This window comes from Tamandua tetradactyla, chromosome 11, assembly GCF_023851605.1.
Source record: "Tamandua tetradactyla isolate mTamTet1 chromosome 11, mTamTet1.pri, whole genome shotgun sequence".
NCBI lineage: Eukaryota > Metazoa > Chordata > Mammalia > Pilosa > Myrmecophagidae > Tamandua > Tamandua tetradactyla.
In genome coordinates this window covers 12530491-12602579 of record NC_135337.1, presented here as the reverse complement: position 1 = coordinate 12602579, position 72089 = coordinate 12530491, and the positions used below count along the sequence as shown (strand labels likewise).

Below are 72089 nucleotides of genomic sequence, written 5' to 3'. Positions count from 1 at the left end.
TCATCAAAACCAAGGACAATCTGAGAAGCTATATAACTCTACCACCACCTTTGATCTTTCTCCCTTTAGGAATATCCTTTAGGAATATTTGAGCTATGCCCATTCTAACCTTTTCATGTTGCAAGGGCTGTTGATAATATGGGATAGGGGGATGGACCTAGTTTATGTTCTGAAGAGGCTGGCCCCTCTGCATTCCAGGACTTATCTGGTCCAGGGACCCATCTGGAGGTTGCAGGTTTCCGGAAAGTTACCCTAGTGCATGGAACCTTTGTAGAATCTTATATGACACCCTAGGTGTTCTTCAGGATTGGCAGAAATGGTGTTGGTTGGGGTTTGACAAGCTACAATAGGTAGCAATATCCAACTGAAGCTTGCTTAAGAGTGACCCCCAGAGTAATTCTTCATTTAATTTTAAGTGTATTTGATTTTTATCCCACCCAAGAAAAATCTAGGTAGGAATCTTGTCATACAATTTTCCTTTTGTATTTCCACTGTGCTGGGCACATAGAACATGCTTTTAAAAGATTAAGTGAAGGGCGGGCCACGGTGACTCAGCAGGCAAGAATGCTTGCCTGCCATGCCCGAGGACCCGGGTTCGATTTCCGGTCCTGCCCATGTAAAAAAAAAAAAAAAGAAAGAAAAAGAAAAAGATTAAGTGAATAGTTAAAGGAGTGCAAGATTAAAAAAATTTCATAGAAATACTGTTTATACTCATGGTACATATTTACACAAACATGTTCAGAAAACCCATTTTTCCACTAGATGATTTTACAGTTGTGTTGCCCTGCATCTATTTCTTCTGGCTGACAGGGAGCCCACGTAGATGGTTGGTAAGATCTCAGAAGTTGACTGCATTTGTGTAACAGACTTCATGTGCTGAACACACCAAGAAAATAGCTGAATCTAGCATTTTTTATTTTTTGTCCACTTGAAATACAACTAATTGCAGAAGCACTCTGTTCTAGTTTGCTAGCTGCCAGAATTCAATGAACCAGAAATGGAACGGCTTTTAAAAAGGGAATTTAATAAGTTGCTAGTTTACAGTTCTAAGGCCGAGAAAGTGTCCCAGCTAAAGCAAGTCTATAGAAATGTCCAATCAAAGGTATCCAGGGAAAGATACCTTGGTTCAAGAAGGCTGATGAAGTTCAGGGTTTCTCTCTCATGTGAGAAGGCACATGGTGAACACAGGCAGGGCTTCTCTCTCAGCTGGAAGGTCATATGGTGAACATGGCATCATCTGCTAGCTTTCTCTTCTGGCTTCCGGTTTCATGAAGCTCCCCAGGAGGCATTTTCCTTCTTCATCTCGAAAGGTCGCTGGCTAGTGGACTCTCTGCTTTGTGGTGCTGCAGCATTCTTTGCTCTCTCCGAATCTCCTTCATTCTCCAAAATGCTTCCTTTTATAGAACTCCAGAAACTCATCAAGACCCACCCAAATGGGTGGAGACATGTCCTCACCTAATTCAGTTTAACAACCACTCTTGATTAAATCACATCATCCAGGGAGATGATCTGATTACAGTTTCAAACATATAGTATTGAATAGGGATTAGTTTACCTTTACGAAATGGGATTTTGACTAAAACATGGCTTTTCTAGGGGACATATATCCTTTCAAACCAGCACACACTCATATTCCATCACTTTTACAAAACACCATTTTTTATAGATGGGTGGAATTTGACATGTGAGAGATAAGAAAACCATATGGAATATACTCTCAAGAGCACTTTAAATTGGAATTTCCACCAGATACAGAGAAAAGCAAGAGGATTTTGCCTAATACACAATGAGCTGCTAATCAAGTTTTTATTGCCTAAGTTTTGAAGCCTTGTCCAGTTAGCTGAAATCCATTAATCCCCATCCTCTTTGCAAGACACCTAACTTTTGCATTTCAACTGCCTATAATCAAATGAATTATCCTCTTGTGGATGCTATAAACTACAGAGGTTAAAGCACCACTTTTTTTAAATTGAGAAATTTAATATAAATATATGAATTCAATATAAATATGTGAAATGTATATATTCATATATCGTATAATCACCCAAAGTGTACAATCAGTGGTTCACAGTATCATCATATAGCTGTGCTTTCATCATCACTATCAATTTTTGAACATTTTCATTACTCCAAAGATAAAAATAAAAATAAAATTAAAAACAAAAGTAAAAAACACCCAAAACATCCCATCCCTCCAATAGTTTTTGTCTTTTTTTTTCTTACACATCTGTTCATACACTGGATAAAGGGAGTGTCAGTCACAAGGTTTTCATAATCACATGTTCACACCTTAAAAGCTCCATAGTTATTCAATCATCTTTAATAATCAAGGCTATTGGATTGCAGTTCAACAGTTTCAGGTATTTCCCTCTTAGCTACTCCAACACAACAAAAACTGAAAAGGGATATCTATATACTGCATAAAAATAACCTCCAGAATGACCTCTCAACTCTATTTGAACTGTTCAGCCACTGAAGCTTCATTTTGTTTCATTTCTTTTTCCCCCTTTTGGTCAAGAAGGCTTTCTCAATCCCATGATACCAGGGCCAGGTTCATACCCAGGGGTCATGTCCATGATATCAGGGAGATTTGCACTACTGGGAGTCATGCCCCATGTAGGTAGGAATGCAGTGAGTTCACCTGCGGAGTTGAAAACACCACTCTTAAAGCAGGCAAATACTATAATAATTATTATGTATTTCTCTATTATATTATTGGCCTATAGAATTGTCTAAGCTATGTTATAAAAAATTTTACCTGTCAAACAACCTGTTCACAGAAAAGAAGGGGAGAATGCTGGTTAGGCAACCAGCCATATCACACATAATATATAAGAGTGACTGAAAATCAAATGCTTTTCACAGATTAGGAGATAAAAACCTACAGGGCACACATATTGCTCTTAAATACTTGTCAAATATATCGGATCTCTAAATCTCAATTTTCTTAGCTGAAAAAGGGGAGTATAGGAGTACCTATCTTCTGGGCTTGTTGTGAGGGTGAAGTAAGCTAATGTTAGGAAAGTGTTAGTAGAGTTTGTGATATATATTGGGTGCTCGATAAATGCTGGCTTTTATGTTATGATAATACATACTAAATGGATTAGGTTACACAATTTCTTTGTTCCAATTTCTACTTATGGTAAGGAGAGGCTGCTGCTGGAGGGCCGGGACATTTCCAACAACTTGGTCCAGACGGGCAAAGGAAAGTGCCCTACAGTGGCACACGGTGCATCTGTGTTCTGCCCCATGCCTCGTGGGTTCATATTTCAGACATGGAACGTTCAGAATACAGAATTACAGCATTTTTTACAAGGGTAAGTTCTGCCTAGAGAATCTAGGACTTCAGACAGGCCCTACTGCTCCTTTCCCTTGGACTCTACTGTCTTCTCCTTTAAAACAAAACAAACAAACATTAAGAACTGGAATTAAGCTGAGCATTAGTTTCCTAATATAATTAAAATAATCACATTTTCCCTATCTTGCATGATTACTATAAGGATCAAATTAGATAATGTAAGTGAAAATCATGAAAAGACACATTTCAACTGAATCCTACCAAGTGCCAAGGGTTTTACATGCATTATTTCACATGTCACATAACTTACCCAGCAGGTTTGTAAGACTGCTGATTGACCCAATGTCTGCTCTTCCCCTTTTCCTTAGAGATAAGACCTCTGATATCGAGCTGGGTTAAAATAAATAAAGTCACAGTTCCCAGAGTTTCTTTCAGCTAAGTGTGACCAGATGTCTACCTTCTGGGCAATATGACACATGTAGAATTTTAGTGTGTTATTTCTAGGTGGTGTCTTAAGAGAAAGAGAGCATGCTCTTGTTCCTACCTGCCTAAATTCCCGGTGGCTGACTAAAATGCAAATTTAATGGCTGGAACTTCAAAAACCATATCAGATCATGAGGCAGCATAAAAAGGATCGCAGAGCCACAAAAGAGAAGGAACTTTTCTATTCCTTGAAAATTTTTGAACCATTAGAGTAAGTTGGAGATATCATGCCCCTTTACTCTTAAATATTTCAGTATGTGTCTCTGAAATCAAAGACAGGCACCTACATAACCACAGTACAATGATCAAAATCAGGACATTTAACATTGACACATTACTATTAACTAATTCACAACACATGTTCAAATTTCATTGGTTGTCCCAATATTTTCTGTTCTTCATAGCTTCCTTTCCTCAATCTAGGATATAACACAGATGCATGGCATTGCAGTCAGTTGAAATGCTTCTTTAGTTTAAAAAACACCTATTTATGATCTAAAATTTTCAGCAAACTAGGAATAAAGAGAATTTTCTTAACTTAAGGATACAATAAACAAACAAAGCCTTTAATAAACGTCATTTTATTTTGAAAACCTTTAACTAGGGTATGGACAAATAAGTAAAAAATACGGATAAAAGATAAACAAATAGTAGGGGGAACAAAGGTTAAATTAAATTGGGTAGATGGAAATACTAGTTGTCAATGAGAGGGAGGGGTGAGGGGTATGGTATATATGAGTTTTTTTCTTTTTTCTTTCTTTTTCTAGAGTGATGCAAATGTTCAAAAAAATGATCATGGTGATGAATATACAACTATGTGAGGATATTGTGAGCCTCTGATTGTATTCCATGTATGGCATGTTTGTATATTAAGAATTTTCGTATGTTTTTATGTTGTTTTATTAATTAAAATATTTTGAAAAAATCATCCTAAGTGGAGAAACATTAGAAACATTCCTTTTAAAATCAGCAATAATATAAGACCTCTCACTATCATCCTTTCTATTCAACATTGTATCAAAGATTCTAGTTAGCACAAGACCAGAAAAAATTAAAATCATAAGGACTGGAAAGGAAGAAATGCTCTTATTATTAGTAGGTAATATGATATTCTACATAGAGAACTGAAAGGGATATATACAGTAAATTAATGGAACGTTTAGCATGCAGCTACATTCAAATCAAGACAACAAACAAATAGAAAGCATAATTCATAAAAAGCACCATTTATGATTGCACAAAAATGATAATAAAGGGTATGCAAGAGTTCCATAAAAGTATAAAAATTTTGCTGAAGGAAATTAAATACGATCTCATCAAATGGGAAGACATCCCTATTCATTAAAAAGAAGACAATTTCATGAAGATGTCACTTTTCTTAAATTTAGAGATTTAATGGAACCCCAATCATAAGCAGTTGTTCATGAAACATGACACATTCATTCTAAAATTTATAAGAAAAAACAAAACTTTAATATAGGTGAATACTGATGACAAGGGTGGGGGAAGTGAGGAGAATTTCTTAGATAAGATACAAAAAATGCTAAGTGTAAAAGATTGCTAAGTTCAATCTTAATTAAGAACTCCTGTTTGTTAAAAAACAAATTAAGTAAAAAAGATGAGCCTCAAGCTAGAAGATGTTTGCAATACATAGACCTAACAAAAGATTAGAATGAAGAACATATGAAAAAAATACTCGCATCAATAAGAAATAACTCAAAAAACAATTTATGGAATGGAAGAGAGTATCTGGAAATCAAGCTATCCAAATATCGAGAATATCTGAAGAAACCTACAACTCAACTGACCACAAAGACAAACAACCCAATTTAAAAATGGGCAAAGACTTGAATAGACATTTATCGAAAGATATACAAGTATCCAATAAGTGCATGAAAATATATTCAACATCATTAGCCATCAGGGAAACGCAAATCAAAACCACAACGAGTAGAATACTCTCCTGCTGAGTTCAATTCTCAGCCCATGCACCCCAAAAAACAAAACAAACAAGCAAAAAACCCACAATATGTCACTTTACACCCAGTAGAATGGCTATTATTAGATAAATAAGTTGGTGAGGATCTGGAAAAATAGGAACACTGTTGTTGGCAGGAATGTAAAATGCTGCAGCTGCTGTAGAAATAGTAGTGGTTCCTCAAAAGCTTAAATCTAGAATTACCATAAGAACCCTGTGATAGTTAGGTTTGTGTGTCAACTATGTAAGGTGATGGTGCCCAGTTCGGTTAAGCAAGCACTGGCCTGATTATTACTGCGAGGACATTTGGGGGACTTAAATCATCAATAAGTTGATTGCATCTATGGCTGATTACATCTATGATCAATTGAGGGAGATTACCTTCAACAATGAGAGATGTTTTCATCCAATCAGTTAAAGGCTTTAAAATAAGAAGTGATATTTCAGCAGTCAGAAAAGAGAATTTCCATTTACACTTCAGCCATCTAGTTTTTCCTAGAGAATTCATGGAAAACTCATTGGAGTTCCCAGCTTACAGCCTTCCCTATGGAATTTGGACTTGTGTATCCCCCACAGTTTCGTGAGACAATTTTTATTAAAAATTCATAATATTTACAGATATCTCCTGTTGGTTCTGTTTCCCTAGAGAACCCTGACCAATACCCCAAAGGAATGAAAGCATGAACTTGAACAGATATCTGTACACTAATGTGCACAGCAGCATTGTCCATAATAGCCAAAAGGTGGAAGAAACCCAAGTGTCCATCAGTACATGAATGGATAAACACAAATGTAGTATATCCAGACAATGGAATATTATTCAGCCATAGAAATGAAGAAAGTTCTGATGCATGCAACAACATGAATGAACCTTGAAGACATCATATTAAGTCAAGCCAGACACAAAAGGACAGATATTGTATAATTTCACTTATATGAAATAACAATTATGCAAAATTCATGAAGACAGAAAGTAGATGATGAGTTACAGGGGTGAGGGACTAGGATGGGAGTTAATGTGCATAGAGTTTCTGTTCGGGGGGATGAAAAAGTTTTGGTAATGGGTGGTGGTAACAGCACAACTTCGTGAATGTAATTAGTATCACTGAATTGTATACCTGAATGTGGCTAAATTGGGGAAATTTTATATCATATATATGTGTAATAGTTAGGTTCCGGTGTCAACTTAGCCAGGTGATGGCCCAGTTGTTCTGTTGTTATGGGTATAAATCAGATATGTGAAATTCTTCTATGGCTGATTATATTTGCAGTGGGCTAAGGGGAGTGGCTTCCACAATGAGTGAGGTTTAATCTAATTACTGGAGACTTAAGACAGAGAGGTCCAAAAAGGGCTCAGCTGCTCAGACCCAGAGGTTTGGAGATGCAGAAAGGAATTACCCTGGGAAAAGCCCTTTGAACCCAGAAGCTGGGAAGGAAGGCCAGCAGAGAGGAGGGAAGGCCAGCGATGCTGCCGTCTGCCTTACCATGTGGCAAAGAAACCCAGATGAAAGTTAGCTGTCTTTCCTCTGAGGAACTGTAAATTCGTAATGGAATGAATCCCCTTTATAGAAGCGAGTCCATCTTTGGTGTATTGCATTCTGGGAGCCTTAGCAAACTAAACAGTATGTTACCACAATAAACGTCTTTAAAAAGAGTAATGAATAACTCCATAGAAGGGCAAAAGAATGACTAGTTATTTCATAGATGAAGAAACACATATGACCAGTAAACTTACGAAGAAATATGCAAGCTCAGTAGTCACTGGGGAAATAAAAAAGCAAAACCACAGAGCGATACCATTGTATAGCCACTTGTTTGAGGCACATGCAGGAAAATACACATACACAAAGTCATAAAATGCCAACTACATGGATCAACAAGATCTTTTATACATTGCTGGTGAGACTGCAAATTGGGAAAATCACTTTGGAAAATCATTTGGCTTTATCTTGTAAACAACATTCAATATACCCTTTAATTCAGTAATTCCACTCCTAGGAATTGCCCCCTCCTCCACCTTCCCATTCTATCTCAGAGAAATTCTTGCACGTGTGTTCCAGGACACATGAATAAGAATCTTCATACCAGCATCGCTCATAATAGCGAAAACTGGAAATGATCTATATGTCCATCAACAGGAGAATGGATATATAAATGATGTTAAATTCAGTAGAATGGAATATCGTATAGCAATGGAAACAAACCAACTACACACAAAAACAGTACCATAATGAAAAATGCAAAGTTTATAAGGTTAGATACAATATGCTATCATCTGTATAAAGCACAAAAACAAGCAAAACTAAAAAATTATACTGGCAAGGTGCATGTGTATGCACACACACATTTGTTTTTAAAGCAAAGTATTGATAATCGTCAGATTCAGAATAGTAGCTACCTATTGGGGTAGGTAGTCGACAGGATAGAGGAGGCGAACTTAGATATAAATTATTGCTAGTTTCTATTTCTTGGATTGGATGTTGTATTCATGGGTATTCACTGTTATTGATAAATACTTGAAAAATGTAAAGGCCCTTGGGTAGGTAATTGTATAGTGCTTAGCATGTGCCAGGCACAGTTCTAAACTCTTTATGTTTTAACGCATCTGATCCTCCCAACAAGGAGAGTCTATGATTATTCCCATTTTATAAATGAGAGAATCAAGGAACAAAGAGGTTAAAAGAACTCTTCCAAGGTCCACAGCAGAGCTGTAATTTTAATCCGGGCTCTTAACCATTTACCCACAAAATGACTAAATAAATGAAAGAGATTATTGCATTAGGGATTAGTCATATAGAAGTTACAGCAGAGAGAGCTTTCTGTGACAATGGTAAAGGACAAAGCACATGAACAGCTCTGTTCAATATGCTTAAAACCAATGAATTGTATAACTTAAATGAGTGAACTTTATGCAATGAGCGAGCTTTATGGAACTTTTAAATAAATCTGTTTTTAAAAATACATACCACAAACAATGAAAACAATCCTAAATGATTGCCTACTATTTTAGGGATTTAATATATGCCTATGTGTAAAAATATATACTTTTCCCTTAGGCCAAACAAAATAAACCTGTCAGGAGAGTACTCACTTTATGAACAGAGATAGATTTTTAAAATTTCATCTATTTTTGTGGGTGGAAAATTTTTTTTTCAGTTCCCAGCATCAACCTATTTTGTATCTACCAAGAAATAAATGGCTTTGAACTTCCAAGACAAAATTTGTGTTGCAATCACAACTGTGTGTGTGTGTGTGTGTGTGTGTGTGTGTGTGTGTGTGTGTGTGTGTGTATTGAGGAGGCGGATACAAAAAGAATAAAATCCAGGAAGAGGGTGAAAGGAGGGGCATTTGTTTGAAAACATACATTTTTAAAAATTGCAGTTTTCTTCCATGTGTATAACTTTTCTTTTGCTTTTTCCTTTTAAAGCTAAAACTGATTTTAAAGGAGACAGAAAAAGGACTCATATAGAAAGCTAGTTGTGTCTGCTCTCTTGCTGGGCTGTGTCTTCTAGGACCTTAGAGTTGCACGGCTCCAAGGGGTCACCCTCATTCCAGAACAGGCTATGAAACTTTTCCTTATTATTTCCTAACTTGGGATAAGGGCACTGAAAAGGAGAGATCAACATGCTGCTATGTTGCTCCGGGAAGTTGTTGGTAATTTAACTGTTTTCTTGACCACTGAGAGATCCTCTTCACCCCAGGTCAGGTAACCTCACAAATCCGGCCATTTGATCACAAGGAGACCAAATGAAAGCTTGGACCGAATCTCAACTTCCTCACCAATACCAGAAAAAGTTTTCAAAGTTCTGGCTCTTAAACGCTGGGTCACTTTAATCCTACCTCAAACCCCTCTAAAAGACATGTGTAAAATCAGCTGATAAAAACTCACTAAACAGCTTCATGCTTTAAGACAAAGGAAAAGAAAATAAAACAAATCACTTCTTTTAACTACATTATGGATCCAACATATTTTGGCATTATTTAGCTCTACTGTGAACACACACACATTACAGGCATTATGTTTTGGCTCTTTCACTGGTAAAGCTCTTTACAGACTAACCATAAAACTTACCAGTCCTCTTGTCTCCAAGAAGGCTACCATCCCACCAGTCCTCTCGTCTCCAAAAAGTCTACCATTCCCTCAGGCAAGCATTACTAGTGCAGCCAACTGTGAGCAGTTGCTTCCATCATGCCCCCTGGTATGTCAAGCAGCAAGTCAAGCCTGGAAGCCTCAGGCACTACCACACATTTGTACTGGTGCTTGTCCAGCAGGCAGTACAAACTGGAATTCTTTCCCTGAATTCTTGTGTTTCCTCAACCCCTATAATTAGTTTTGGGAAACTGTACTGATTTAACTATTATCTTTTTCTTTAATCAGTGAGTCAACTAAGCAAGTCAGTTTAGTTCAAAAGTATTAATTCTGGAGACTGGTTTATCTGGATCAGCTAATGATTTGAGTAATCAGGTAACGGGGTTCCTTCAGTTTCCCTTTGTGTTGTAGGAATATAACCTTAAAATAGATTCAAACTCTCTATTTAAAGCTTTTTCTTTGAGCATTTCGAGTGTTGACAAATACTGCAAGTTTTTTTTAAAAAACCCCCTAGTGTCTAGATTCTTATCTCTAAATACCATCTTCCATTTAAAGGAACCAGAACTCCTTGGAGAACTGGGGTTGTGCGGTGGTACAGATAATGTACTAGATAAGCCTGCAGCAAAATAATGGAGAGAGGGAGAGTGGGAAGAGGTTAGAGAGAAACAAGATTGAAATGATTTGTTAATTGTTCAAATTAGGTGCTGGAAAAAATGTTTATTTGATACAAAATTTATATTTTGGTTAGTGCATTTCCTAATATAGCTTATGTGAACAGTTTAATTGAACACCATAAATACACAGAATCTTGAGTAGGGCATGAGATTGTGTAGGTTTTTCCAGAGTGATGTCCTGATAAATCCCAGAATGATTTGAACAGTAAATAAAAAAAGTATTTACAAAGTCCCCTCAGAGGAATGGCGAGAAAGGGGGAAAATTCAACTTTCCCATGTGGAGAATTTCTGATATTCTCACAAGCAGTGGGGACAACCAAAACAATCGATCGAGCTCTCAATCTTGGGGTTTGTTTGCATGAAACTTATCTCCGCAAGGACCAGGCTAAGCCTACTTAAAATTAGGCCTAAGAGTCACCCCCAGAGAGTATCTTTTGTTGCTCAGATGTGGCCTCTTTCTGAGCCAACACAACAAGCAAACTCACTGCCCTCCCCCTGTCTATGTGGGACATGACTCCCAGGGGTGTGGACCTTCCTGGCAACATGGGACAGAAATTCTAGAATGAGCTGGGACTCAGCATCAAGGGACTGAGAAAACCTTCTTGACCAAAAGGAGGAACAGAGAAATGAGACAAAATAAAGTGTCAATGGCTGAAAGATTTCAAAGTCAAGAGATTATGCTGGAGGTTATTCTTACACATTATATAGATATCACCTTTTTATTTAAGGTATAATGGAGAGAGAGGCTGAAGGGAAGTGCCTGAAAATGTAGCACTGTGTTCCAGTAGCCATGCTTCTTGAAGATGATTGTATAATCATATAGCTTTAACAGTGTGACTGTGTGATTGTGAAAACCTTGTGTCTGATGCTCCTTTTATCTACAATTTGGACAGATGAGTAAAACATATGGATTAAAAATAAATAAATAATAGAGGAACAAACGTTAAATTTAGTAGACTGAAATGCTAGTGATCAATGAAAGGGAGGGGTAAGGGGCATGGTATGCATGAATTTTTTTCTTTTTATTTCTTTTTCTGAATTGATGCAAATGTTCTAAGAAATGATCATGATGATGAATATACAACTATGTGATGATATTGTGTTATTGATTATATATCAAGAATAGAATGATCATATAGTAAGAATATTCTTGTATGTTATGTTTAATAAATAAATAAATAAAAGAAGGCAAAAAAAAACCCCCAAAAAACCCCAGAAATTAGGTGCCGGGTTCTTCAGAGTATTCTTTGTAAGTGAAAAAGAATTGTTATTTTTCAAACTGAAAGAGTGGCACATGGTAAAACAAAGGTTTAAAAAGCAAAACAATGATACACAATGAAAAGTTAAGTCTCCCTCTCTTACTCCAGACTCTCAGTTCCCATCCTCAGGGTAACCTGGTAACTATTTTCTTCAGTATTTTTCAAGTAGGTTTCTACGAATATACAAAGATACATATATATGTGTGGGTATGAATATTTATATACATTTTTTTAAAACCACAAATGGTAGCATACTAGACACCTTATGAAACTTTTGGTAGCCAGTTTATTTTTTTAAATAATGATTTACTATCTATCTATCAGCTGCTGTAGGCTTAATGTCTCAAGCTGCTTGGCTCTTATGTGGCATCTGGTGTCTGACAGGACTTCGGTCACCTAGAGGCTTGAATGGTCTGGAACATGGAAAATGCTTCACGCCCACGGGCATTTATTTGGTGCTGGCTGTCACCCGGGTGCTCAGTTGGGACTGTCAACTAGACTGCCTCAGTTGGGGAATCTCACGGCATGGTAGCTGGCGCCCATAGTAGTTACTTTTAATCCAGTGGGTATATCTACACACTATTTCACTGTGGATTTTTATGTTTTACATATCCACTTAATTGTGGGCCTCTTTCAGGTTTCTTTGATCTTATCAAAAGATGAAAGGCCCCTTCATCACTTCCCCTAAAATTATTAAAAAAGGGAAGCAGATCTAATGCAGAGCTGCGAACCCGTCTTAGGCAGTTTTCAAGTTTTCGGGATCTTATTCTTACTCGGCACTACTTCCTTCCAGCAGACGGTGAAATTCTCGGTGTCAGCCAATTCCCGGCCTCACCCAGCATCTCGCACAGCGTCTGACACAATAAAGGTCTGTGCAAAGAATGAGAGTTGGATAATCATTGACGGAGGTAAAAGAGGTGGATTTGGAGACAGCCAGGTGGCTGCGCTACTGGGTTCTAATGCAGAATAGCCGGGGATGCGGGCAGGTGCGGGCAGGAAAGCGCGGCGCATCTGCAGCGGGTGTAAATCTCACCCGGTTATCTCAAGGGGAGAGGTAACGCGTATGAAAACAAATACAGCTAGACTACAGCGCCAAGAACAGACAAACCACGTGCATTCGCAACATAAAACAGGAAGCCCAGACATACGTCCGCTATAGCCCTACAGTTCCCGCCACGCCCGCGAACAGAGACGCTGGGATCGCGGTCACTCCCCTGGGTTACCGCCGCTCCGTGGGTGGGAACCGGGAGCGTCAGGGAAAGCCCGGCTCCCGGGCGAGGCACGCTAGGGCTGCGTCCCCGCTGCGCTACCACCTCGCTGCCCGACCCTGAGAGAACGCGCCAGATCGCAGCGTCACCCCGAGGCTTTAGTCTGACCCCGCGCGTGTCAAAAGAGAACTCCTGGCCCCTGCCGGCCGCGCGGGTCCCAGTGACCTCGGGGGACGCTCTCTCGCGCCCTGGGGAAACGGCCGGAGGGGGTGGTGCCTCGCACACACCCCGGGACAGCTTCTAACAGCCGGACGGCCTACCCAGTGCCTCGCCTGCCACAGGCAGAACGGTGGGGAGCCCAGAAGTTTCTAGCTCCACGGGCTGCAGCATCGCTAAGTACGCCGCGGGACCGAACAAATGTTTGAAGGGTGAACTGCGAAAGCGCGGGGAGGCGGAGTTGGCTCATGATCACCATCTCGCGACATCTAAGTGACGTCGCACAGCAAGCGCGTGTTCTAGTTTTCACCTTCAGTCAGCCTCCTCAGTATATGGGTCTCTCCCCTTAAGCGAGTGATGGACAGTTATTCCAGCCTATCAATTTCCTCATCAACATCCAATCAAATTTAAATTTCTTTTGGCCGCTGGAGGAGTTGGAAGAAGGGGATCGAAAGAGAGCGCTCGCGCCTGCGAGATTCGTGTGAGACTGCCTCTCAGAGAAAAAAAATGTCAAAACGGATGGCCCAACTTTCCAAATAGTGTGTTAAAGGACGGGGTCCCAAACCAATGAAAAGGATGAAGAGGTGGGAACGCTGCTTTCGCCGCGCAAGAAGTACCGTTACAAGGCAGACTTTTTGTCCAATCAGCGCCTCCGGGCTTTGGGTCAGGTGACTATAGAGTGCAGGGGCGGGGCTATAGCCTGGCGCGAGGAACCGTTAAGATAGACAATGAATACCACCAATGAGATACTCTGACTAGGGCGTTGGGAGACCAATAACAGTTGTTGGGCGGGCACCTTCCCGGAGAGCGGGGAGATGTAAAGACAGACAAACAGTTTTTCCAATGAGACTGTAGAACAGAGATGCTAATTGACCAATGAGGACTACGGGGCGGGATCCTTTTCCGCGGCGGAGTCCAAGATGGCGGCGTGCGGTTCCGCTGTGTGAAACGAGCGCGCGGCGGCGGGTTAATCAGTTCCGCGGAGACGACCTGCGACGACCTGCAACGATGAAGGGAAAAGAGCGCTCACCAGTCAAGGCTAAACGTTCTCGTGGTGGTGAGGACTCGACTTCCCGCGCGGAGCGGAGCAAGAAGTTAGGAGGCTCTGGAGGCAGCAATGGGAGCAGCAGCGGAAAGACCGACGGCGGCGGCGGGTCGCGGCGGAGCCTTCATTTGGACAAGTCCAGCAGCCGAGGTGGCAGCCGCGAGTATGACACTGGTGGGGGCAGCGCCAGTAGCCGCTTACATAGTTACAGCTCCCCAAGCACCAAAAATTCCTCGGGCGGGGGCGAGTCGCGCAGCAGCTCCCGGGGTGGAGGCGGGGAGTCACGTTCCTCTGGGGCCGCCTCCTCAACTCCTGGTGGTGGGGACAGCGGGGAATACAAGACGCTGAAGATAAGCGAGTTGGGGTCCCAGTTGAGCGACGAAGCAGTGGAGGACGGTCTATTTCACGAGTTCAAACGCTTCGGTGATGTAAGTGTCAAAATCAGTCATCTTTCGGGTTCTGGCAGCGGGGATGAACGGGTAGCCTTTGTGAACTTCCGGCGGCCAGAGGACGCGCGGGCGGCCAAGCATGCCAGAGGCCGCCTAGTGCTCTATGACCGGCCCCTGAAGATAGAGGCTGTGTATGTGAGCAGACGCCGCAGCCGCTCTCCTTTAGACAAAGATACTTATCCTGCGTCAGGCGGTGTGGTTGGGGCTTCTGTAGGTGGACACCGGCACCCTCCTGGGGGAGGTGGTGGAGGCCAGAGATCACTTTCCCCTGGTGGTGCTGCCTTGGGGTACAGAGACTACCGGTTGCAGCAGTTGGCTCTTGGCCGCCTGCCTCCACCACCACCGCCACCGTTGCCCCGAGAGCTGGAGAGAGAGCGAGACTATCCGTTTTATGAGAGAGTGCGTCCAGCCTACAGTCTTGAGCCAAGAGTGGGAGGTGGAGCCGGTGCGGCTCCTTTCAGAGAAGTGGATGAGATTTCACCTGAGGATGATCAGCGAGCAAACCGGACGCTTTTCTTGGGTAACTTAGACATCACTGTGACAGAGAGTGATCTAAGAAGGGCTTTTGATCGCTTTGGAGTCATCACAGAAGTAGACATCAAGCGGCCTTCTCGAGGCCAGACCAGTACCTACGGCTTTCTCAAATTCGAGAACCTGGACATGTCTCACCGAGCCAAACTAGCAATGTCTGGCAAAATTATAATTCGGAATCCTATAAAAATTGGTTATGGTAAAGCCACACCCACCACCCGCCTCTGGGTAGGCGGTTTGGGACCTTGGGTGCCTCTTGCTGCCCTGGCACGGGAGTTTGACAGATTTGGCACTATACGCACCATAGACTACCGCAAAGGTGATAGCTGGGCATATATCCAGTATGAAAGCCTGGATGCAGCTCATGCTGCCTGGACCCATATGCGGGGCTTCCCACTTGGTGGCCCAGACCGTCGCCTTAGAGTAGACTTTGCAGACACGGAACATCGTTACCAACAACAATATCTGCAGCCTCTTCCCCTGACTCATTACGAATTGGTGACAGATGCTTTTGGACATCGAGCACCTGACCCTTTGAGAGGTGCTCGGGACAGGACACCACCCTTACTGTACAGAGATCGTGACAGGGACCTTTATCCTGATTCTGATTGGGTGCCACCACCGCCCCCAGTCCGTGAACGCAGCACTCGGACTGCAGCAACTGCTGTGCCTGCTTATGAGCCATTGGATAACCTTGATCGCAGGCGTGATGGCTGGTCCTTGGACCGGGACAGAGGTGAGAGAGATCTGCCCAGCAGCAGAGACCAGCCTAGGAAGCGAAGACTGCCTGAGGAGAGTGGGGGACGGCATCTGGATAGGTCCCCTGATAGTGACCGTCCACGAAAACGTCACTGTGCCCCTTCTCCTGACCGCAGTCCAGAATTGAGCAGTAGCCGGGATCGCTATAACAGTGACAATGATCGATCTTCCCGTCTTCTCCTCTTGGAAAGGCCCTCTCCAATCAGAGACAGACGAGGTAGTTTGGAGAAGAGCCAAGGTGACAAGCGAGACCGTAAAAATTCTGCATCAGCAGAACGGGATAGGAAGCACCGGACAGCTGCTCCCACCGAGGGTAAAAGCCCTCTGAAAAAAGAAGACCGGTCAGATGGGAGTGCACCTAGCACCAGCACTGCTTCATCGAAGCTGAAATCCCCTTCCCAGAAACAGGATGGTGGGGCAGCACCTGCAGCAGCATCCTCTCCCAAACTCTGTTTGGCCTGGCAGGGCATGCTTCTACTGAAGAACAGCAATTTCCCATCCAACATGCATCTGTTGCAGGGTGACCTTCAAGTGGCTAGTAGTCTTCTTGTGGAGGGTTCAACTGGAGGCAAGGTAGCCCAGCTCAAGATCACTCAGCGTCTCCGTTTGGACCAGCCCAAGTTGGATGAAGTAACTCGACGCATCAAAGTGGCAGGGCCCAATGGTTATGCCATTCTTCTGGCTGTGCCTGGAAGTTCTGACAGCCGGTCCTCCTCCTCTTTGGCCACATCAGATACTGCCACCTCTACCCAGAGGCCTCTTAGGAACCTCGTGTCCTATTTAAAGCAAAAGCAGGCCGCTGGGGTGATCAGTCTCCCTGTAGGGGGCAACAAAGACAAGGAGAACACCGGGGTCCTTCATGCCTTCCCACCCTGTGAGTTCTCCCAGCAGTTCCTGGATTCCCCTGCCAAGGCACTGGCTAAATCTGAAGAAGATTACCTGGTCATGATCATTGTCCGTGGTGCGTCTTAAGATACATGTGTAATTTGTATTTACTACTTTTACATGGTTCCTGTTTTGTGATGTGTAATGGGATACAGCATCAAAGGCAATTTTCTTTTTAGTTGGTTGTTTAGTCATAGCTTTTTCTTTTTTATATTTTTATAACCTCTTTAAAAATAGAAGTCAGGACAGTTTAGTTGTTATTTTAGGTGTAAAGGTTGCCCTAGAAGTAGCAGGCAGATGGACTTGCTTTAACTAGGAGTTCCCACCTTGTTACTTTTCTCCCTTCTTAAATTTTTTAACCTTGAGCTTAAAAAAAAAAACAACCCTTGAAGTTACAAAACCAAAATTTTTTTCGGTAGGTCAGAATTTGAAGAAAAGAGACCAGTGATTGTATAAAGATGGTAGCATATACTTAAAAATTACTTGATTGGTGTGTAAGTAAATAATTCCTGTATCAGAAATATTTGTGTGACTAAAATTTGATCAGGATCTCAAAAGTATAAGCTGATAAATTATATAGAAATGTAATTATTTTAATCAGGTATATTGAGTATTTTTCTTAAAATGCACAGTTTATTCCCAGAGAGTTTGTTTTAAGTGCGCGTTTTTATCATCATTTTTTGAGTTCTACTGTATCCCATATATGCACTTTTGGTTTGTAGCCGTATCTATTCAGTAAAAATTGAGGACTGTGTTACAAACCATATGTGACTTTCGATTACACTAGTATGCAGGAAGTGAGTAGGTGCTTTTAAAATCAGAATTCTTTAGTCAGTGATTGGTGTATGGTGGTGTTTTAACTGACCTTTTCCAGAGAGGTGTAGCAGATTCAGTTCTAATTTAATTGCATTTTTCGGAAATAAGTATTCTTCAGCAAAGATATAGTTTTGGGTTTTGCATCCGTTTAAATTTCTGGTGTTAATAATAGAGAGTTGTTTGTAGGGTCTTTTGTTTCATTGGGCATAAATCAGACATAACCTGTGTTGCAGAATTTATGAAAAGTTACCATAAAATGCCTTGCTATGCTTTTTTTTTTAACTTTTCTCAAGCTCTTATTTTCATATTTAAACAGTAGTGGTAACATTACATTATTGGAAATGTTTTAAATATCTTTGAGATTTCGTGTTTAATATTTTCATTTATGTCCAGCCAGAGAAAATTGAAATGTTAGTCTAGGAAAAACTTTTTTTATTGTTTTATTTTTCCCAGACACCTGGAAAGTATTGTCATAGTACAAACTAATTTAATCCACCCCCCCAATTTTTTTTAAGCTGAGGATTTTATCAGTTTCTTTTTCTTAACAAGGTCTTTTGCTGCTTAATAGTAATGGATAATTTTTTTCTTGTTTCCTTACCTACATCCACACCCCTTCCCCTAGTTTCTTCCTCTAGTTTCTTAGGTCATTAGGGAGTATATTTCCACCACCCCCCCCCTTGATTTAAAGGCTGAAGACTTCAGCTAAGCCCCTTGATGGTTAATTATGATTAGAAACTTTAGGACTGGGGATCATGGCCATGTTTTTATTCTGTGAAAGTTACTTATTGAAAGCCTGGCAGAGCCCAGCTGTTTTCTTTCTGTTATCAAAACTGGCAGTTTTGAAATAGCACCAATAATAACCCAGGAAAATGCCATGTAACTTTTTGTTTTCCATTATGACACGGTGTCTAATGCATGTCAGCATGGAAGCCTTTTCACTTCTCTATCATCCTTTTGGTTTTCATTATGTGTTTGTAATTTTTTTTTTATTATGGAGGTTTTTGTGGCTTTTTTGTTTTTGTTTTTAAATTCTGGAGAAACTAGCCATTTTGAGAGAAAGAAGGTATTAGGCTATGACCACGAAGATCCTTTGTATGCCTGTAGGGAAAATAGCAAATTCTACAGTTAGGACTATTTTGATACTTTTTACTTTCAGAAAGCAGTACTTGGCTTTCTAAAATGGAGTAGACACCTGTTCAGAAACTAATGCAAGTATGAATTCTGTGCATACATGGGATCAAAGAGTACAGTTTATTGCTGGATGCATTTCCCCAGTTAATCATCTCACTAACCATTAACTTTTGAACATCTTTTGATAATATGGCTGGACAAATGATTTTGCTGTTTTGGAAAGTGAAGTTCATGACATCTAATGTTACTATATTCCAAAGTGTATGTATTTTTTCCCTTTTTTTTTTTAAATTGATGTGAAGGCTTATGGAAGAGGACTGTGGTTTTTGCTCCATGTTTGTTTGACTGCATTTGTTAGATCTGGGCAATTTGCGCCTCAGTGTTTCTGAACCAATGGTTTGATACCATTTAAATGTATATAAGTTACTAGTTATGTTTAGTTTGGTGTTTACCTACAGAATACCATCATTAAGCTGAATCTTTTATTTGTGTTGCCCATTTTGTTGCATAGATTCATAATATTCATAAACCTTATACATAAACCTTCAGAGTTATACCGAAAGCAAAAGCCTGAAACTCGTTCTAATTCTCATTAGCCAGAATTTTATAATCCCAGTATTGGCTGTTCTTTATCACATTCAATTTTTCTTTCTTTCTTTTTTGATGCTTTTTAAAAATCACACTTGATCTTTTGGGAACTCAATTCAAGTGAATGGGAAGAAAACAGTATATCATTTAATGGCTTATTAAGTATTACTAGTAAAAATATCAAGGAAAAGCTTTTAGATCACAACTTAAAAGTTTAAGGAAAATTAAGCAATCATTCATAGCCTAGCTAGTAGTTCTACTTAGTTTTTTAATATTATTTTGTTGATTGTAACTGGGATTCCTATAAAGAATTTTCCACCCAAAGTTTTCAATTCCTGTTTCAAGATGCCTATATTGACTCAACTGAGATTAGATAGATTTTCCTTTTAAGGATTACATCTTAAAGTGTCCATCCTCTGGCATGGATAGGCTTTATTATAGTTTAAAGGTAATATATACTCTGGCTCTTCTTGACTCATTCATATCATTTAAGGTATAGTAGTAAAAGTAAGATTGGTTTTTGCTTTTAGAGTGAGACATCATTCAGTTTTATTTGGAGACTTCTTTATGAGCAGGTTTTCACTGGCAATGGTTTTCCTTTTTGTAAGCTGAGAATTTAAAATCCACTTGATTCACTGAAGTTGCTCATTATGCAGGCATTGCTTGAACTATAGTTTGGGTCCATATAGGAACCATTCACCAAAAACTCTGGTAACAGAATTAGGAAATCCTCTTGAGAGAGGGTCTTAATTACCTTTATCTGAAAAATTATTTTTTGTAGTGAATTTTTGGGCTTTTTATTTTTTTTTTCCTGTCTCTGCCATGGTTTTTGGTTTTGAGATAGGATATAGGTATGAGAACAAGATGGTAAATGGAGCTGACCTGTTAATGTTCTGGTTATAGTGAATTCTTTAAAAGGAAAAAATAATTGCAGGTAACCATGGAGAACTGGTGAAGAGTTAATGAAGAGTTTTATATGTATGATTTAAACAGTTGAAAAGTAAGAGTCCTGAATTGTTCTTGGCTATTTAGCAATTGTTTGAGTTCTTTCTTAGAAGAAAATAACAGCTGCTTTCTTTGATAACAACATGAAGGTGGGCTTTTAAATGGTATGTATCTTGACCCCTTTGTACAGTAGTGGAGTAATCTGTATTACTCTATGTAAATTATAAAATGAAAATAGAGGGGGTGCAAGTTTGACTAGAATTTACATTTTTATAGTTTTACTTTTTAAGTTATATTTCGAATATATTGATAGAATCAATTGACCATAACCTTTTTTTCTGGATTATTTTTTGTGTGTGTGTGTGTGGTCATGTTTTACTCAGTTATATGAGTTTTACAAAGGGTATTTTTTCTGTCCTATAAACCTCACTTAATTGAAGTCTTTAAGAAACCCACCCTATTGTTCTATTTGTTATGTGTCTATTCATACAGTGAATTCATTTCAAGGTTTGTGCAAGTGGGTATTATTGGTGCTTTTTGAAGTCAAGGTGGACTATCCAGGGAGGTCTTGCTAAACGTTATGTTCATCTATAATGGAATAGGGGTAAAAAAATATATATATATGTATTTTTAAAATTGTAAACGTTTGTACTGAATAACCTTTTTTTCCCCCCCCTGCAAGCAAAACTGGTGAACAGCGGATGAAGATATGGAATTCAAAGTTCTAATGGACCTTTTTGAAGAGAAGTTGTGGCTTATGTGGAGTTTACATGGGCCTCTTGATGGAAGAAAGCTAATCTGTTTAGTATTTGTGCATTTTACTAAAATGGCAGCTTAAAGTTGTGTATCTGCTATTGTGATGCCAATGCCGGTGTTTTAAGTGGAAAAAATGACCTCTTTGCTTTGTGCTGTGTACACAAGATTTCTGGAAAAGTAAAGAAAAACCCTTTTTATGGCTCACACAGCTTAAAAGTAGCTGTCATTCAAACGTGCGCTCACAGTTGAGCTGCTTTTGTTTTATTCTAAATAAATTGGTTCTTTTGAGGAAAATGTTTTTCTGCCTGGAAGTGAATTGACGGCAAACCTTTGACCCCTTTGTTTGCAGCTGAGGGGGTACTTGCTGCTGCTCAGATTTTGTATGTCTTGAGCAAGAAGCAGGGAAACCATCAATTTCATTTTGACTATCACGGTGTGTCAATTCTGAAGGATCACTAGTGTTACTGTGACCCCCCTTTGTTTGCAGTGAAGGGGATCATTTGCTTCTCAGTCCTCAACTTGATGAGGAAATGGTGCTGTTTGCTGGCATGCAAGAAGCCGGGGCAGGCACCCTAAGCCTCACCACAGTGCACAAGTCGGGGGCTTTGCTGGTTTGAAGAGCCGGAGTTGCTGAAATTTAAGTTTTGATTTATTTTGTTCACCTATCACGTTTGGCCTTAGTTTCATTTTTAATTTGAAGAAAAGTTTGAAATTGCTTTATCTTGCACTTAACATTTGCACCAAATTGCCAAAAGAAAGAGAAATGCTCCAAGTTTACTTTATAAATGTTAATGATGATGTTAATAAAGCCTTTCCTGACACATTTGAGGAGCTCCTCCATCTCCAGGGGCTTCTTACCAGAGTTATGCAGTGATGGGTTTAGCTCTGAATGGATGAAGAGTTCCTGAGAGCTAGTGTTTGTAATTAGAACCATTACTTGGTATCTGTGCCTTATTTGACCTGTGGTTCCACATGCCTTGGATGCGCATGCACCGTGACGGTTTCATAGGTGCGAACGCACACTCAGGCCCAGTCACTTCGGTTGGTAGTACAGATTGTGAGGAAAAAAATGGAGGCATCCTTAAGGAGGAAAAAGTATTTGCCTTTAGTTCCTGCGTTATCCTGTACAGGGGCTCCTGAGCTTTGGAAGCCTGTTCCCAGTACAGGAGAACAACTCCTCTGTTTGCAGCAGGAAACTTCGGTGCACAGTGACAACGCTGGAGTTCAAGAGGAAGCCAGCAGTGCTGCACCATTGGCTTCAGACACCATTGTTGTTTTTTGCAAGTTTTAAACTTAACTAGTTGCAGACGAAGACCACCTTGAAATGCAGGCTTGTTGGGCTTGTTTTGAATTTTAACTTCGGATGGAAGAGCCCTAGTGCTGTCTGTCTCCATGCGGGATGATGATTGCTAGGCAACAGGTGATTATCAACAAAGGATGCCACAGTTATACTCTGCAAGGTGGTGTTCCAGTGTCAAACAGCTGTATAAACCCTTGTAAACAGGTAAGAGGGTTTTTAGAGGTCAAAAATGCATTACAATTAATAGGGTGAGGGCTTTTAATGTTTCAGGTATGTCTTTGGATGGAAGTTTTAGGCATTCTGCTGCCATTACTAGCTTCCTTTATCACTGAAGGATCATGTTTACAAAATTCCAGGCCAGAACTTTTGCTCTATTATATTTATTTATTTAACATTTAAAAAATTATTTTACTACTTGAGCCAAAGCATTAACATCTTGTTATGGATATGGAGCCTATAGCCTTGATGGCCTTTAAAATATTCACCTTTTTTTTCTTTTCATTATCCTTGACTTTTACCCTGAGTTGTGGTAACAGTGCAGGGGAGCTTATTCCTATAAAAATTGCTTGTTATAAACACTGATTTCTAAAACTCCCAGCTAAGAGTATTGTATGTAGCAAAAAGGCTTCAGTTCATCATCAGATTGGAACTGATAGGTATTTTAGCCAGAATAGTTTTTCTTTTTTGCCCCACAATCACAAAATAAGGAAGTTGAATTTTAGGGAACTGAACATTAAGTGCTGAGAAAAGGCAGGCTTTTGTCAGCTTGTACAATTTTCATTGTCCATTTATTCCTACCAGTCTTGTCTTTTGAGCTATGCTTCCCTTCTCACCCTAACCCCCCCCCCCAACAAATGTAATCTTTTGACAAGGTATCTGTCACAAGTACAACATCTTAAATGTGTGTACAACTTAGGCTTCCTTGCTTTATTTTAAGCAGGATCAAGATTTTTCAATAGATAGGGATTTTTCTTTTTCATCTTTTCCAGAAGATTTATGATATCTGGTAGCTACGATAGTTGCTCTATAATAGCTACTTTTCCCACAGTTTGAGCCCTTTGGATTGCTTAGTAGAAGAACTTATACACCCATACTTTAATATAGTAAAGGGGGAAAAACAAAGTACCATGTTTTTTCTCAAGTTCTCTGTATCTCATTTATAAGAGTTTTAAAAACACCTGCTTATGAAGGTGCCTGTCACCCAAGGCCTTGCTAAATGATCTCTTGCCTACATTTCTTTAAGCATTTTATCACTGTTGGAAATGTCAATCCATTGTGTTAATTTTCTTTCTTTTGCTACTTCACATTAAAAGCCCATCAAATACTTCTTCCAGTTAGTAAACAAATATTTTAAACCACTGCAGGTTTGAGGAAGATCATGTTACATGTTCCACTTATTTCTACATGGTTGGTATCTTTCTAAGGTATCATGCTTCATCTCAAGTAAGAACAAGGGAAAAAATCTTGGAAACAGGACGTTTGTTTATTTGGATGCAAAACCACATTATGCAAAATGGCAAGATGCACAGCATGACAAGTTTTTTAAACTATTCATGTGCTAATTTTTTCTCCATCTGCACTGTAATGGAAAAATTATTAACTGGATTAAGTGTTAGACCCAGAGTTTTTATTTTTTTAATTGGGAACTGGCCTTTTGGAGTATTTGTATGGCTTCCCAGTGTCTTTCATATAACCTAAATTTAGGTTCTACTAAAAAGAATGTATTTCCAAAAGCTTAAAAACTTCTGGATTAACTTATGCTCACTTTGAAAATCCTTACTCTATGTATTAAAATTGAAAATACAGATTACCCTAGATTTTATAAATTGCCACTTTCATAGCTTGAAGTCAAATAATTGTTTATAAGCTGTTTATCTGAGGCAATAAATTTAGTGCTTGTGGTTTGTACAGTATTTTATTTTTTTTCAATAATATATCTGATTATGGTTTTTTAACTACCACCTTCATGTCCCTTTCCAATTCTTTTACTCTCCTTGAGCTTCTCTGGTTAAAAGATCTTTTTATTTAATAGCTTCTAATTAAGTGAATTTTAACCTAGTTTTAAATTCTTAGCAGAGGAATTTATTGAATAACAGAATCTATTCTAACCTCAGGTACGTTAGTCTTATTGACCAAGGAGAAGTGTTTTACCATGAAGTGAAATTACTTATGCTTCAACCCAAATGGCTATAATATACAATTTCAGGTAGTTTCTATACAGTCATTCGAGGGCTGGCTATGTATTAGAAACTGGTACTGTATGTGAAAGTGTCAAATAGTTGGTATCCCCTTAAGCAACTTATACTCTGCGGAAAGTAGGTATAAATGGGTACATAGTTAAATATGGGAAAGAATTAATAATTTAAAACAACTATAGGCGAATCATAGGCAAATATTTGATTAATCACAGTGAATTTTACAGATGATAAGTGTGTAAGTGAGTATACCAACAGGTCAAGAAAGGTTTTATAAAATAATTTCTTGGAGAAGGACATGGAATGGGTAGTGGAAGGTTAGAATTGACATGTCAGGCAGACAAGCATGAATAATCACAGACCATAATCCGACAGCTAATAAGTGACTGAGCCAGGATTCTAACCAGGCCTGAGTCTCAGGGTTCCTGGTTACTGTACTTTCCTACCTCACTACTGTTTTCTGTAGGCCTAGGATGTGATTAAAGCTGCAAACTTGAGAGAGTGTCTGGACAGTGGATTTCAAACTATAGGGTTTATCATTATTTGTGGTACTTGGAAAATTTATATGCTGTTGCCTTCCATTCCCACACACATTGGGATTTGTTAGTACCAGCAAGGCCCAGATTCTTTGTTCTTTTATAAACTTTCCAGGAAATTCAGATTTATCCTGTGGTCAGTGAACCATATATTGAGCAACATCCACCTGTAGCGAGTAGAGCACTGAGGTATGAACCTGGGATAATCTCCTATTTAAGGCATGGTTAAAGGGGGTGCTGGAAAAGAAGCCCAGGTAGGAGAGCCAGTATAGTGTTCTCTCAAGCTGAGAGAAATATTGTCTAGAAGATAAATTCAAAGCTGCTAGAGCAGACAAGGAGAATAAAAATGACAAATACCAGGAAATTTATCACTTGAAATTGTCACTTAAGTGACAGTTTTATAGTCTTGTAATTATTTCTCCAAGAAATGTAATCTATCAGTTTTTAATTTTGCCTCATAACAGTATGCAACCAGGAACCTATTCAGGTGTTCTTGAGTTTTCAGATGTTAATCTAAAAATGATGTGACTAGTTTATTTTAAATTAAAATTAGAAGTCATTCTGGGGGATGGGCAATGGTGGCCCAGTGGCAGAATTCTCACCTGCCATGCCTGAGACCAGGGTTTAATTCCTGGAGCCTGCCCATGCAAAAAAAAAAAAAAAAAAATTATTCTGGGATTAAGTGTGTATATGTGTGTGTACACATGTGAATTGTCTTCCATTAAGGGATTATCACCTATATCTACTGCCTTTTAACTAGATTGCTAATAGGACTGAAGCAGAAAGGAATTAGAGATAAAGTTGAGTGGTTTATTTTTTTGCATTGGCAGGCACTGGGAATCCACCCCGGGTCTCTGGCATGGCAGGTGAACACTCTGCCTGCTGAGCCACCGTGGCCTGCCCTGAGTTTCTTTTTGATTTGTAAGTGGTTGAAAAATTTCATGTTTTGAACTATCTGTGTTGCAGTTATCTTTAATTAGTGTAGCTAATTAATGAATTCTGATATTTGGGTACCTCTTATATGCCAGGCGTTATTCTAGGTCTTGAGGAGTATATTGGTGACAAAGATGGGCTTTTTTCTCAGGAGCTTATGTTTTTGTGTGGGGAGACAGTGAACAGTGAGTTAGGGCCTTATGGCCATGAGCAGAGGGGTTTGGAGTGTATTCTACTAAGTGCAGGGGAAAGCCATTGACGGTTTGATGGATATTTGACTGCCTATCTCAGGAAAGTAGCATATAAATTTTACTACCTCATGATAATTGAATACTGTAGTTTCCTTCAGATGCTAAGAAAAATAAATTAGTTTTTCAGAATCTCTGTAAGATGTGACTAGGTTCTTGTTTAGAAATTCAGCAATATTTGATTTAAATGCAATAATAAGGATTTAACCTTAGGGTTTATAATTGTTGGCTACCTTGAGGTTTCAAAGTATTCTTCCTCTAATACATCCTCATTTCTCTCTCAACATGCTGCTTCATATTCGTTCTGCTTTTAACAGGCTTTTGTGACAATTTCCATTTTAGTCATATATAGTTCCTGATATAACACACTGACCATACTTTCTTTATTTCATAACCTGAGTTTTTTCTAGTGGTATCAGAATAAACTTCCATACTAAAATAATTATTTCAGAGGTCTTTTTTTTGAAATAGCTGTCATCGTATGCAAACCAGACATGTATACAATTTTTCAGTGCTGAATTGTTTTCTGACCCTTCTCAGGTGACCAGTAGATTTCCTTTTACCCAGGAAAAGGACTTAATGAAAATTTTTTTTACACAAGCATGCTATTGTATCTTTAACCAGGGTAGAAAAATCATTATAGGCAAAAATTAAGTTTGAGATACTGTATACTTAGATTTTTATTACATAATTTAAGTCATATTGGGGAAAATTCAGTCCTATAAAATTGTTTAGTATTTTAGCATATAAGAAGATTGACTTGCACAGTTTTAAGTAGCTCTCAAGATAAACTTCTAATATACTAGTTTGTGTGTATTCTTCATGTACTGTGACATTTTAGTAAACTGGAGTATAATTTTTCTTCATTTCATAGCAGAGATCTCATCCTGGTTACACTGAGGAATGTTTTTATATCAATATTTGGGACCCTCTCTCAGAGAGTCATTCAAGTTGACCTAAATGCAGTGGGATTCTACTAAGGCTCAGGTATTGTTTTGTTTTAAGTGTCCCAGGTGATTGTAATGTGCAACCTGGGTTGAGGACCACTACTCTAGAGGCATATCTCATACATACTTATAAACATACACAAACACACACACAGCCTCTTAAGGATGGTTTAAAAGTCAAAATTAAAAACTAACAGTATAGCTTGGGTTCAGTGCAATATATATGTAGCTTAGTTTTCTAGAATTCTTAGTATTCAAAGTGTGGAGCTCAGACCAGTTTAGCATCATCTGAAAGTTTGTTAGAAAGTAGGATTTCAGGTCCTTTCCCCACTGTATATAATCTGCATATATCCCTACTTTAGTTGTAGGTATGTAAATATATGTGATAAAAATGGATGATTCGAATTTTATCCTTTATGCATGGAATTCTCCAGTTTATACATTAGTGGCATTTTCTCTAAGTCATTTGAAAATATTTTCGACAAGAATAGTAGAAACAAATGAATCGTGAGATTGTGATCCTTAGCTTCTGGTAATCAGAAAATTAACCAAGGTTTCAGGAGTTAGTGTTCTTGCCCATCCTAGTTGTTTGGTTCTTTGTTGTTAACGCTTAGGTTTTTTTTTTTTTTCCTCTTTCTCCATCTGCTCTGGTCCACTCTTCATTGTGAGATAGAACACATTGTTTAGAGGTGCAGGTATTTAAGACATTGTGTTTGCTGATAGGTGCTGTGTGATTTATAAAATTTGATAGTGATTTCTGTGGAAAGATGGGGAAGGGGATGTTGCTAATTGTCTTTTTTAATTGTAATATGATAGGCATTTCATAAACTGATTTTCCTCACATAGCAACAAGAATCTAGTTCCTATTTCAAAGTTTACTATGCCAGATAATAAATACTAAATTTCAGATGTGTTAAAGGGAAGGACCTAGTATGAACAGAGAATGCTCTAAATTGCGATAAATCAATTTAGATAAAAGAATGACATTTTTATGTGTTAGGTCAGTTTTTAAGATAAAAGATTCTACAACACATTCACCAAGCAACTATGTTGTTATCGAATGAAAACTGGTAGCCGTATTCTCACATCCCACGATTTTTAAAATTGGCAAACGTGATTTGGGCCTTTTCATCAAGCTCAGCAATGTCAGCCTCCCTAGATGTTCTGGAGTCATTTGCAATTTATGGATTTCTCCTGGGAAATGATGTTTGTTTTTATTGGAGATTTAGCATCTCAAAGTTTATTTCTTCTGAAAATTTCTTTTGTGAAGATTACCCCGTGTAGTGTGTAATCTTTAAAAGTCTACAAAAAGAAAGAATCCATTTGAACTTTAAGGTTCCGTGATTGGAGCTACTTTATTTTTATTTATTTCAGAATATTATTCAAATGATTTTTTTTTTTAAACTACATTGAGGTTTTTTTTTCCTTCAGTGTAGTGGTTTAAAGGTATTTTGAACCTTCAAAAACACTTTTTTTTAATTTGGTGCTCCTTAAGTGTAAAGGAGTCTGAAACGCCAATAAATTTCTTTTAACATGTATGGTTTTGGATCTCCCTCCACTAATTTTTTTTTTAATTGCCAAGTTTAAAGGCAGCATTTCTAAGTACAGTAATTGGTTAAACATCTTTTTTCCTCCTGGGTTTCTTTTAGGAACTACTGACAATCAAAAACCTATAGCCGACTTTGGGATCTGGCTTTATTATTCAACAACTAAAAGATGAGTTCTAATTGGCAGACTTCTGGCACTGGCACTTGTCCTCCTGTTTCTATAGAAACTGGGCTGGAAGTCAGAGCTGCACAAAGGGAAAGGGTAAGTTTCTTTTAAATTCCATATTTATAAACCCATATCTTATTAACTGTGACATGGTGTCAGTTTTCACATAAGGATATACCTCAGGAAACTAGAACGTGTATGAACTACTAACTTTCACTTACGTGGAAACTGACATCAAGTCATTAAATATAATAGGAGGGTTTAAATATGGATTTATTTTTCTTTTGACTCTGACTTCACATTTCTTGAAGCAGTGGGATTGGAAGAACTCAGTGTGGTAATTCTCATTTTCAGTTATTCCTAATTTGGGATATCTTCTTAGATCTTATTCTGCCATACTTGATTCTAGTAAGTGGAGATTGGAATATAAAATATGCACAGAAAACATTTAAAAAGTCTGCATGAATTGTACATATTCTTCAAAGCAAGTACTGTACAACTGACCAGTTTTTTAAGCCTCTCTCCTCTCTTAGCCAAGCGGGATGAGGTCGTCTGTTGGGGCACATACCTTTGATCTCATCCAGGCCAGACACCCATTATTCGTAGAACCTAAGACACCTACCTGTTGGTGAGTCATCTTATTGCTATGGCTTCAGAGGGCTATGCTGCACAGCTGGGGCATTTAGGCTTGAGATTGTTGAATCAACTGTGAAAAACAAACTACTCTCGACTATAGGTTGGAGTATGTAAATAAATTATACTAAGCTCTGACCAGCTTTGAGATACAGAAGGAAGGCTTTTTAAAAATTGTCTCTTATTTCCTTGGTCCTGACATAATATTTTTGAGGAATAGACTTCTCTTTTCTTTGCTAAAAGAATGCCGATACTGGTTGGTAATAACCAAAGGGTGGGAAATCTTGGTTTCACTTCAGCACAAATCATCAGTTGTAAAAATAGTGTAAAAAGTGAAAGTTGGAAGTTTTCCAGTGGGGGAAAGTAAGCTCATTTTTTAAAATTTCACTTCACAGGTCCCTGAGCTAATACCTGAAAGTGAATTCTCATTAAAAACGTTGCATGCTCCCTTGCTTAGCTATTCATGTGTGAAGTTCTGTTTTGCTCACTGATGTTCAAGTGAAGTAAAACTAGGATTTAATTTTTGAGTTTTTTTGGAAGATGCCTAGAAAAAAACTTCAATTTTTAGCTACATGCTATCAAACATGGAGTTGTTTTCTGCTTAGTAAGGGTGACCAACTCATTCTGGTTTTAAAATGCAAAGTCCCATGTCCCAGGAACTCCCTCATTTCCAGCAAACTTCAGGCGGTTTGTCATCGTATCTTAGTTCATTCTCTGTATCCCTAAAAAGGCTTTACTAGGTTGCTGTTGATTATCATTTTGAGTAGGAGATTTCTTATCATAACTGATTTCTATCAGAATGCATCAGGCATTAAATTATTGTTATTTTAAGAAATGACTCTTTTATTGGTCTCAGTGATTCTAGGTTATTTCCAGCTCTCCTCTCATAGAAATAAAATATGAAAATTTAAAACTGATTTTAGAAATTGATTCCAAGTATTTTAGTTATTTTTTTGTAAATGTGCATATGTTGAGACAATAGGTAATACATAGGGAACAACTGTATAGACACTTGTAGAAAATGAGTGGACATATGAGGCAAATAATGTAGACAGAAGCCTCATACAAAATGGTTCTCACTTGATTAAAATAAACATTCAAGGTTTTAAAAATTATTAGGCTTTGGGTGATGCGATGGTGGCTCAGTGGCAGAATTCTTACCTGCCATGCTGGAGGCCTGGGTTTGATTCCCGGTGCCTGCCCGTGCCAAAAAAGAAAAATTAGGCTTTGGTTTTGTATTGAGGTCTTCAGGGAACTGCTGTCTGAGTTTTGCATTATGTCTCTTAAAAACAATCAAAATCAAATATTAATATATGTTGTGTAGTTTATCATATGGAAAAAAAAACCTGATTTTACAGTTAGGAAAGTTTATTTACTGAGGAATTAATTTTTTGCACATAAGCATAGCATCACATGTACCTAGACCATTTGAAAAGATATCACAATTAATTGGGTGTTAAATGTTGCTTTTATTAAATGTTAAACCCCTAGAAAATCATTAAAGAAGTAAAGCCAGGGCCCAAGATCTAACCTGCACTGGTATTAGGCTTCACATTTGGCTCTAACGACTAGCTTTGTAACCCTAGGCAAATCACTTGTTCTTAACTTGCTTTTGTTCCTTAGGTAGAAAATAGGAATAATAATACCTACTCAGACTTACTCACAAGACTGGCCTGAGAGGTGGGAAAGAACCCTGAAAAGTTAAAAGTACTATAAAGTAGTTTAGGTATCAGAAATGGTATATAATAATTAATATATATGGAAAATTCCTTCCTTTACAATGATATTCTGGCATTTTCTTCGAGTAAGGGCAGCAAGAAATGGTATCTTAACAGTGTAAATAAATATACTTGTATAGTAGCTAAGAACAAAGTGGACTTCTGTTTTCGAACTATAGCTCTATTAAATATAAATATATGTATATTCAGCAATTACTTCTGAAAGGGGGTTGGGGGATATGAGTAGTTTCTAGTTAATGCTTGATTTAATTTTATATTTATAGGCTTAACAATTTATAAATATTCCAACGATACTTCAGTATTAAGGAATTATATGTTCTGTACTTGGGCATTATGTGCTTTGATCAGGTTGAGTGATGACAGATACTCAGTTTTGGAAGACCTAAAAGTTACCTTAATTATATTGTTACTGCAATGTAACAGATGTGTTTTAAGGCTTTACTTTTTTTTTTTTTAATGTACTTTGGATTCTCCTTTTTATTTCAGTTAAGAAGTTAAATTATATTGATTTGAGTTACAACAAATTTTTTATAACTGCTTCCAATTAAGTTAGTTTCATTATTTCTTGGTACTTCCAGGAAGCCAGGATTATATAGAGGGGGAAAACAGGGTTTTGTGTCAGTTTGTGTTTGAATTGTGACTCCACTATTTACCAGGTATGTAATTTCTTTGTCTTTTACAAAAATCATTTTTTTTTTTTAAGATCCGTGTAAACTTTTTGTTTTAATAAACAAAGCTCATTTTCAGGGCCTAGTTGTTTTTTTTTTTTTGCATGGGCAGGCATCGGGAATCCAACCCGGGTCTCTGGCCTGGCAGGTAAGAACTTTGCCTGCTCAGCCACCATGGCCTACCCTCAGGGCTTAGATTTTAAATCACATTTACTTACACATAAGGAAAACTTCTAGGTTCAGAGGGGTTAACATTGAAGTTACTACAGCTGAAAGGAATGCATGCCTCACATGAGTTTTAAGCATAAAGACAAAATATCAGGCATATCACTCTCTAGACTAGATTACAAGAGCTAGAGAAGAGTGTAAGACTTGGAAGAAGTTCATTCAACCATCAACCAATTCTTCACCTTCATGCTGCACAACCAACTGAGAGTTGTATTAATTTTAAATGGACTCGAGGTAGAGTCCTGATCATTTTAAGTGAAACTTTCTCTACTGTTAACAACTAAGCCAGGGGCATTTCCTACAGAAGGGTATTCCACTGATAAGTACATAGCAATATTAGAACAGCAAAGAGGAGGTTAAATAGATAATCTTGGGTCTTCCAATATCAGAAACTTCCATATCATAGCAGCAGAAGAGTGGAATGAATTCTGCCTCCCAAAGGCTTAGTCCAAAAACTTCCTGTTGGCATTTGCACCAGACAGGGCTCCCTGTACTTCTGGCATCATCTGCTAGGCCATGAGATTCTCCTGGCTTTCTAGCATATTAGAAACCTTTATTTTACAATCTCCACTATAGATCTCAACACCACCAGCTATATCCTCCAGCAAGTAGGCCTCCTGATCAATTTGCACATCAACATGTCTTTTGGTGGCAATTTTGTACATAGGACTTGGTTTTTGCACCACAGCCTTAACCAGCAGGAAATCCTGTTTCCTGTAATGAATAATCATTCAGAGTTCCAGCACCTGGTACAAACCCTGGAGGACCAGTCCATCCAGCAGCACTTGGTACCTGGTTGTATATTTTCCCACCTTGTTGAGTCTGCTTTGCTTCATTTAGTAGGTCTGTAATAAGGTCATCTCTGGCTCTAAGCCTTGCTTGATTCATCAGATTAGACATCTGAATTTTTCAATCTGCTTTTCTTTCGTATAGTATTCTATGATATTAAGTCTTTGGGTTTGCACAAGTTGACCTTTCTCAATGCTGAACTCTTCTTCTGCCTTTGCATCTATTTCTTCTGCTTTCTCATTAGCTTCTTGTTCAGTGAAAGCCATCATGGGTTTAATCTACTTTTGCACATCAGCATCGCTCAGAGCCATGGCGAAAGCGATGCCTAGCCTTGGTGGGCAAAAGTATCAGGTTTAGATTTGAAAGGGGTGATAGAAGGAATGAGAAGAAGACCCCCAAATTTCATTTTTTTTTCCATCACCCCAGACAGAAGCCCTGCACCCATTATGCATCAGCTCCCCATTTGCCTTCTCCCCAACCCCTCGTGACCTGTATTCTACTGTCTTTCTTTATGAATTTGCATATTCTAGGTATTTCATTTAAGTGAAAATAATCATAAAATATATGCCCCTTTATGTGTAACTTATTTTAGTCAGCATGATGTCTTCAAGGTTCATCTGTGTCATTATATATCATAACTCCATTCCTTTTTTTATGGCTGAATAATATTCCATTGTTTGTTTGTCCATTGATCTATTGGTGAACATGGGTTTTTTTTCTGTCTTTTGGCTATTGTGATTAATGCCGCTGTGAAAATTGGTGTACAAATATCTGTTTGAGTCACCGCTTTCAATTTTTTTGGTACATACTTAGAAGTGGGTCAAAACTTGAGGAAACACCATACTGTTTTCCACAGTGGCTATATCATTTTACATTTCTGCAATATGTAAGTGTTACTGTTTCTCTGCATTCTTGTCAAAACTTGTTATTTTCAATTCTTCTGATATGAGGCATTATCCCATTGTAATTTTAGTATGCATTTCCCTAATGGCTAATAATGTTGAGCATCTTTTCATGTGCTTATTGGCCATTTGTATATTTTTTTCTGTAGAAATATCCAAGTTCTTTGCCCATTTATTAATTGGGTTTGTCTTTTTGTTGTTGGTCTGTAAGAATTCTTTATATATTCTGGATATTAAACCTTTGTCAGATATATATGGTTTCTAAATATTTTCTTGTCTCTTATTGGTTACCATTTCACGTTCTTGTCAGTGTCCTTTGGTAAATAATTTCATTTTTTAAATGTGCATCATAATACCTGCTTATGAAGGTTATTGTAAAGATAGAATTATGTAATATATAAAGTGTGCCTGCACAGTGACTGGTATATATTAGATGCTCAAAAATTTTAACCTGTCAACCATCCCAAACCCATCCATACACTTATAAAATCTTAGTTGAATATTTGTTTCTTCTTTATCTTATTAGAGATCTCTTGAGAGTTAAGGGAGAAAAGAAATCAGTGAACTATTTTGCTTTTCTTGAAATCCTATATATATATATATATATACACACACACACATCTAGGGTGGTATTTCTGGATTATGTATTCCTGGAAATAGGTTATATGTGACACATTTACAAAGTCGTAAATTAATGGGAACATCACAATTTATAGAAGTCTTTAACGTCTTACGGATTTAGGCGTTTGAAATCTGCTCTACCCAGGTATAGAGGAGCTATCACTGTTCAGTAGGATGAACTTTTCTTTTGCATAAAACTTATAAAGACTGTCTAGATCAGAATTCACCTTGGAGTTCTTTAGCTGGTCCTACTTAAAATGTACAGTTCACTTAAGAAGAAAGAATCTGCCTCCACAGTTAAAGTCTGAGTAATTGGCTAGCATCTTCCTCACTGTTGAGAACAATTACTGCTGAAAGAGGGCTGGGGGATGTGAGTAGTTCCTAGTTAATGATTGATTGATTTAATCTTCTCCTGTTTGATATAGCAGAAGAAAGGAAGTTAGAACTACCATGTTTGAGTGTTATAAGTACATTTTCATTCTTCATCATATCTGTGAGATAGGCTGGGTTTATCCCCATTTCACATAGGAGGAGATTAGGTCCCAGAGAATTTGGATAATTTTCATGAGGTCATAGAATTACTATTTACCTGTTTTTCTGTATGTGTGAAAGTTTTTTTTCCCCCTTTTTCTTCTTTTCATTTTGTAAGATAGTACTGAGATTTGAACCCAGATTAATTTGGTTCTAAAACTCATGCTAGGCCTTGGGGAATACAAAGGTGAATAAAATTTCATCTATTCTTTTGTTCTTACAGGCTAATGTAAAGATAGACATGTGAACTCACATAGTTCTCTATAAAGTTGGATGGGGTCCCAGATGAGAGAATGACTTAATGTTGGGAAAAGTTTTCCAGAAAAGGTAACCTCTGAGTCAAATTGAGAAAGATTAGTGGGAGGGCACCTGGTGGAAAAAAAATAAGCCGTTGTGATTATAGAAGATGGCAAAGCTTGCATAAAAGCATGCCTAAGGGTGGAGATGTCTGGCATCTTGGAGCTAAAACCAGGTCTTTATGATTAGGATTTTCTCTACAGGGAATTCACAGACATTTTAAAGCAGAGAGAAATGGACAGGTGGAGTAAAAATAATAGTTCACAAGAATGGTGAGGGAAGTTGGTACTGCAGAAAACGTTAGTTGTGTTTTGCCCCTTGTAGGCTGCCCAAATAATGAAAGGCTCTCTTTTCACATGTAATTGCTTGGTATAAGTAACATTATTAATTAGTTAATTAACATAATTATTCCATATATAAGAAACCACTTTCAGTGTAATTATATTTCCCAATAATAAACCATCTACCCAACTTTCATACAAAAACTTCTAAGCTGTAAAGAGATAACCACATATTTAGCTTGGATATTTTAGATAATTAGGTGGAGTGTAATATTGTTTGGTTGGGCAGGAATGCCATTCAGATGAAAATTTTATTAATTTTTTATTCCATAAGCAATACATGGCTTACCATAGAATATTTAATAATAATAAAAAGGAAACAAGGATTACCTCTAATGAGTAAACAAAGATAAACTTTTTTTTTTTTGGTGTATATACTGTTCCCCTCACTAAACAAGGTTTTGGTCTTCATTCAGATTCCAGAATTTGGTCCAGTCAGCCAATGGCTATATTTAATACTTTTTTAAATTCAGAAAAATACTTCTCCATCTTTACGTATTTTAGTGACTGTCAATTACCATGGTACATTCAGAGAGTTTGTGTTAATTTATTAGAGTACGTTCTGATTTTCATTTACTACTTAGGGTAGCTGTTTCACTGATTAAAAATATAACCAATTTGATTAAATATCAACAAACTGCTTGATTTAAGTTGCTAATACTCTTGTTACTGATTAGACATTCATCAGAATGTTAAAGCAAAAAGAAACTTTGAAGACTTATCTGATTCAAAAAAAAATTTTTTAATGACTATCTGCTTTACCTTCTCATTTTACAAATGAGAAAACTGAGTGTTTTCTTCCAAACTTTTGTTTCCAATGACTTGGTAGTTTAGATTTTGTTTTGGTAAGCTCTCACTTGCATGGAGTCTTCTTTTTTTCTGGTCAAATTCTGTTTGTTTCTCCATCTCTCAGCCAGTGGTACAAAGAAAAAGGAAACTGAAGAGAGGAGGTAGCATGTGCCAGAGAAGTAAAAGGAACCGGTGTATGTCTGGGTGTAATCATATAACCAGCCTAGGAGGAAAGAATTTTCTGTTGATGAAGCAAATCTTGCCATTAGTAATCCTCAGCCACGAGCTGCTTTTCAGAGGAAGGTGCCTCCTGTACTTACCAATCTGTATTGTGACCCATTAGAGGGTTAGTCAAGTTTCTTACCTGAGTTATTTCTCATTGATTAAGATGAATCAGTTCCACTTGAGTTAGGGATTTAAACCTTAGGAAAAATCATTGTTGACCTGGAACTCATCTCAGATCTTATAATGGAAGTTGTAGAAAATTTGGGACACATACCATTTCACTCTTGATGGATTTTACTAGAAGGCCATTCTTTTTTTTTTTTAGAAGGCCATTGTTCTTACAAAGAAAAAAATCATGAGTTACTACTATTTTCTAAAGAAAAAAATGAGAGAACTGATTATCTTTTCTTTTCATTGAACAAATATGAGTAATATGCTAAGTATTGAGGAAGCAATGATGAACCAAAACAGTCATGGTCCCTGCCCTCACAGAGTTTGTAGTTTAGTGGGGAGATAGCTGTTCTATATAAATGACACATGTGATTAGTACTATGAAGGGTTAAGGCCTCTAAGAGCATTAGAGAAGGAACTGATTGATTACTTGGTCACATGGGTTACATGATGACTGAAATTAATCCCCCCTCCTGAAATCTAAATGCTTTTTTAAAGCAGGAGTTAGGGGTACTCAAAATCTTTTGGCTACTGGCACATCCTAGATATGTTTTGGTATTTTTGTTTTCACTGTAAGTGTGTGGCATTAAAGAATATGACTATTAGTGCAGTTTGTTATACAGTGCAAAAGTCAGTACTTCGATAAAGGCAGTAACATCTTAGTCTTATTATGAAACTTAATTTTAACCTTGTAAACTTCCTAAATAGATCTCAGGAAACTCCAGGGTCCACTGACAGAACTTTGAGAATCACTGTTCTAGGCTATTGTGTGTCTTGCAATTTCCATGATGACTTTTACAAATTTTTGTACTTTCCTAAAAAGCCTTCAGAAGTTAAAGCTGTTATTCTGGTTATTTAAAAATATTATGCTCTATGTTAAAACACTTCTGGGTGCTTGTGGAGTTTACATTCATTGTCTTGATTTCCCTTTCTATCTTTGAACATGATGTCTCACTGGATGCATAGAGTATGCTTTTTCTTTTTGGTCTGCTTGCATAGATCTGTTTCTCCTGTCCTCTTCATTTTCTTATTTGGCTTTGACATAAAATTTTAATTGTTTTGTTTTGTCTTGTTTCAATAGCTTTGTTTCCTGTTCACAGTGTAATAGATGAATGAATAGAATGTATTATAGCCTCTTAAATTCATCTAACTTTAAGTTGCTTTTTACTCCCCAACTCTTTGTTTGATCATTGACCTTGGAACTAAGCGGGAGTCTAGATTGAAACCAACCTGGGCAAGTCTTTGTCTTAAATTGTCATTGATCTGTAGATTTCTAGGAAATAGATGACCAGTTTCTCACCTGTTCTAAAATTTTCTAGAAGGAAAGGCGGTTTGGAAAGCTGGGAGTACCTTGTCTTTTCTTGTCACTCATGCCTTAGTCTCAGATTTACAATTAGCTAGTATATATGTAACTTGTGAAGTATAGGCTTTAGGAGTGTCAGAAGTAACATGCTGGGAAATTTGAAAAATTCTTAGTCAAGGAGGTAGGTAGTACTACTAAAAATGTCAAGAGGGCACAGCAAAAGCCAGAAAATGGGCTTTTTTTTTTTTTTTAATCCCAGGGGGAATAAAATAGCTTAAAACTCTTCTGAAGACTTTATTTTCTTATACTCAAACACTCATTTAAAGGCAGAAGGTAGTTTTCAAACCATTAAAAACTAAAGTATATTTATATACTTTCTTATCAGTTCAGGGAATTATTTAGCATATTTTGTAAGTTTCTATATACTCCATGAGAAATTGGTTGAAATAATTTGTTTTAGATTTCACTTTCTTCCATTGATACTTGATAATTGGGAGTTTAGCCTCTTTTTAAAATTCTATCCCTAATTAAGATCTAGTTGCTATTCGGTAGGATAATAGTGTACAGTTGAGTAGTTTTAGGATGCTATTTATAATAGCAAATATGAGGTGAAATGTAGGATGCAGAACTGTACTGTACTGTTGATTAATGATCTTGCTAAGGTGTTAACTGTCATAGCCAAGCAAAAATTTAAGTAGCTAGGTAAGCTTAGACATTTAAGAGTTTTGTTGCATCAAATATATGCTTCTTTTGGTTAGCGTAACTAGCCTTTCCCCACCACTGAAAGTGAAAAATGATATTTTGGTCTGATTTTATTAGCCCTCTGTCTACTTTTTTTTGGAAACAGTATGAGAAAGCTATATACAAATGCACTTCTGGCCCTAAACAGTTTATTGCTTCTAAATATATTTGTATGTGTGTATATAGTATATTTATATTCTGTGTTCTTTTTCTTAAGAAATTATTGTTGGTAGAGTTATAGCTCTAAAGCTATGAAAGTCAGCATTATCCTATATAGCAACTTTTTAAACGTTGAAAAAGTGATCAAACTTCAATTAGAGATGTGAACAAAGCTGATCTGAATTGTACTAAAGTAAATCAGAATACAGGGTAAAGGATGATCTGGTCCATATTTTGAAACTGCAACTTCTGTGTGAGACCAAAGGAAGAGATGTTTATTTTGTGCAAAACTTTTATTTTGGGTTGTACATTATCTAATTTAACTTGTATGGTCAGTTTATTTGAATACCTTAGGAATCTTGAATAGGGTGTGAGATCTTATTGGTTTGTACAGGTTAGTGTGATGCCCTGATGCATCCTAGAGTAATTTGGGCAGAGAGTAAAGTATTTGCAAAATCCTTTTGGGGGACTGGAGAGAAAGGAAGATATATTAAACCTCCCCAGCTGTGTAATTCTTCATATTCTCACAAGCATTGGCGATAACCAATTCAAGAGGCTCATCCCTCAATCTTGGGGCTCGTCCCTATGAAACTTATTCCTGCAAAGGAACAGCTAAGCCTACTTATCACGATGACTAAGAGTCACCCTCAGAGAACCTCTTTCATTGCTCAGATATGACCTCTCTCTAAGCCAACTCTGCAGGTGAACTCACTGTCCTCCCCCCATGTGGGACATGACTCCCAGGGGTATAAATCTCCCTAGCAACGTGGGACATTACTACCTAGGATTTGCCAGAATCTGGCATCAAGAGATTGAGAAAGCCTTCTTGACCCAAAGGAGGAAAAGAGAAATGAGACAGTTTCAGTGGCTGAGTTTTCAGAAAGTCTAAAGGTTATCCTTATGCATTATGTAGATATCCATTTTAGTTTATGGTGTGCTGAAATGGCTATAGGGAAGTACCTGAAATTGTTGAACTTTAATCCAATAGCCTTGAGTTTTGAATACGATTATATAACTATATAGCTTTTACAGTGTGACTGTGTGTTTGAAACCTTGTGGCTGATGCTCCTTTTATCCAGTTATGGATAGATGAGTAAAAAACTAAGGAGAAAAAATAAGTAAATAATAGGGGTGAGAATAAAGGGTAAAAAAAGTCGAGTAGATTGAAATACTAGGAGTCAGTGAGAAGGGACAAGGGTATGGGATTATGAGTTTTATCTTTTTATTTCTTTTTCTAGAGTGATGCAAATGTTCTAAAAATGATCATGGTGATGAATATACTACTATGTGATGAAATTATGAGCCATTAATTGTGTACTTTGGATGGACTGTATGGTATGTGATGATATCGCTATAAAATATTTTTTTTAAAAAGAAATTATTGTGGGTAGATCAGAAGCCACTGAATTCTAAACCATTTTAAATGGAAGCGCATGTATCAGTTGACATTCAAAAGACTGGATTCTTTGTGGTCATAGCAAAGCATTGTGAATGTCAGAGAAAGACAAGATTTTTATACCAGCCACAAGCAGGCAGTCCACTCCATGCTGAGTATTGCTGATGTATCCAACACTGAGGAGTATACTGGCAACTGATACAGGCTTCTTACCAAGCTGATTACCTCTGTAAGCATTTCCTCAGTGTCTCTAGACAACCTGCATCCAGATCACCTTAGATGCTTGTTAATACAGATTCATGGGCTTTTTTTCAATTGTACTTTAACCTGGGTGGCACCCAGTTGATTCTTAGCCACACTAAAACTGATTGTCCAAACTATTTCCTTATATCTATGACTGAAACTCTTACCTTGAACAGGAATGTCTAATGTTTCCTGTGTTGCTTTCAAACAAATTCAGGCTCAGCTTCTAGATCTGAAAACCAGTTTTCTTAGAACCAACAAAAAAGGGATTAGAATAATAATTTTGCAAGTTTGATTACTAAATTGGGATTCTGGATTTATTTAAAAAATATTTTTATTGTGAAGTCTTCACACACATGTGGTCCATTGTGATGTACAATCAGTGGCTCACAAAATCATCACATAGTTGTGTATCCATCACCATGATCATTTTTAGAACATTTGCATCATTCCAGAAAGAGAAATAAAAAGAAAAGAAAAAACTCATACATCCCATACTCCTACCCTTCCCTCTCATTGACCACTAGTATTTCAATCTACACAATTTTTTACCCTTTATCTCCACCCTATTATATATTTTTTATCTTTATTTTTTTAACTCATTTGTCCATATCCTGGATAAAGGGAGCCATCAGATAACAAGGTTTTCACAATCACACAGTCACATTGTAAAAGCTTTATCATTATGCAATCATCTTCAAGAATTAAGGCTACTGGACTACAGTTCAGCAATTTCAGGTACTTCCTTCAGTGACTCCAATACACCATAATCTAAAAAGAGATATCTATATAATGTGTAAGAATAATCTCCAGGGTAACCACTAGACTGAAATCTCTCAGCCACTGAAATTATTTTATCTCATTTCTCTCTTCTCCCTTTTGATCAAAAAGGCTTTCTCAATCCCATGATGCTGGGTCCCAGTGCATCCTGGGAGTTCTGTCCCATGTTGCCAGGGAGATTTATATCCCTAGGAGTCATGGCCCACATGGGGGTGGGGAGGACTGTGTTCACCTGCGGAGTTGGCTTAGAAAGAGAGGCCACATCTGAGCAACAAAAGAGGTTCTCTGGGGGTGACTCTCAGGCATAGCTCCTTATTCCTTTTCAGGAATAAGTTTCATGGGGCGAACCCCAAGATCGAGGACTCAACTTATTGATTTGATTGTCCCTACTGCTTGTGAGAATATCAGGAATTCCCCAAAAGGGGAAATTGAATGTTTCCTTCTTTTTCCCCAATCCTCTAAGGGACCTTTGCAAATACTTTTTTATTCACTCCGCAGATTATTCTGACATATATTGGGGCATCACGCTAACTGTACAAGCCAACAAGATCTCACACCCTATTCAAGATTCCATGTAATTATGGTGTTTAAATAAACTGACCATACAAGTTAAATTAAGTAATGTACTATCCAAAATAAATTTTGTACCAAATAAACATCTTTCGCTTTGGTCTCACACAGAAGTTGAAGTTTCAAAATATGGACCAGATCATCCTTAACAGTGTATTCTGGTTTGCCTTAGACCAGCTTCATTCATATCTCTAATTGAAGTTTCATCACTTTTTTCAACTTTTTAAACAGTTGCTGTATACGGTAATGCTGACTTTCATAGCTTCAGAGCTCCGAGTTGTCTCAGGTGTCACATAAATATGTGAAGTTTCTGGTAACGTTCAAGTTACGTACAAATAGAATTCAGAATTTAGAAATAACAGTTACAACTCCTGAATTATGTGACTGCTGTAAGGACTTATACAGATTCATATTTTTAATGTCAATATTTTTTAACCATTCAATATTTTATGGGTTAAACCTTGAATGGGTTTAACATCCTGTCCTGAAAAGTACCGGTACCTTTGATAATGCTAACTTGATCGTTGAGTCGAATTATGAATCCTTTTAACTAGGATTACTTCTGTAAGTTTACTGATAGTCATCATGTTAAAACTTGAACTACACCTCAGAAGGCCCTTAATTCCAAAATTCCTTGATGTTAGTTCAATAAGTGGTTGAGAATTCTGTAAGTGACTGTTTTTGAAGGAGGACTTTCAGCTGTTGGGTTGCAGCAAAGAGGCATATTTTCAAGGTGTACAAAGACATTGTTCTTCTTTCATTCCTAGGGCCCCTGGAGTACCTGGCATGCCATTAGCAGTCTTTTCCTTTTATTTTGGGTGTGCTGTGCAAATGCTTTCTATATATGCCATGATGGGAAAAGTCTTGGCAAACAGTGGTTTAGCAGATTTAAAGCCCAGCATCTTTTAAGACAGGAATGCTCTGAAGGCTACATGGTAGAGATTTGTAGTAAGAGTTTCTGGGAATGCTATTAGTATTAGCTCTGTTTTGTAAATTTTATTAAAAGATTATACCTTGAGAAACTCAATTCCTTGGCCTTGCAAGTGTGTTCTATTTGTGAGGGAAGGGCCATCCACTTTTCCTCTTTTTAAACCATAATAGAAGATTATTTGAAATTTCTTTTTGTACGTATTTATCCATTTTAGGAATACTGAGTCAAAGTAAATTCTATGGGGCTTTGCCATTTGTGGGGAAAATAATTGCTAGACATATGACTGATTTACATTATTTTCTTTTGCCTCTTCAGGGTATAATATATTCCTCTGGATTTACAGAGGATAGAGAACTTTGTTCTTTCTCTTCATTTGAACTCTACCCATCTATAATCTCCAAAATGGGTTTATAAGCAGACCAAAAGATTGAGTTGTTGTTTCCAAATGTAGTTTCAGGCCATAGAAAAATTCTCAATAGATAGGCCAATATGACCGATAAAACTGTAGTGGGTATGGTTGGTCAAAGGTGGAGCAAGGGCCAAATAAAATATTTAGTATTGTATCTGAAGGATGAAACTGAGGTAGGGAATCACCTGTCATTTCATGAGAAGATGACAACTGTTTTAATGGCGAGAGACAAAGTTAGATAGATAAATTTGTTTTCCTCATTGTATTTTCTAAAATCACAGATAAGAGTTAATACAAAATTACTAGTTTTCTGTGGTATTTTTAGTGGGTGTAATGTTAACAAATACTAGCAAGAGGGGTGCTTCTCCTTTAAGAGATAGTTTACTTTTTCTGGAGTACAGTTGACTTGGTTATTAGAAATGATTTTCCTTGATTTTGTTGAAGAAAATCACTTTCATTGGATATGGTGTATGTCAGCATCAAAATATTTTAAGGTTAGTTTTACTGTTCCATGGCCCAAAATATCTTTATTTACATGTAAGAAATTGGAAATGTGGGCTACAGTGGCTTAGCCAAATTTACAGTTAATTGAAGAAGCCGAAGGATGTATATTCTAACAATTCTTGGTTTTAAAGATTTTAGACTGTTATCTTTAGTATTAAGGCCTGGCAGTGTATGTGACATAATGAGTATTCTGCTCTGACCCTCTGAGCCAATTTGTTGAATGAATACCAGATTAAAATCAAGTAATTATTTGTAGTGTTTATAGGAGTTTTCAGAAGACATTTGTGATTGATTTCTATATATTTCTTTTCATATTAGCATAATTTATGTATCCATCACTTAGCAGTGGGGGGTGTAGGTGGAGAAGACGTTCAGTTTTTTTTTTTTTTTTTAATGAATGAAATTGAGCTTTTAGCACTTTGAGCTCACATGCCAAATGCTTTGGGGGCAAGATTAGGAATTTTTCATAAGTAGCTTACATTTTGGAGATTATGATTATGCACTTGATATTCTGTCCTGGCGCTATCTATTTTTGTATTTATATTGCTTTCTGTGGGTTTACTTTTGTTAAGAGGTGTCTACTAGAAATATAATAAGGTTTTTAACATAATCAAAATTTTAATCTTAAGCTTTCCACAACCTTCCAAGTCTAAGTAATTTTATTTTTTGTGCCAGTATGTACTTCTGGATGCCAACTACCAGTCAAAACGGCAGTTGGGTTTGGATAAACCTGGACATTTGGCTTATACTTAGGTCTGCTGGACACCCTAGGTCAGGAAACCTAGGCCAACCCTCAAACTTGACCTAGACTGTTACAGGACATATTATTAACTAAAATTGAATTTGTCACTGAGTATTAGAAAAAGCTGGAGGCACCATGGACTTAGGTGGGCAAGACAGTACCTTTTGAAAATGTATGTGTAGGGGATAATTTTTAACTGTCATCTTTTCAATCCCTATCAGTTAGTTTTATCAAAGATGTGATAAAGAATTGGTTGCTGCCATTTTTCTTACTATACAGTTATCCCTTCCATATTGCAGGGGCTAGTGGTATGGCACCCCCACAATCTGGAAAATCCCCATAACATTTTTTGGACTTCCTTTCTACCAGAGAAGTGTTTAATCAGTTTCTTCAGAGTTTTAGGAAACTCTCTAGCTGCTTCTCCCATTACTTTTACGTTGAGTAGGCTAACTTTTTAAAAACATTTTCCAGACCAGCCTTAGCTGACCTGAAAGTCCATAGGGGTAGACCCTTCACCTTCATTTTTGAAATCAGATTAGGAATGCGTCTTTTCTCATATGATGCCAGAGTCTGCTGGAATGCCTTTTTAAATAACAATCCTGCACCCAAAAGAACGTAGTACTTTCTTTGTGAAAGAGATATGGCTCTCCTGGCACAGCACTGCACTGGCAGTTAACTGCAGCAGTTGTTTTGCAGCTTCCTCAAAATTCCCCCCAAATTCTCATGTACTTTCTTAATGCCGACCCCGGATATTTCAGAACTACAGTGGGGCAAGTTGTGATGTGGAAGAGATAACTGTATATTCATAGCTGACAAAGATATACAGATAGTTTTATTACTCATATGTTCTGTCTTTACATTTTATAGAAATAAAAAAGTGTATTTTAAAGCATATATAATTCCTGTAGGTTTCCTATGCTTTTGTTCTTTCTGTGAATTATTAATTATGCTGTAAAAGGGAAGATTTTGTTCATCTAACAGTCTTACCCTTTTTTGGGGGGGGGGGGGAGGAGTACATGGTCCGGGACGCAAACCGGGGTCTCCCATATGAAAGGTGAGCATTCTACCACTGAATCACCCGTGCACCCAGTCTTACCAGTTTTTTGACTGGTTTATTGTGAAAAGTTTTACTGTTTGCCAGATTCCTATGCCTGTAATTTTTTATAGGAATTTTAACTTTTGTAATTTGGTAATAAGAGATCTAGGTAAGCAAAAAATGAGAATGTCACACAATTCTGAAGAGCTAAATTTGGTTGGGAATGTAATATTTTATCACCAGTGAGCCTTCTGATTTATTTAAGCTGAAAACAATAATATAACTGCCCATATCTGTTGAAAGAACTGAGTTAATCAACGTTTTTGATGCTTTTTGGTAGTTGCTGCTAGAATTAGAATTTAAGAACATAAATCTGATGAAGTCCCCATTGTCATTTCAGAGGAATGATTTTCAGGAGCCAAGGGCCTTCCTGAAATTTCTCCCTTAAACAAGATGTTTCTAAGTAGCTCATTTTGTGATCAGTGAGAGGTCATGGTATAGAGGGAAAAAAATTAAACTGAATGATGTATTATCACAGTCTTGTTTAAGATATTGTGAATAACTCTCAGACTACAAATCTGTCCTTAAGCTTTCAGCAACAGCCTTAACATTTCCTTGGACTTTTAATAGAACTTAGAGAATTTATGATTGACTAAGTAATTTCAGAATTAGTGAGTAAAAATATTTACATTGAGTTATCTCTCTTTATCCTCATATATAATGCTAGGGTATTCTGGACTTTGGAAAATAAAAGACTTATACTTTTTTTTTTACTGATTCACAGTAAGAAATATATTTTACATCACATATATTGTATAGGGGTGTGTGTGTGAAATAAAAATTTCACAATAAAATGATGCACTCTGTTTTCTAAACTACTCTGTTGTAACCTATCTTTTTCATAAAAAAAGTGTTGATCACAACCCATCAAATTGATTTCAAGACCCACATACACACCTATTGCTTTTTTCCTTCAGGTAATGGTCTTTATAAAATTTGCACTGTCTACATATATTGAACTCCTTAAACATTTTATTTTAAGTTGTATAAAAAATATATAGTACATAAAATCTCTATAAACATGGTGTAGTTTTGTTACTTGCCTTTATCATTGAATAAGATATTCTGTTCCCTGGTATTTGTTACTTCTTTATACTTTTGGCCTAATAAGCTTGAAAAGTTCCAACATGTAATTGGAGCAGCCAGTGAAGAAGGATCAAGATTGTATAAATGCATCAGCAAACTGTATTTGAGTTCTGTTTCTGCATTTTATTAGTCTGGGCATTAACCATAGAATAGCTCTGTTAGGTAACTATGGTATTTGGCCTCTTTGTGCCACTTTCTTATATCACAATTTTGGGCTTGACTTTGTGATTCTTGCCTACTTTCCAGGTATGATGTACAATAAGAGTTAGACAGTCTGATAAGGATGTGTTCTTAAATGCAAATAAGGGAACTCATTGCGTATTTGTGTAATCTTTTCCTTTTGAATGTGAACTGAACCTTAGATATGTTGTGCTTTTTTTCTTCCCAACAAAAACTTTTATCCTGAGTTTATTTACTTTTTCTCTTGTTTGCTTTTTCTAAGTCTTAAGTTTTTAAAGGTACAAACCTAGAATCAATATAAAAATTAGTTCCTAAAAAATGATGGTAGCGCAAGTTGAGATCCCCATCCCCTCACTTTAGGTCTGAAGGAAGCACCAAGTGAGTTTTAGGCTGAATTTCTTTTTGAGGATGATTGGAAATGTGAATTAATTCGTATATTCAAACATATTGAGATGTGTAAGAAATGAATGTTTAAGTTTTTTCCATAGAAATATTTCTGTGTGTGTGGTCAGTCTCTTAATAGTCTTGGATTAAATGTTCAGCAAGCACAAAATGTCCAGCTAAGTGTAAAAATAAGTATAAAAGCATTTTATATTTAAAACATACTTAAATCATCAGAACGCTTTAGATTTTTACTTGTTTTTCTATACTTGCATTTAATTTTTACCAAGGCTCCAGATACCCTCTCCACTTGACCTTTTTAGGCCAAGTATGTTTGCAAACCTTGATATAGTCAATAAGAAGGACCTCTGTCACCTCCTTGAAAAGAACTGTTTTGAGAAGCCCTAGACAGCTGTATGGGACATCAGAAGGATAAAAAGGGATCAGGCTCCCAAGCTCTATAGAAGTATTTAGGTAGAAGATGCTAGTAATTCAGAATCTGATAAAATTCTGAATTATCCCTCCAGACAAGTAGATATACATACACTCTTTCCTCTAAGACTCCCAAGAGATATGAGTCTGCTTAGAGCACATCTATTGAGTTAACCCTCAGACATTCTTCTGTGTTAGTGATGGAGTTAGGTAGTATAGGACAGGCAGAAATAGCATTAATTTCTTCAACATGATATTGTCATTTCATGTTACCATTACTTATGGATCAGTGTTTTCTTGCTATAGAAATTTACTCAGAATGTGGCTGTTACCTGCTATAGGTGGTCCAGCAAGGACAGCCATCCCAGCAAAGAAACTTGCAAGTCCCAAAAACCTGTGTACTTTATAATTTCCAGACAGATCAACCTGTAGAGATTAGAATTCAGTGTTAGTTTTATTACTAAGGTTGAAGTTCTGTAGAGACTCATGCCTCCAAAGGGACAAATAGTGCTTGTGTTCTCTCATACTGTGAAAACTGACTTCTGAGGTAAGTTGGGTAGCCTCTTGTCCCAATGTTAGAGCACCAGGGCCAAATAGGGAACAGTAACTTTGCCAGGCAGCCAGTGTTCTATTTTATTAATAAGTAAACAATTGGTTTTTGGTTATTTAATCTTTTAGGTGGTTCAGAGATACTTACCTCTTTGCCCCCCTCAACCATGCTACATTTCTCTGTTAGGAAATGGTATTCACATTCTGTACTCACAGTGGTATTCTTGGGTCTACTTTATAATTGAGTCCCAACAGTTGTTTTGTAAGATATCAAACAGCACATGGAGTTGATGACAGACATAAAGCTTGATTTTTGCTTACGTCTCCTGTGGTATCCTGCAGTACTTATGTTAATATTGCTATCAGACCTGGAGTTTTCCAGAGATTATGTTCCAGGAAGCCGTGGGAATCTGGTTCCAAGAACCCATGGGTTCTGGTTTGTAGTAGTATTTTGTTCCCATTTGGCTCCAGGAATTTAAGTCAATTTGAGGTAAAAATGGAGAAGAGGTTAAAAATAAAAAAAAACCTATCAAAATAGATAGGACCAAGGAAATAACCTCTGCCATAAAGTAGCCATGCTGGTTGGGAAATAACTCTTTCTCTTAGCAAACTCTACAAAATTGTGTATTAGAAGGAACCAAAGACATTTCTGGAGCTGAAAGGAAGGAGTAAACACAAGCCTTACTTTTGGAGACTGATAAGCAAAATGAGGAATGCTGTTCATCCCCATTTTGCTTTCATTTCTTTCCTTACTTGTGGGAATAGTTCTCTTATTATCCCTAGCTTCCTTTCCAGGATAAGATGAATAACTGTACAGAATAGAGTTATAAGGTTTCTGAGGCCTTGGGTATGATTGAAAAACAAACCATATTGCTAGAAAATGTATATTCTCTTTTGGGGAGATTGTTACTGATACTTGCTTTTCCTAAATGTTTTAACACTGTTAATGAGTGTGTCTACTCACCAGTACAGGAAGTATCAATGCAAGGTAACCACCAGAGAAAATGGCAAAGAAGATGGAATAGGTCATAAGTAGTGGAAATGTGGTGGCTAAAGGAGCAAGCAGATTAGTGATGCCGCAGAGGATGAGGTAAGACTTGTGGTAATGATATTTCTTGATCCAGTCTTGATCAGCAACCCATCCAGACATTATCTGACTTACTGTCTCAATGATACCTGGAACAATATTCAAAAAAGTCTTATGAAATCCTGATTTCAATTTTCTGAACCCTTGAAAAATGTCAATCCATAAGTAATATGACCATATCTTCAGTCTAGGACATATGGGAAAAAAAAAACACTGTTTCATTTATCTGTCAATAGCATCTGTCATTTACTTACCTATTCCACACATATCTAATAGAATACTGAAAAAACTCCTCCGGAATTAGGGAGAAGACTCATCAAATTGTCAGGTGTTTTTTTTTTTCTGATTGTATTTAGAGAAAACATTCCACCAAATGGAATCCCTGATTACAAAGGACCCCGGACTCAGAAGGCCTTTATTAGACCCTCAGGACAGTGTCCTGGGGAAGTCATAAGATTGAAGGTTAAAGCATATATAATAAAGGCTTATCTTGGGAAAAAAACAAAAACAGATGTTGGGACTCTCTCTTAAAATTGCTGTGAGGTTTTACTAATTAAGTCCTCCAAAGGTCATTATGTTTAATTTGAAAATACTTGGGAAGTCTGGAAATGGTAGGTTATATTTTGAACATTGGAGCTGTGGTGTAACTTGAATAAGACTTAAGAGCTACATTTTTCACGATAATAGAACCTTCTTACCCATTATCCTACTATAAACATATGTAGCAGTTGAATACTAACAGACTTGTATCAAAAGTAGCACGAGCTGCACTTCATAAATTTTCTTCCTATGGTTGAAATAAATTGCTCCACAAAAAAAAGGTATAAAAAATGCATACCACCATGAATATGATACCAACGAATTGTACTCTTGAAAGTGATTAAAGTGGGAAATTCTGAGTTGTGTATTTGTTTACCACAATAAAAAGGTTTTAAAAAATGTGTACTACCATTTCTATATTTTCAGTTATTTACTAGGATTCATGTTGAGGCTATATGTTCTTTAGTTCCTTTGTGTAGTTCTAATCTGATGTAAATGGATACTACTAAACAATTTAGTGAATCAGTTTAGTCATGTATCTCTTGCTTATATAAGCTTTGACCAAAGTGGAATACCTTTGCAATCGGAACAACTGGAAGGGAGTGTAGTCAGTTTTGTAAGGGGGCCAACACTATTTTATCAGTTGAGGGAGGACCCGTATTTCTTAATGGATCAAGCATTCTGTTTCCAAATACATTTGCAGACATTCAACTGAGATGATTGTTTTTATTTTTGACTTATATTCTCATTTATATTAGTTATGAGTCAATCCATTAGTGATTAAAGAATCATATTTATCTTACTGTGAGTTCAAGGGGAAAATACCTACTATAGAACATTTATTGGATACTTAACATGGGCCAGACACTATTCTGAACTCTATGTGCATTGCTTGTTTAATCTGACAATTTGATGAGGGTAAGAACTATTACCCCTGTATTACAGATGAGGAAATTAAGGCACAGAGACGTCTTACTCAGGGTCACACAGCTAGGAAGTCTGGAGCTGGAACTTGAATCTGAGAAATATAGTGTCAGAACCAATTCTGTTAACTACTGCACTGTTTAGTCTGCCTCGGGTTTTTCTGCTTCCTAGAGGAGCTGTTGCCACTGAACATGAGTTTTTTTAAATTCAGCATTTCTCCAATAATGTCTACTGCATCAGATACTGATACACGAAGATGAATAAGACTTTGCTTAGGGCGCATTGTCCAGTAGAGGGAGCTTGTGTACAAGGTGCATTGGCTATGCTCCTCCAGCTTCAAAAAAAATTGGTTTTCCTAGCCTTCCTACATCCTTTTTTTCTTTCTTTCTTTTTTAAATTTCAGCTTTTTAAAGTAAAAATTTAATAAACTTTAAAAATTAAGCCCTTTGGGGTATAAAGGTGAAGTAGACATTCTTACCAGCTGCAGAGATGAGGTAAGAGGCATCCATGACATCAATCCCCAGTGTCTTGGCTCGCGCTACCAGGTGAAAAGTAGGGATGAAATATGCTAACTGACTAAGGATAAAAGACCAGGTATATATATAAAAGAAAGGATTCTTAAAGAGAGAAATATCGAAAAGTTTGGAGCTCCACGAAATAGTCTTTTTCTTATAACTTTCTTTGTGACTTATTAGGGGCAGTCTGTTTTTATTAGGTCCATTGTTGAGCTCTTTGCTTTGATTTTCTGAGACTGTTAAACTTGTACTTTGTTGTCCAGTCCTCTGCGTAGTTTTGTCCCTGGTGAGAGATTCCTGGGTCTTACAGCAGTGTGATGTTTCTGTCCTGCACACTGCCTCGGGATCATTTGCAGACAAACTGCTATCTTCATCTTTAATGTCAGAATTACTCTCACTTTTGATATGGATGGGTCTCAAGAGCATACTAGAAGGCACCAAATTCATTGTGATAGCTCCAAATAATATAAGGGCACCTAAATAGGAGAGAGAAATTAAGAAGTTAAAAATAATCTCAGTTCACAGTTCTGTGTTTTTAGGCTTCAGAAGAGGCCCTATCACTAAATATTCATAATCACAGTCCAGTAATTCCTGAAAACACAACCTTGTCTCCCGATTGAACTGAAAATATTGAAGTCTGTTAATCCTTAATTATTAGCTATACACTGCTGTATCTTTCAGATATAGGGAATCCTGGATAGAAAACTAGAAGGAGCTTCATGAGTAGATGGGATGAAATACAGTGGTATTTTGCTAAAGTAAAAAAGCAGTTTGGAGAGGAGATATTTCAAAATTTACAGTGGATGTTTTAAATGTGGATTTTAAATCTGAAGTGAGTATAAACTGGGTACAGAAAATACAAAATTAGATAGTGTAAATCATTTGGAAACTGCTTTAGAAAAGGGGATACCCTTATATCCCATGTCATTTTTAAATGCTTTGAAAGAGGACAGACACCAATTTTGCCTTTGAAGCTGAATAATTGCTTGATTTCAGCATGTCCTAATGAGAGCTGTGACTTGTGAATGCTGCTTCTAGTGATAGAACCAGTGGTTGATTCTGCTCTTCTAGAGATTTGTCACCTGGTCTCATTCACTGTGATATTTTTTGACTTAAGAAAGACTCAACGAAACTGCTGTACAGATAGAAACAGGCATATAAGTATACTTTTTCCTACTAATTTAAAGTTACTTTGGTTGAGTATTTGTTAGACCAGGTACAGAGAAAATGATGGGTGAATGGTTTTTATACATTTGTGAAATTTTATAGCTGACAGTATATAAAAGGTCTAAATATTAAGGAATATAATCTTTTTACCCAAGTGTCCCTCTCCCCCCATCTATTTTAGTATGTCTGGGGGAGGAAGCTTTTTAAAATTTTTAATTTAATGCAGATTATTTTCTTAAAGAGAAAATTTGAAAAGTGAGTGCTTTGGTGAGAGAATCGTCGTTTTCCTAGGGGGCATCATTCATTGTAGGATGTTTCTCCAGCTGCCCTGAGTACCCTGCATCTCCTTAGGCATTGAACCCTGTGGTGATCTCTGAGTGAACTGGCAAAGCCTGCAAGTATTTTAAGAACTCTCTTACAATATAGTCTCCAAGGAAGTGGAGGATGTTTACTTGAAAAGTCATGCTTATTTCCTCTGTGGCAATATCTTGTGAAATTAGTTGACCTAGAAGTCTTCATTTCCAGAAACTAAGGAGAGGGCTGAACGTTAAATCTTGCAGAATTGATGGTTCAGGAACTCAGAATGACTCACCTGGCCAGTCGTATAGATCTATCAGGAATTTTGTGAAAGGTGCCAACACAAATGTCATTCCCATCCCAGAGCGAGCAATAGATGTAGAAAAAGCCAGTCGTTTTTTGAAATATTGGGTGTTTGCCACAGCAGCAACTTGGTACAAGAAAGCAGAACCCAAACCTAAGAGAAGGAGAAAAGTAGTGGCTTGGAATCATTTTCACATTAAGCAGTGTAGCACTAAATAAAACACTCTCCTGAACATAAGAATATGTAAGTGGGCCTTTGGATCCACTTTTACTGGGCAGTAAAAGTGCAGATTTTTAGCTCCATCTTTTTTTTTTGCCCCATTTTAAAATAATCTCATTACAGTGGACTCACCAGGTAACAGTCCCATAGTTACACAAAGAAAGGGAATGCTTGTAGCCCAACTGCTGATCACATATCCACCAGTGACAAGGAAAGCCCCAAGTATGGAGGTAGTTTTCTCTCCAAGCATTTCACAAGTCATGCTGACCAGGGGACCTTGGGAGAAGAAAGGCAAATACTAGGTAAATGTTCTCTGCGATCACTTATCTTCTGTTGTGGGGTTTCAGTGAGGGACTGAAAACAAGTGGACCTATTTTGGAATTTTGTGTACCAAGAAAATGTAGTGAATTTCTCAATATCTCTAGTTCCACTATAATCCTCTTTGAAAGAGGATTATAAATAAGCGAGGTTGGAGGGGAAGCTTATTGAAAATGCATTATAAAATCTCCACAAAATGAGATTGTACCTAATGGCTTCTGATCAGAACAGATGAATCCATTAATATACTCCACCATGTTACAACTCCACATTAAACTATAGAGAGGAATAGGTTCTATATTTTGAGGATAATTAGAACTTCAGGCTATTTGAGGGCCTGGCTCACTAATCTAGGAAGGCATTCCTGGTCTGTAGGAAGAAACTTGAATGGCGTGAAATATGGAATCATGGAGTTGAAGAATAGTTTGATTCTTCAAATTACCTTGAGCCCTCATTTTTCCAACTTAGTTACCAAGTCAAGTGGAGGCTAAATATCACAAGTCCTTTCTCAGCTTTACATATTTATAAATGAACTTGAATTTTAGCAGTGCTTTGGTCTTGTATAACTAACAGGAATCATCTGGGAATCGCCCCTCGTCTTTTTCCTTAGACAGTAAGCTTATTGCTGGCTTTATACCTGCAGAAAAACGAAGCGATGACATGATGGCTCCAATCCAGCTAGTTTGCTCTGAGGTGCCTTCAAACTCTTCTTGAAAAACCACAAATAAAATGGCAAAAGTCTTAGTCATCCCCATTAAAAACACATTTACCTAAATCAAAACAGACCATAGAGTCCAAGTCAGGTTGTGAATGAGCTATTACAGAGGATTTTATAGCTGTTGAGAGCTTATAATTCCCCCAACTCACGAATACTAGTTTGCATTATTGGCTCCTCATGACACATTTGATATTATGTGGTGGAGCCATTCCTTCCTTTTAGAGTGGCTAAGCGTTTTACATGAGTTTCTAATCTTCATTACAAGGCAAAACGAGTGTATCTGTACTGTAGTATCAGGAAATTGAAATTTAGAAAAATAAAATAATTTGAGTGTGCTGGAGCTGATATTTGAACCCTGTCTGACTCCAGACCAACAGCTATTTTGTTACAATGGAGTATGGTAAAGACAGCTAATTCTAGTTATGTTTGTGGCAGAAGACCATTTGTCCACAGCAGGGGCTTCCTAGTTTCCCCTTTTTCTTTCCATTTTCCAGTAGCCTTGGTTTTTCTTAGCTATTTTCTCTCCTCTTAGCCTGGCCATGCCCACTGCTTAACCACGCAATTTCCCTGCTTCCCTTTCATTGATTCTCTTCTCGGTCCACCTGGTCAGTGTTGTACCCCCGTGATTCTGCCCTCTCACTGTATACTTACTCCCTGGGCAATTGTTCACTCTCAAGGTTTTAGTTACTCTTAATACGTTCTCAACGTAGTAGTTAGGAGTATAGGTTCTGCAGTCTGACTCCCTTGGACAGAATTCTGGTTCTGCCTCCTGGTTGTGTGACGTTGGGCACCTTGACAGAGGATAATAAAAATGGTACTCAGGAATGTGAAGACTGAGAAAATTGCGGTAAAATACTGAATGCTTGGTACTTGATACTCAAGCCATTAACCATGATTTTGTTGTTACCATTCTGTTTTCCCAAGAGCATCAGATACACCTGTTTACCATGTCTTTCTGAGGGTCAACTCGTCTAAGACTAAACTCATCTTCCCCATATCCCAAGCCTATTTTTCCTTTTCAGTTCTCTCTTGATTGGTGCCATCAAGCAAATCCTGACTTCTCTTAGATGTCTCCTTACCTCACCTACTCTACTAAATAATCAGTAAGATCTTCCCCTCCTTTTCATCCTCATTGCTAGACCATTATTTCAGATATACTATATCTTGTCTGGAGGCAAGGAACTAAGAATTGGTGATGCTCAGAAGTTGGGGGTGAGGAGGAAGTCCCTTAATATGTTTTTTATTTGTTAGAAAGGTACAAACTTTTCTTATTTAGAATGAATACTGGGTATATAGTGTTACTATCTGTTGAAAAGTGAAAGACATTTTATCAGGCTCCCTTTCAGGCAGTTTGTAACCATAATTTTCCTCAAAAGTGCTTCTATGAGGAAATCAGGCTAGAGAATATACAAAAATCTCAAATGATCTAGACTTGTTTCTCTTGATTATACTCTTAAAAAAAATAGTAAGCTGTCATCCTGTAAAACAACCTCTCTTTCTCTGTGGACCTTGGTTTTGTGCTCACAGGTGCAGAATGATGACCTCTGTTCTTAAATGCCTAAATTTGGCTAGCTGCTGGTTCCCAGTTCCCTTTTCTCTTGGTCTATCCTGTAATGTCTCATCATAGCAACAGTGAATGGATACGACTTATCTCTGATAAGTGGGTCTGTGTCTTCAACTGAGTTTATAAAGAAGGCCAAGGGCACGGTGGACTTTAGTTAATAATACAGTTATTAAAATGTGCGATCATCAATTCTTACAAATGTTCCATACCAATGCAAGTTGGTGGTGGTGGTGTGGTGGGTGGAAGTCATATTTTATGGGTGATTGTTCTGTAAACCCAAAACTAATCTAATTTTTAAAATTTTAATTAAGAAGGCCAAGGGCAGAGCTTTTGCATTTATTTCCCCTCCACACTTTAACTAGCAATCTTCCAACTTTGTTTATATTTTCACATAAAAATATTAAAAATCTTTCTCCTAAGGGCCAGATTTTCCTTCAGTTAACAGCAGACTTGATAGGCTGTATTATACTATTTCATCCTGTGACTTAGGCCAAACTTGTTGGGTTTCAGTCCTTTCAGCAGAGTTCACATCAGATATTAATGGGCTCACCTACAAATAAACGAGCCTCTAGAAATTCTCCAGCTCCCTCATTTGTTTCATCTTTAAGAACAGTTAATTGGGTTGCACCTTGTAGGAACACATTAAAGAGACCTCCCCAAACCCGGAATAAACTCCCTCACCTGATCATTCTAATTAGGGTTGGATTAGTCACCTAATCCTAAAAGGTGGCCCTTTTATAATATAGACTTTGTCAGAAATTACTCTTTTTAATAACAGACAGCTTCCTTTTAGGTCCCCCATTACCCCCCTAGCTCTTCCTGACCTTCACAAACAGATTCTTTAAAGAATAATTTATTAGGTATCTCCAGTTCCTCTCATTGCACTTCTATTCTGACTTTAGCACCCGCCCCACCCCACTGAAACAGCTATCAAGGTTGTCAGAGTTCCTTGTTTTTAAACCAATAGTCCTTTGTCATTCTATTATACTTAACTTCTGCAGCATCTGCTCAGTTCTGGAAATTTTTGCCATGTTTTCTGTGACAGTATGCTTATGAATTGCCTCTTTTTCTTGTTCTCAGTATTCCTTTTGGGCTTTTCTCCCTTCACCCATACTCTAAACATTGATTTTCTCCAGGGTTTTGTTCTCATCCCTTCTTCCTGTCCTTGGTGATTTTACCCACCTTGTCCTATAGTTCAAACTTTTGCATGTATTCTTGTGACTCATAAATTTAAATATGTAGATCCTGAGCTCCAGATGGACATAAAATAAACTATGTTGGACGCTTTACTACTTATGTTGCAAGTCACTCAAACTCAAGGTATCAAAAATTAAACCACCCAACCCTTATCCAGATTTTCTCTCCCTTTTCCTATGTCCTCCAGCTCAATGAATGGTATTCCTCATTCTCCAAGTTTCCCAAGCCAACAACTCACAACTCCTTGACTCCCTCTCTTTCCCTGATATCTATCACTCTCCAAGTCTTACAGATATACCCCTTAATATTGGCCAGATCTGTGTTTTCTCTCCATCCCCATTGCCACTGCCTTAATTTAGGGCCTTGTCATTTTCTTACCAGTATTATTGCAACATCCCATCCAGTAGATCACCCTGCTTCCAGACATATCCCCCACCAACCATTATCCACTTTGCAGCCAGAGCAATTTTTCTGAAATGCCAATCTCATCTCATCACTCTCCTGCTTAAATGTTTTCATTAGCTCCTCATAGCTTCAAGATAAAAATCACTGTTCTTAGCATGCCATACAAGGCCCCGCCTCTCTCCAATTTTATTACTAACTCCTTACTTTATAAGTATGCATAAATATATTTATTCTTGAGTCAGTTCATCCATCCGACCATCCACCAACACATTTAATAAAAATAGCTTACTGTGTTCCAGGCCATATATTAGGGGCTGGCCTTACGGAAGTGAGCAATGCGAGGTATACAAAGCAGACATGGTCTTTGTCCTCACAGAACATTTGTTCTAGTGAGACAGGCTGAATACAGAAAAGCAATAATCATACAAATAAATATAAATTATAAAATGTGGCAAGAGCTAGAAAGGAAACATACAGAAGATTACAACAGAAGGATTTAATTTAGACTCCAGGGTGGGAAGATGGAAGATTTTTTGGAATTAAAAATTAAGCCCAAACCTAATATCTGAGTGGAATTTAGCCATGCAGAGGAGGGGGATAAAGTGGATGGGGAGGGATTTGCAGTCTCTGGATTAAGGGAATAACACGCCTAGGGTCTGAAGAATAAAGTAGTTTGGGCTGTTTAAAGGACTAAAAGGCAGCCATACTATATAGTTCATACAATTGACTGAACATGTATTACCTTTACCCACACTATTAGGGCTACACACGTGTGTAGTCCGTTTGGCTTCCCTTTAGTTATACTTCAAGGTCTGAGAGATCATCTCTTCTCAGAGACCTTCTCTGACTTCCTCTGCCTCCGTTGCTTAAGGACCACCTAGCCCCTACTAGTGTTCACAGTCTATCTTTCCCAATATTCTGTGAGCTCCTCAGTGGCAGCATTTGAGCTGTATCTGTCTTTATACTCATAATCCAATGCAGATCCTCATAAATATTGGCACTCAAGTACTGAAGGAAGAAATGAATGGTGGAGATCCATCTTCCCTACATATTAGAACATTTTTAGGTATCTCCCCCGCAAAAGAGTTGAAGGTTAAAGGGTAACACTAACCACTCTTTTTTTTTTTTTTTACTGTTTTTGTTAATTGTGGAATATAATATATACACAAAGCAAAGAAAGAAAAAGCAGTAATTTTCAAAGTATACATCAACAAATACTTATAGAACAGATTTCAGAGTCTGTTATGGATTACCATTGCACTATTTTAGATTTTTTCTTCTAGTCCTCCAAAACACTGGAGACTAGAAGGAATTTTAATATAGGGATTCAGCAGTCATACTTGTTTGTTAAAGCCTATCTTCTCTAACTCCTCCTCCTCCTCTGATCCTTCTCCAAATCTATAGGAATCTTTAGGCAATGCCCATTCTGACTTTTTCATATTGAGAAGGGGTGTTCACTAAAGGATAGTAGATGTAATTAATTGATAACCTTGGAGAGGCTGGTTCCTCTGGATTTTAGTATTTATCTGACCTAGGACCCCTGTTGGAATTATAGGTGCGAGGAAAGCAAACTTAGTACATGAAACTTATAGAGTCTCAGTTTGAGGTCTAAGTGTTCTTAAGAGTTACCAGGAGTGATGTTGATTGGGGTTTAGAAACCTTGGCGATTAGCACTGTTTAACTGAAACTTTCCTAAGAGTAGCCTTCTGAATAACCTCTTGACTCTATTTGCTCTCTCTTAGCTACTGATGCCTTGTTTTATTAAACTTCTTTTCCCCTTTTGGTCCAGAAGGCATTATCGATACCATGGTGCCAGAGCCAGACTCATCCCCAGGAGTCACACACCACGTTGTCAGGGAAATTTTCTCCCCTTGATGTCATGTCCCACATAAGGTGGAGGGTAATGATTTTCCCCACCGAGTTGATCTGAGAGCAAGCGAGCGAGAGAGCGGCAGAGGCTACCCTCGTTATGGGTAGTCTTATATTCTCTACTACAGAAATAAGTCTTATAAGGGCAAACCTCAAAATCAAGGGCTTGGCCTATCTTCTTGGGAGTCCCCAATGGTTGAGAGGGTACCAGGGTTTCCCAGATGGAAAAATTTAATAGTTCCATATATATATATATATATATAATTTTTTCCCCTTTGGACCCCCCAATACTTTTAAAAAAAATTTTATTAATAAAACCAATCAGTATACAATATGAACTTTTTTCATCACATAGTTGTATATTCATCATGATAATTTCTTAAAACATTTGCATCAATTCAGAAAAAGAAATAAAAACAAAAAAATTCATACATACCATACCCCTTACTCCTCCCTTTCATTGATCACTAGCATTTCAGTCTACTAAATTTATTTTAATATTTGTTCCCCCTACTATTTATTTATTTTTAACCCATATGTTTTACTCATCTGTCGATAAGGTAGATAAAAGAAGCATCAGACACAAGGTTTTCACAATCACACAGTCACATTGCAAAAGCTATATCATTATACAGTCGTCTTAAAAAACATGGCTACTGGAACACAACTCCATATTTTTAAGCAGTACCCTCCAGCCTCTCTGTTAACGCTTTAAAAAGGTGGTATCTATATAATGCGTAAGAATAACCTCCAGGATAACCTCTCGACTCTGTTTGGAATATCTCAGCCATTGACACTTTATTTTGTCTCATTTCTCTCTTCCCCCTTTTGGTTGAGGTTTTGTCAATCCCTTGGTGCTGAGTCCCAGCTTATTCTAGGATTTCTGTCCCACATTGCCTGGAAGGTCCACATCCCTGGGAGTCATGTCCCACGTAGAGAGTGGGAGGGCAGTGAGTTTGCTTGTTGTGCTGGCTCAGAGAGAGAGGCCACATCTGAGCAACAAAAGAGGTTCTCTTGGGGGTGACTCTTAGGCCTAATTTTAAGTATCCTTAGCCTATCCTTTTTTGGGTTAAGTTTCATATGAACAAACCACAAGATTGGGGGCTCAGCCCATTGCTTTGGTTGTCCCACTGCTTGTGAGAATCTTATAAAAGCAAAGTAAAATCATGGTCCAGTATACCTTGCTTGAAACAAGACTGTTAAGTGAAAGTCTGTATTTACAAAATTAGCTTACAGGTCTTCATGATTTTTCTGTAAAAACATCTACAACTTCTCTACTAAAAAAAAAGACCAGCTTACAGGGTAACCAGTAGCTTCCCTAAAATGAACCCCTTTTAAGTAGGGAACTCCAGAAAGACGTTTAGTTATTGAATTTTTCACTCATCTTTTCAGGAGCTCATAATGTAGAAAAGTATACTTGTGTATCATGCAGAAACAAAAGCAAAGTCATCTAAGTATCCATGTGATTACTGGGTGTGAATAGCCCAGTTAACATTTTGAGGAGCTTGTGTATTTTTTATGCTTTTATAATCAGCGTCATACCCAAAATACGGGACATGGTTTATTAATCTACTTATTAAGTGGCGGTTATTGGTGAGAAAGGTGGTAGGACTGGAGGCCCTTCCTCATCAATGCCAATTTTTCAAAGCCCATGATTTGGGGAGGTCACCCTGCACAGGAAGGGCTCTCAAACTTTAGGCATCCTTAGCTTACTTATTTATTGGGGGAAAGAAGTTCTTTGGCAATAAGGCTAATATTTAACAAATTGTCTTCTGGTTAGGAGTTTTTATTATATATATCCTGGCTGGGGACCTCTGTCCCATTTTCCCCTTCTCTGTTATTAGGGAGGATACATGATTTCCTATGCTTTCTATAGAGTTCTTAGTTATGCACATTGTGAATTGCAGAATGGTTAGTGCAGGGCCTGTACTCCCTTTACTACCCTTGTAGGGCTGAGGAGATTGAGGAGGGAAAGGTTGTTGTGTGATTATATTCAGAGATAATGGAAATTATTTAGTAACACTAAGACAGATTGTAGAGCTGGTGCCACTCAGCAGGGTTTCTTGGGACACATCTGCCATGGGATTCCCCAACATTTTAGAATTGGCATGCTGATAATTTAGATTACCACTTCTTAGTCAGCAACCCCAAGAGCTTGTGGAAGAACAAGGGGAAGTCAATAGTCAGTTGCTAATGTATAAAGGAGAAAAGTTTGAGAATTTACATCCTTCTCTCCCTTTCCAGATGTATCAGAATATGGATTAGGCCTGTTTCCAGATAAGTTATTGTTGGTGGGGATGGTTTGGGAACTAGACAGCAGGTAGATCAGAGAGAAAATGTCCCTATTTCCTTTTAATAAAGGGGTTTATTGCCAGCAGTGTATTATATATATGCAGGGATGAACTGGGGAACCCACATCCAAAGCACTTTTGAGATACATACTGACTTCCTAGTGCCACCTCTGGGATGGTTAAAAGTATAATTATGTTCCTGGACCACACATCCCCACCCCCACCCCCAAAAAAGTATAATTATGCCCAAATGCCAGTTGCCATGCAGCCAGGACAGAGCTTGGATCATGACTGCAGTATTCTCCATGTTTAAGAAATTATAGGGGAAAGAGTAAGGAACTGCCTGAGAACTCTTCTGCTTTCACCCAAGGAGGACGTTTTCAATATTCTCCTGGGTTCGGCATAGGCTACTGGCTTCAGTAGTTACTGGCAGTTCCTGGCCTTGTTCTGGCTCCTTTCCTGTCAAATACTAAGAAATTTCATAAGGTTATCTTGTTATGCTGCTCCAAAGAGGAGAAAGATTCAGGCAGTTTGAAAGGGGAAATGTAATTCTCACCAGGAAGAAGTGAAACACAATCATCCATCCCCATCCTCCATCCAGGGGTTTAGTGTAAGGTTGGGTCTGCCCCCCTCTCTCCAGCATGATGCTTCGTCTGTTTTAAATACAGAAGATTCCTGTGACAAATCCAAGACGGATTAGTTTGGTTGACAAGAAACTGATCTAAACTGCTGAAGTTTCTTATTCTCCATACAAAACCACTTGTACTGTAATTTTTTTTTAGTCTACTCTTTAGAAATAGAATATTTCCTTATAAATTCCATGATCTCACCCTCAGAAATGCAAGCAGTGCTTTGTCCCATCTTTGAGAATTTTTCTGGAGGCTTGCTGCCTGTCTCCACCTAGCAAGTCCACATACATACCTCTTTTTGGTAGTTATGATTGAAGCAGAACCATGGGAGAGTGAGAAAAAGTTAATAAGGGCTGTGATGTGTAGAACATCAAACTCACAGCAGAAATCTCTCTTAAACCAGCTTGAATGACTTCTCAGGCATGAATTGCAAAGGAGTTAACTTCAAAACCTGAGCTCACTGATGGTGGGATGGCTGCCCCTAGAAGTTCCTCAGTGACTTTCCCCCATGTCTGCAAGCCACACCCTTCAGGCCCACTGAATGAGTTCCTGGGTTTGGATAAACAAAAAGGGATGGGGAAGTACAACACAAGTAGGGAATCCTAATGTAAACTATGGGTTATAGTTAGCAGTACAGTTACTGTAGTGTTCTTTCATCAGTTGTAACAAACGTACCACATTTAGGGGGATATTAAATGGGAACTCCTTATTTTCTGCATGATTTTTCTGTTAACTTACAACTAACTTCTCTAAATTTAAAAAAGAAATGTATGGGAGAAAGCATGGGTTTAGGAGTTCTCCTTAAAAAGCATTTGTTAAAATGCAAATGTTCTAAGGGACATGACAGCAAAATGCAATGCCTGCCTTTTGAGTGGATCCTGGGTCAGGAAAAAAGTTACGATGGACATTTGGGAGGACAGTTGAAGAAATTTGAATATGGACTGCATGATGGAAAACAGTGTACCAGTGTTTAAATCTTTGGGTGTGATGATGGCCTTGTGGTTCTGTGGGAGAACGTTCTTGTTCTTCAGAGATACATGTTGCAGTTTTAAAAGTGAAATCATAGTGTCAGCTACCTTCTCACAAACATTTCGGTAAAATACGCATATTAGAGAGAGAGAGTTAAAATGAGAATGTATATTTTGTGAGGAGGAGGACAGCACTCATTATTTCCTACTGACAGGTTGGCAAGGCAGGTTGCTTCTTCCTAGAGAGGAAGATAACTGGCAGAGAACAAGAAATAGCCATCTGGTATGCAGGCCAGGCTGGGAGAGATGACGTTCATCCAAAACTTTACAGAAAACCAAGCCCAGCACAAATCCCATTCCCATCTTACCTTTGATGTTTGTATTCAGCAAAGAAATCCTCCACAGATGAGGCAATTTAGGAAGAAAAGTCAATTATACTATTTTCTAGAACACTACTCTTTCTCTAAGACATTTCATCCTTCCACACTGGAAACAAGTAAGCATTGTAAGAGCCTAGGAGGGTAGAGCTAATTTAGACACTTCTGCCTGTGGACTTTACTTCCTGACGGAAGGAGGAAAGGCTGTAATTTGATCTCATCCCAGGCTCTCTCTTCACCCACTCCTGACTCAGAGAGTAGATTTTTTCACACAAGCTCAAAAACAAGTACTGAAATAAACCAAGGGGAAAATCCTCTTGGTAATTATGTTCAAGGCAGAGGGTTAGGGCTCTACAACTCTGAATATGCATGTCTCTGAAGTTCCAAGGTATGCATGTTTTATCGAAGAAAATGTACAATTCTCCCAAAGACACTTCTGGGCCACAAATGGCAATTTCCAGTCACTTCATCCTATTTGTATATTTGTATGGCCATTTCTATATTAACTAAAGCTTCTGGTTAGGAATCGAGTTACAGTCCCCACTTTTATTGCTTTTTTTTAAATGGGTTTTATTTTATTTTTTATTTTTATTGATAAAACAACATACAAACACGAACATGCCCAACGTATGAACATTCCATACTTGGTATGCAATCAGTGACTTACAATATCATCACATAGTTTTATATTGATCACCATGGTCATTTCCCAGAACATTTGCATCACTCCAGAAAAAGAAACAAAAAGAAAAAAGTAACTCATACATACCATAACACCCACTTTAATTGCTTTTTTTTGATAATCAGTTACTTTGACACCATCTCTGAAAGTTTCAGTGTGTATATGTAATAATTCTTAATAATACGTATTTTTTTCTTATGGCATTTTGGAAATGGTTAAGCCTGAGTATCCTAGAAAATTACTGGGATAACTCTTTTTTTTTTTCCCCCATTTATTTCCTCTCTTCTACTCTCCACATCAGAAAACAAACCAACAACCTTTAAGGTCTTGTAATCACTAAAGACCTTCTCTCATGTTCGTTAATGAGGCTGTTGGGTCCACCCAGAACTAATAAGACCTTAAAGTTGAAAAACTGGAAAAATAAAAAGGGACCTTAAGTTTAATTTTCTTTTAATTGATAAAAATATTCATAGTTTCTTGTTATAGTGTATGAATTTATATAGTACTTGCCATCTAAATTAAAAGACAAAGAAAACACTAATTTTTGTAAGAATGTTTGAGTTTCAGAGGCATACAGGTTTGGCTATTAAGGGAATTATACCATGTAAACATTTCAACTTTTTATGAAATGTTAAATATTCTAAGAAAGCTATCTTATCTCTTATTTATCTCTTGTAGTATGATATATTTATTATAAAAGGAATAAATGAATGTGGATTGCTTTCAACTATAAACACTTCTATAAGTCAGCATTTTTTGACCACCTACTCTGCACAGTACTACTGGCAAAATTCAGATATTGTTAGAATTTAAAAATAACTTTAAAAATTGCCTACAAATATGAACCTTGTGATGATACGTATTTATTTTTGTTTTTATACATTTATTAAAACAGCTTAAAAGTACACCATTCAGCTTCAACATTAAAAAAGACTGTTTTGAATTTTACCAATGTGTAAGTTGTAAAACTTCTTTACCTACAGACTTTAGAAGAACAATCAAAAATTATCCATGGCTGTTTTAAACAGTCCATAGTGATTTATAAAGTTGTAGTTAACTCATTTAAGAAACAGTTATCCTTCTATATAAAGCCATTTTCTAATAGCAAGGTAGTGCTTGTCTTTATTACATTGAATGCAGTTCAGTAAGCTGCATGGCAAAATATTATGTAAATAAACTGGGTTTACTAAATAAAAACAAACAGAAAAAAAAATAACAGGAAATTGCTTCCTTTTCTGCACACCAACATTCAGGTTTTGGTTTAGGCCAAAACGTTTTTCTGGGAAAGTTGCAATTATTAAGCCACCTTTGGGCTGTTAGTTAACATTTTGGCATTTATACCCCATGGATTTAATAAAGTTTGTAGGGTCTTTAGCTAAACATAAATAGTTTCCTCAACCCCTAACCTTCTTACTCTTGCCTCTAAAGCTATTCAACAAGAATGCATCATGATTTCCCAAGTCATCAATATTACCCTTATTGAACTGTTAAATAGAAGCCATGAGTAATTCTGAGCACTTAGGACTTATCGTTTAATATAGTACTAGCATCTGTAATTAAGAGATTTTATTTTTAGCTGAAATAAAGTCCTTTTATTTTATATTTCTCTCCTCTTTCACTCCTGGTGCAGACAGGAGTTAACACACTGGACCTGAGACTCCTATATTTTGAAAGGTCCCAAACTTGGCTGGCATCTGGAAACTTAGATCTTGGAAGGGTTTGCACTGTTTCCTAAATGATGAGTGGCTCACTATTCTTAAACCATGTGTGCAAATTATGTTTTGTGCTGTATAACAGCTTTCCTTCTGGAAGTCTGGAATTTGGGTACATGGTAGGCAGAGGGTGTGTCCATTACTGATTTCCAGTTAAAAACCTTGGGCACCTCAATCTTGAGGCTTGCTCCAATGAAGCTTATTCTGCAAAGAAGTTAAACCTACCTATAATTATGTGTAAGAGTCACCCCCAGAGAACCTCTTTTGTTGCTCAGATGTGGCCTCTCTCTCAGCCAACTTGGCAGGTGAACTCACTGCCCTCCCCCACTATGTGGGACATGACTCCCAGGAGGGTAAATTTCATTGGCAGTGTGGGACCTGACCCCTAGGGATGAGCTGAGGCCCAGCCTTGTGAGAATGAGACAGCTTTCTTGACCAAAAGGAGGAAGAGAGAAATGAGACACAGTATCAGTGGCTGTGAGATTTTAGAGTCTAGAGGTTATCTTGGAAGTTATTCTTACACATTATATAGATATCCCTTTTTAGTTTATGGTGTATTGGAGTGGCTAAAGGAAAGTACTTGAAACTGTTAACTGTGTTCCAGTAGCCTTGATTCTTGAAGAAGACTGTATAACTGTTTATCTTTTACAGTGTGACTCTGTGATTGTGAAAACTGTGTCTGGTGTGGTTTTTATCCAGGTGTGGACAGATGAGTGGAAAAAAAAGGATTAAAAATAAATAATGGTTCCTCTAAACCGATGCAAATGTACTAAGAAACGATGATCATGCATCTATGTGATGATGTTAAGAATTACTGAGTGCATATGTAGAATGGTATGATTTCTAAATGTTGTGTTAATTTCTTTTTTTTTCTTTCCGTTAATAAAAATAAATAAATAAATAAATAAATAAATAAAACAAGCATTAGTGAGGATATAGAGAAAATGAATCCTTATACACCGCTGGTGGGAATGTAAAATGATACAGTCACTTCGGAAAACAGTCTCCCAGTTCCTCAAATGGTTAAACACAGAGTTACCACATGACACAGCAATTCCACTCCTAAGTATATATCTACAAGAAATGAAAATGTATGTCGACACAAAAACTAGCACGCATTTTTACAGCATTATTCATAATAGCCATAAAATGGAAACAACCTAGATATCCAGCAACTGAAGAAGGAACAAACAAAACATGGTATATTATCTATACAATGGAATATTATTCAGCCATAAAAAGAAATGAAGTACTGCAACATGGATAAACTTTGAAAACAATAAACTAAGTGAAAGAAGCCAGCCACAAAAGTTCACATGTTGTATAATTCCATTTATATTAAATTTCCAGAATAAGTAAATCCATTGAGATAAAAAGTAGATTGCCTAAGGGTTTGGAGGAACATGGACATTACTGCTAATGGGTACAAGATTTCTTTTTGGGGTAATGAAAATGTTCTAAAGTTGGATTGTGGTGATGGTTGGACAACAAAATACATAATATAAATACAAATTCTAAATATATAATAAATTGAGTGCATATTACACAATATAAATACAAAATAAATAATATATAATACAAAAGAAAAAAAATAAATAATGGGAGATAAAGGGTAGAAATTGAGTGGATTAAAATGCTGTAGGTCAGTGAGAGGAAGGGGTAAGGGGTATGGGATATATGAGTTCTTTTTTGTTCTTTTTATTTCTTTTTCTGGAGTGATACAAATGTTCTAAAAATAATCATGGTGAAGCGTACACAACTATGTTATGATTAGAAAAAAACAAAACCTTGGGCACTGAGTCTGTGGTGAGCTTCCCTGTTGGCAACATTTCACACATTGTCATTGCTGGAGGAATTAAGCACAATGTGTGACTCCACTGGAAGAGGACTCAGAAGTTTGCCAGTTTCCTCTGGACTTTGCTTCATGCACCTGTTCTTTTTACTGATTCTACTTTCAATCCTTTTGCAATAATAAATCATAGTCGTGTACACAACTAACTTCTGTGTCCCATGAACCCTCCAAAGCAAATCGTCCAACTTGGGGGGTTGTTTGGGGGAAATCCCCACACAATCCTACTTCAGCTTCAGCTCTAGGCAGACTAGAATATCAGCATCTCCATCCCTGAGCTCTTTACAGCACAAATCCCATGTTTCATCAATAAAATTGGGAATATTACACATTACCTCAAAGTTTGTTGTGAAGAGTAAGTAGGAAAATATGTTCATTCATTCAATAAATTGTTGCCCCCCTCTGTGCCAGATACATGCTACACAAAGGGAATATGTAGTGGGCAGAGTTTTACATGCCCCCAAAGATATTCACATCCTAATCCCTAGAGCCTGTGAATATGTTACCCACAGGGCAAATATGATTAAGGATCTTGAGATGGAGAGGTTATCTTGGATTATCAGGCCAGTCTAATGTAATCACAAGAAGATCAAAGTCTGGGAGGGAAATATGATGACAGAAGTAGTGGTCAGAGAGAGAGATTTGAAGATGCTACCCTGCTGGCTTTGAAGATGCTACCCTGCTGGCTTTGAAGATGGAAGGGACTACAAGCCAAGGAATGCAGGCAGACTGTGAAAACTGGACAAGCAAAGAGATTTTCTCCTAGAGCCTTCACAAAGAACCGGTACTGACACACTGTCTGAGATCAATTTTGTACTTCTGACTTTCAGAAGTGTAAGAGAATATATTTGTTTTGTTTTAAGCCACCTTAGTCTGGGGTGATTTTTATAGCATAAATAGGAAACTAATACAGAATACACTGGTGAACAAGACTAAGGTCCTTGCCCTTGTCAAGCTTATAGGCCACTAAGAGAGACTGACAATAAGTAAACAATAATTATAGATTTTCAGGAAAGGCATTGGATGTTGGGATTGTACCTGGTGCCTGGCTGGTAGTGGTACCAGTTGAGCCCCGTTTCAGGTTCAAAGGTCCTGATGCTAAAGAGAGTAACAGAATAAGTAGTAAAGTTTATTAAAAAAGAGTATATGTTAAAGAGGTTATCGTAGACGTGTCCAAGGGAGAGACATGCACCAAGTGGGAGTGGGTTAGCTTGCTTTATAGGAAGGTTTCTACTAGTGGCAGATAGCCATAGTAACCTTTGAGCACTAGGTGTCTTTGTACAGGTTCCCATGGTGACCTTTCCACACTGGCAGCTTACCTAGTTTGTATTAACTTGGTTCTTACAGGGCTAGAATTGTTTCAGGAAGATAACTGTTTCATGCATGTGGCCAGCCTGTTACAGATCCAAAATTAGTCTTTGGGCAGATGTTTAATAATCTTTACAAACCCAGGCTTTCTGTTATTAACTAAGAATTTGCTTTGGGCCCATGCTTTTACAAACTTATGGTTTGGGGAGGTTTTGGGGCTTTAGGGGAAATTTTTGTCCCATTAAGTTTGCAGTTTGCATTAGTTTCTTTGGAGCTAGATAAGAAACAAGGGGCTTGCAGTTGTCCATTAACTCTTAAATGGTGGATAGGAAACTAGGGATTTGAAGTTGTCTGTTAATTCTTTCAGAGCTGGAGAGGAAACCAGGGACCTACAGTTGCCCTATTCTATCCTGCTACAAGATAAATCCATTATATAGAATGGTCAAAGAAGGTCTTCCTGTGGAAAATAACAAAGTGAGAGTTACACAGGAAGGAGACAGCCAGGTGAAAAGCTGGGCGAATGACATTTTAGGCAGTGGGAACTGTAAGCAGGCTTTGAGGCGAGAACTTACAGTTCTGGGAACTGACAAGAACAATGTGACCAGAGTTTAAAGAGGCAGAATGGCACAAGATGGCAAAGCCTGGATCCTGCAGGGCTGGGGAATGTGTAGAAGGGGCACCCCAAATCTGGGTCTGTTACTTGGTGTGGTCAACAAAAGTCAGACCAAACAGGGCTGAGGAGGAAAAAGGGTTTATTTACCCCAGCAGGAAAACGAGAGATTTCCCAAATCATCCTCCCTGAAGTGATTTTTCAGTTGGCTTTTATACCCAACAGAGAAAGAGAGGTAATTAATCCTGGCTAACAGGTAACAGAGGTCTGGAGAACTTCAGTAGTTTATCCTACTTCCTTCAGGATTTACATCCTGTGACACCTAGGAAAGGTGCCTCCCAGTCTGTCTTCCTAGGTAGACTGGAAAGGGTGTAGACTTTACATGTTATTCCTTTGTGAGACTAAAAGCTCTCATTATAACCTGCTTCCAGCTTTGAAGGTTACATTTAAAGTCTACTATTACAATTTCCAGCTTACTTACAGTTTTAAGTTTATATTAAAAAAGTTACTGTTACAAAGCCATGGTAAGAATTTCAGATTTTGTTCTAAATTCCGTGGGAGGCCCTGAAGGATGGTTTAGCACTGTACCTGATACTCTATACACTTTTATTATTACTGAGCATTACCACAAGGTGCCCTGTCAGAAATTCAATTTCAATATACTCAAAATCAACCCCCCCCACCGCCCCCCCAGAATCAAACTCAGCCATCTTTTCTCCATAAGCCTACAAAGACATCCCAGTTTTTCCTGCCACTTGGACTAGACCATCAGTCATCTTTAATTCTTCATTCTCCCCTTGCACGCTTTCTGCCAATTCATTTTCTTTAAAGGGTTCTCATAATCCTGTTGAGGAAGTTAGACACCTGTTAAGGAAGTCACAGACACCTGTTAAGCATACACCACCTAGACCTCAACTCCCCCACCTACTTCTTTGAGGACATCAGGAACACGTTTAGGTAGCTTTCAGCTACCCTCTCATCCTTTTCTATCGTGTGCCATTCCACACCTAAGTGAGACTAATGTCTAGCCCTGCTAGACATTAAACCTGGTTGGAACAAGCAGTCCCACATTCTTAACAGAACACGAATTCTCAGTAGCAGGGGCCTCATCCACCTGAGTGCCTCAAGGTATTGACTTATCCGCCTTCTTTGGAGGGAATTGCAGTATGCAGAGCTGCTATCTATGATCCAGACCCAAACCCAGATCCATGTTTGGCACTCTGAGATGTGAGTAATGGGACTTCTTCCCTTGCTGTTTTGGATTCTTTGCGCAATGGAAATGACAAGATTTGTGCTTTCTGGACTCCTTCTGTACAATAAAGGGATCATTTGCTCAAAGTTTCTGCTGTGCCCTGAACCTGTTCTTCTCATAACACATTGTGTATAACATGCTACAAAGAAACATGCCTTTCTTCTCTCTAGAATGGGGTAAGATTATCCCAAAAGACAGATTAAATGAGCTAAATGCCTGTAAATTTGTTAATATGTATCTAGCATGCAGTAAAAAATTCTTGGCTTTTATTACTTTGGGCTAGGAACTGGAAATGCATAGATAAGCATGAGAAACATGTTCTCTTTGAGAAAAACTTGAGCACTGTCTACCCCTGATTAATTTTAAAGCTCCTGTTTGACTCTTCCCTACTCCAAAACCCACTCTGCTGACAGGATAAATCAAGCCTACAGTTCTTAAAAAGCAGACATTCAAGTTCATTAATTTAGTAGTTCTTTCAGCCTTTTCACCTCCTACCTTACAGACCAAACCAAATTGTTTGTTACTATATAAACATTCATTTTGATTTATCCCTCTATATCTTTGTCATTATCTTTGCCTGGAAATTTTTCACCCCTTTCTTTTGCAAACATCCCATCTACCTTTGGAGCTTGGTTCACAGTACAAAATTTCCTATTAGTTATATATTTATCTATTTAGCAAGTATTTATTGAACGCCTGTCATAGTGCTAGATGTAATTCTAGGTGCTGGGAAAACATCTCTGAATAAGAAAGCTCCTACCCTCAAAGCTTTTATGCTAGTGGGGAAAGAAATAAAACATACTGTATGTCAGGTATTAAGCATGGTGAAGACAGCCTGCATGCATACCCCTAGAGTACAACTTCAAGG

At 37.7% G+C, this 72089-nt stretch overlaps 2 protein-coding genes and 1 pseudogene across 14 annotated transcripts; 1 reads left to right on the top strand and 2 right to left on the bottom strand.

The window, feature by feature from the left end:
* Positions 1–13796: 13796 nt before the first annotated feature.
* Positions 13797–49509, top strand: RBM15 (RNA binding motif protein 15). 8 transcript variants are annotated; one of them, XM_077119957.1, is made up of 4 exons: positions 13797–16951; positions 21038–22615; positions 28920–35421; positions 49392–49509. In XM_077119957.1, exons 1-2 carry the CDS (start codon positions 14083–14085, stop codon positions 21058–21060), a joined length of 2892 nt encoding a protein of 963 aa, XP_076976072.1. In that variant the 5' UTR covers positions 13797–14082; the 3' UTR covers positions 21061–22615; positions 28920–35421; positions 49392–49509. The 8 variants fall into 8 exon arrangements, with proteins under 8 accessions (XP_076976072.1, XP_076976075.1, XP_076976079.1 ...); XM_077119960.1 differs by having other exon boundaries at positions 21038–29079; positions 29517–35421; XM_077119964.1 differs by lacking the exon at positions 28920–35421.
* Positions 32695–33351, bottom strand: LOC143649885 (V-type proton ATPase subunit E 1 pseudogene; annotated as a pseudogene).
* Positions 35696–64085, bottom strand: SLC16A4 (solute carrier family 16 member 4). 6 transcript variants are annotated; one of them, XM_077119969.1, is made up of 9 exons: positions 63800–64085; positions 62391–62487; positions 54428–54499; positions 53605–53748; positions 53245–53406; positions 51449–51961; positions 49384–49595; positions 48203–48296; positions 35697–36744 (listed from the first exon to the last, which is right to left on the bottom strand). In XM_077119969.1, the coding sequence occupies exons 2-9, from the start codon at positions 62422–62424 to the stop codon at positions 36563–36565; spliced, it is 1413 nt and encodes a 470-aa protein (XP_076976084.1). In that variant the 5' UTR covers positions 62425–62487; positions 63800–64085; the 3' UTR covers positions 35697–36562. The 6 variants fall into 6 exon arrangements, with proteins under 6 accessions (XP_076976086.1, XP_076976084.1, XP_076976082.1 ...); XM_077119967.1 differs by having other exon boundaries at positions 35698–36744; positions 54428–54560; XM_077119968.1 differs by having other exon boundaries at positions 35698–36744; positions 62391–62509; positions 63800–64084.
* Between the last annotated feature and the right edge of the window lie 8004 nt (positions 64086–72089).

Excerpts from the sequence above, each read along its gene's own strand:
- SLC16A4 (XM_077119967.1), bottom strand. The coding sequence starts at position 62,477 with ATGCTGGAGAGAGGGGGGCAGACCCAACCTTACACTAAACCCCTGGAT. Across the intron at positions 54,561-62,390 it reads TTGTGTTTCACTTCTTCCTG|GTAAATGTGTTTTTAATGGG; the intron begins GTGAGAATTACA and ends GTTTTGATTTAG. Across the intron at positions 49,596-51,448 it reads TTACCTCATCTCTGCAGCTG|GTATCATTGAGACAGTAAGT; the intron begins GTAAGAATGTCT and ends ATATTGTTCCAG.
- RBM15 (XM_077119964.1), top strand. The coding sequence starts at position 14,083 with ATGAGGACTACGGGGCGGGATCCTTTTCCGCGGCGGAGTCCAAGATGG. Across the intron at positions 16,952-21,037 it reads GGTCATGATCATTGTCCGTG|CAAAACTGGTGAACAGCGGA; the intron begins GTGCGTCTTAAG and ends CCCCCCTGCAAG.